The sequence below is a fragment of the Lagopus muta genome, chromosome 3 (genome assembly GCF_023343835.1).
Source record: "Lagopus muta isolate bLagMut1 chromosome 3, bLagMut1 primary, whole genome shotgun sequence".
Classification (NCBI taxonomy): domain Eukaryota; kingdom Metazoa; phylum Chordata; class Aves; order Galliformes; family Phasianidae; genus Lagopus; species Lagopus muta.
This window is the reverse complement of record NC_064435.1, coordinates 82,303,859-82,364,806: the sequence shown is the minus strand read 5'-3', so window position 1 is coordinate 82,364,806 and position 60,948 is coordinate 82,303,859. Positions and strand designations below refer to the sequence as shown.

The window sequence follows — 60,948 nt, the reverse complement described above, 5'->3', positions numbered from 1 at the left end:
ATGAGATTAATTTTTGTTTAATACATGTGGGCAATGAAGCCAATGGCCAGTGTTTGTATGCGGACTTCTCTTGGGAGTTCATTACTAGCTGAGCCTGTAATAAGTTAATGCAGAGATTCCATGGAAATAGGGGGTTAATTATATGCAGAGGATGTTGGCCAATGTACAGCTCTGAACAATAAAAATAGCCCAAAGTCTTGCGCTTTGGATGTGGAATCAATTAACGACGTCCACGGCCTGTACCAGAATTTGTTAAGATAGTCGTACTATAAGGATGCTTTATTAATTTTTTCTTTAAAAAGCTAAGAAAATAAGTGGATAATAGAAGAGCAGGGACTGAAAGACATGAGCTTGGTAATAAAACATTGGACTTTGGATTGGGGCCAGAGCAAGCCTTTCAATGGGCTTGAAGTTTGGACTGCAGCGGAGTTTGAACTGCCTTTCACTAACTGTCCGAAAGGTTACGAGTGCTACACAGAGAGAAGTGCTGCTGTTAGTTTACCAGCTCCCTGCTCTCTGCTGGCAAGAGCCTTATGCTGCTAATACGCCGTAGCCCTCAGACTGACTGATACCAGCATGTGGCATGGCGTGCTGCAGGCTCAGCTCGGAAGACCAAGCATAAAAATCCTGCTTGATGCTGGCTGGCACAGACCAAATTTCCACCTCCCCCCGCCCCCCCCCCACGCCCCTTTCCACATCTGGTCCTAATATAAAATGTGTCTGTCTATTTTTTTTTCCTTGCCACATCTTTACAAATGGCTTCTCTCAAAAATAATAATAATAATAATAATAATAATTAAAAAAAGTGTGTTCCCCCCTCTCCTCTGTGTTTCTAGGTTTTAGACGTGTGTGTATGTCTGGTAGTTTAATGACATAGGTATTGAACAGTGCTTGTACAGGGATGTCATTTCACAGAAAAAAGCAGAGAAAGAAAAGTTTGCTTTTCTTTTTCTATTTTCAGAGGCATTAAATACTCCCGCTTCTGGTTGTGATGAGTTTTCGAGGAGTCCCATAAACAGGTAGTGTTAATTAAAAAAAGATCTGAGCCATTTTCACTCATTTTCATTTTAATACAGCCCTGGGCGTGAGCCAGGTTCTTCTCAAAGTCCATCAGCTTCCACTGTTTTTGCCCTTCTTTTTCTCCCCTTTGCAGACTTATCCCTAAAGCCATCGGTTTGTTCCTGGACACTGTTGCTGAAGCAGTTGGATAGTGTCACCACCCCCAGAGGAGGCTAAGGCCACAAGTCTCCATAGAAATGCCAGCAGGGAAGGGTGTTTTGAACTAATCGGCATAATCCCAAGCAGCTCTGTGGGTTGTAATCTGTGGGGTTCCCACCACATTCTGCTGTCTGTGCTCAGCCCCCTGCCAGAAAGGTGGGCCCAAATGTTTTAGCACGTGGGCCCCCGGAGGCGCCTGGAGAGGCCTGGAGGTGTCCGAAGGGCTCACCGGAGGCCCTCACACCCCTGCAGCCCCTGCCCTGCTGAGACAAGGGCAGGGTTTCTGCCAGGGCGGATGTTAGCGTTCTGCAACACTGCAGCTGTAGGTGGGGGCACGCTGGAGAGAAAGGTGCACTTGGTCAGCAGAGGCAATGCACGGGGACCACCCTGACCTCTCCCCTGCCCGCCTGGCTGCTTGCAGTTAAAGTGTTACCAGCCAAGGTACAGCAGAGCTGCTGTGTGCCTCGCCTCCCAGGGCACCCCGGGACAAGGCTGGAGCAGCAGGAGGGAAAGGTTATTTTCGTGGCAGCTCATTAGGCAGATGGGGGGAAGAGAATGCAGGGAGGTCAGGCAGGAGGAGGATGCAGTAGCCAAGTAGAGGCAACCAGCCTCAGGCGGGGCAGGTTTGTGAGGAGACACAGAAGCTATGGGGCTCGTTAGTTAGGGTCCAGCCTGCCATAGCAGTCATTGCAAGTATTTGTGTTTTCTGAGACACTGCAGCAGAACGGGCACCTCGTTTTGCCTGCAAAACCGTGGCTGGCTTCAGGCACTGAGTTACAGGTTTGTTGCACAAACAACAAACTCTGGCATGGCAACTCCCCAGTGCTCCCCAGTACCTAAGAAGTGTTAGAGCACCAGCAGGCTGCTTCTGCTCTCTGGCTTGCCATTTTAGATAGCTAAGGTATGCCCCAAGTATCCGTATTGCCACTCAGCTGCCTCATTCATATTCTGTAACTGATTCAATTAGGAACAACACCAAGGGAAAAGTGAAAGTCCAGCCCTGCTCGTGCACTGAGCCTAAGACAACAGCATTTTCTTGTTTTCTGAAGAACTGGGGATAAGAGAAGGAGTCCTGACGATCTCTGGATTTGTTGGCTTAAATTCTTCCTTGTTTGGAAGTGCTTTAGGATAGGGAGGCCAGCTGCTGACACAGCTGAATAGTACCTTGTTCCATGCCTTCAACTCAGCTGAAACTATTCACAGAGCAAGAATGGACGATGGAGTCTAATTGCTTTGTAACTAATCTGAGTGAGGAAGTATAATTATGATAGCTATCACTGGGGGACATTTCAAAGGGAAAGCACGCTAGATATTGTGACTAAGCACTTAGTTTTTTCCATCAAACTGCTTCCAGCCCAGCAGCTAGCTCAGTGTACATAATAACTCTGTTGACTTCAATGAGATCCTTCAGCTCAGATCAGCTGAGTATTTGTTCTGTCAGAGAGGGCCATAGAGCAGATGCGAGACATGAGACATCACCGCACCTGCTCCCTTTTCCCCTTCCTCCAGACCTTCAGCCTCCAGGCTGTTTTTCAGTATTTTGTCTTGTATAGTTTTAAATGAATCAAGCTACATCTGATATTACTCTTAAACCACTCGATTATTTCCCCTTTAAAATTCGGATTTTTGTTCACACTCAAGTAAAAATACATATCAATATTTTATAAATATCTGTAGTGTATCCCTAGGCACACATTATATTGTAATAATAAACTGGCTGGCTTATTTTAATAGTTCCTGGCTTTTGGCTTTACGTAATACTGCAGGTGTGAATCTAGTAGCAAAACTGTAGGTGTGAATTATTATCTCAGCATAATACTTTCTTGTGCTTTATTGCTTAATTGTCTTCTTCCATAAGGATTCTGCAGTTATTACTAGGAAATAATGCCAAGCTTTTCCAGGAAAAGAGTGATACATGTTTACAAAGGTCAGTCTGATTTTAGGGCACGACTGGGTGTGGAAAGTGAATGAAAGATGTTATTAAGTGAATTAAAAGTGAATACTGAGTCCTCAATAAAAACAAGAGCGGACTAAAAGATGCTCCAGAGCCCCAAAGAGCTGGCTAATTTTCTGGCAAATGTTTGGGGATTCCCAGGTGGTGAGTGATACCTCTGGGTGCTTACATGCTCTGTGATCTCCTCTTCCCTCTCTATCCTTCCCACTGCCATACTTCTGCCAGAAAATTAAAGAAAATCAAAGTCGTATTTGCAGCAACACAGAGGCTCAGATCCCATTGCAGCTGTGGCCTGTGGGAGCACACCCCTGAGCCGCCCTGCATTGACTAGCCCTGAAGCAAAGGGATGCAGGCAGCACTTTGGAGCAATGCAGGGTGGGTCTCCACCTGTGGGTCGTGCTGCTATTTGGTGAATTCAACATCTTTGTTAATGATCTTGATGAGGAGATTGAGCACTCTCTGTAAGTTTGCAGGTGATACCAAGCTGGAAAGGAGCGTTAATCTGCCAGAGGACAGAAAGGCACTACAGAGGGACCTGGATAGACTGGATTGATGGGCCAAGGTAAATTGTATGAGCTTCAACAGGGTCAAGTGTTGGGTCCTGCATTTTGGTAACAACCTCAGGCAACCCTGGGGAGGAGTGGCTGGAAATCTGCCTGATAGAAAGGGACCTTGATGTACTAATGGACAGTTGGCTGAATATGAGCCAGCAGTGTGCCTGGGTGGCCAAGAAGGCCAATGGCATCCTGGCTTGGATCAGGAAAGGTGTGATGAGCAGGACTGGGGAAGTCATCCTGCCCCTGTACTCAGCACTGGTGAGGCCTCACCTTGAGTACTGTGTTCAGTTTTTGGCACTTCAGTACAGAAAGGACACTGAGGTGCTGGAGCAGGTCCAAAGAAGGGCAGCAAGGCTTGTGAAGGGCTTGGAGAATGTGTCCTGTGAGGAGAGACTGAAGGAACTGGGGCTGTTTAGTCTGCGGAAGAGGAGGCTGAGGGGAGACCTTATTGCTCTCTTAAATACCTGAGAGGTGATTGCAGTGAGAGCGGGGTTGGTCTCTTCTCACTGGTGACCCTGTCAGGACGAGGTGAAATGGCTTCAAGTTATGCCAGGGGAGATTTAGGTTGGATATCAGGACAAACTTCTTTACAGAAAGGGTTGTTAAGCACTGGAACAGGCTCTCCAGGGAAGTGGTTGAGTCACCATCCCTGGGTGTGTTTGAAAACCGTCTGGATGTGGTGCTCAGGGCCATGATTTAACAGAGGGATGTTAGAGTTAGGGTGGTATGGTTAGGTCATGGTTGGACTCGATGATCTTGAAGATCTTTTCCAACCTGAGCAATTCTATGACTCCATGACCAAATGAACAGGGAGAAGTTCCAGGCATGTCAAGGTGCCCCGCACTCATCCTGCCATGTGAACACCAAGACACCTCCTGTAAGCACTGACACGCTGTGGTGTGGGCACCAGGAGTGTATTTCAATAGCTGTAACGAATGAAAGCTGCTTCTCCTGTGAATCACTCAGACTTCCACCGTATACTCCTTTCCTCCTCCCTCCCCTTTTCTCATCAGCTGTGTGCTGATGCTCACATTCATTGATAGCTTCTGTTCTTCATTTACGCCTTTTGGTGTCTGTCTGGAAATGCTGCCTCAGAGTAGGGGTATACACATGCTTTCAGCTAGGTAAAATTTGTATGCCTGGCACCTTGTTTTGTTGGAGAATAGCACAGATATTTACTTAAGAGGGACTTTCATCATGCAGAATAGGAAACTTTTGATTTGCCCTTCTATTATTTTGCAGAACTATTAGTGAAAATTAGGTCTGCAAAATAGCTACAAAATATGGATGGAGATCTAGGTTTTGAACATGCATTGTTTTGTATGGGCTTCCCAAAACATATACTGTATGTGTGCTGAGTGCTATCTTGCCTTACCAGGGATCAAACGGAAAGCCTTCGCAGCTGAAAACCCAAGGTGCACAACATTACCTGTGGCATTAATAGGAGCTATTAATGCAGTAGTTTGTCCTTTTGTATGGGTGAGGCACAAAAAAAATGGATTTCACCAGGTCCAGCCCATCGAGTATGAGCATGTTTGACCTTGTGGTTTGCTGTTTGCCCAGTAAGTAGACATGATTTGATCAAAGAGATCTCAGTGGTTTTTGCACTAAAGTAGGTTTCTGCTATGTGGGATCTACCTAGGGGATCCATAATGCTTTCTTTGAGACAGAGAAAGTTCTTACACAGAAGACTTTGAATTAAGAGTCTTTTGTGAACTGCAAAATTTACTATCACGATTCATATACCTTAACTGTATTACTGCAAATTTGAGTAAAGTGGCAAATTGTCCTTCTTCTTGTCTTTGAGGAAATGCAGTGTGCTCCAGCCCTGTTGACTCTGAAAGCAAACCCTGCACTGCTTTGGTATATATGTGTATTGTAAGTACCATTGGAATATCAACAAACCTCTCTTCTCCCTCTCCTTCTCTCCTCCTTCTCCCCCTTATGCAGCTGCTTGGAAACCCATGTAGTTCTGCAGATATATAGCAAGTTATGAAGGAGATGGAAGCACTTAGAGAGCTGGAACTTGATTAGGAACTGTCAAATTACATGCAAAACTGAAACTCCTTTAAATCTCTCCCACCCCTCCTCTTTGTTATTAGGAACTAATACATGAGTCTTTGGCTAGTCTGTCATTCTTTGATGCAGTTTGTTTGTGGTTAGTGAGCATCTGAAGCTCTGGGCAAGTAGTTTGGACTTTAGGAAAAAGTCCTGACCTGGAAGAAAAATGGAGAATGGGTGAACTGCAGCACCAAGGATCACATGAGGGAGTAGCTGGTGTATGCGTGCCAATGCAAGAGTCTTCACTCTTTCATAATGAGAGCTACACCTTGACTGCCAGATGAACCACCTCCTTTTGTACTTGAAATTGCAAAATAGCTCTGTAGCAGCTCTAGCAACTGCTCAGAGAGAAAAGAAATAGAAAAACATTTATGGCATCCTTAGCCTAACAGGTGTTTCTACAAAAAAGACTAATTGTTCGTTTTCATCTGGCCCTTTGCTGTATCTCTGTTTGGTGCTGCTTCTTTGCCAGGGTTGGAATAGAGCCAGCCAACTTTTTGCAGACCCCTAGCAGTGTTTTTAGGCTTGTCAATTTTGGGATTGTTTTGTTGCGTGCGTTTCAGTATTGCTTCTTGTTTTCAACTGCGCTGAGTGAATTCTATTTATTGTGCTGTCATGCTGTATTTTGTAGAAAAAAAAATGTAGAAAAAAAAAGACTTTTTTTCTCATTCCCGATTGCTATGGTGGCCTCAATCTTGGGTTAAATTACAGGAGAAACCCAGAAACAGTTAATCAAATGTTAAACAAAACGAATGAGGCTTGCATGGTGCCCTGAAGGTCATTAGACTCAAGGTCTGAGCAGCTGCCAAGGGGAGCGAGCTGCAGCGCAGGAGCACTCATCTGAGAAATCCCTGCTGCTGGACTTGGAGGGGTCGAACGCAGCACTGACTGCAGGCGCCTCCCAGCTGATCTCAGTTGCCATGGCTGGACGAGGGGTAGGAACTCTTTCCTCCTAATTCTGCTGGCCTAGAGAGCTTTGGAAGTGGATAGGAGGGCTGCAACTTGCCTCTCGCCAGCCTCTTGGCTGCCTCCTTTACTGCAGAGCTAGCAGATAGCTCTAAAATCATGAGGACAGACTGTTGCTGGAAATTAAGTGTGATGAAAGGGCCTGTGAACCACAGCTAACGTTTGGAAGTGGCACAGGGGTGCTACAGTCAGCACGGAGGGACCGGTGTTCAGCTGTATACCCCGTGAACCACTTTCCATCCCACCCGCATCTTTCCATCATAGTGACTGTGGAGGGGCTGCTGTTATCTTCTCCCTGCATCTTGTCTCTTTCCAGCTTTGAGGTGGGAGCAAAATCACAGGATATGGCTACAAAATGAAAAGAGGGAAGGAGAGCATTGTGATGTCCATTCAATTTCAGAGCGTCTTCCAGTGTTTCTTTTTGGGTTACAGAAGAGCTTTGCCTAAATAATTCATTAAGTGAAAACTGCTGTGAGCAAGGATGAAGATGTATCCAAGTAGCCATGTGCTGTTACTCATGAATGTTAGTTTATTAAGCCTACCTATGGATCTCTTAGTGTATCTGTGGGATGATCTTGCTATTTCTCATTCACGCCATAATTGCAGGAATCCTTTATGCCAGCGTAAATACTGATCTCACTGCATGTTGGAATGACACAGTTTATAAAACAGGGAGCTGCAATAATAAGGAGTGTCTTCTGAAAAAGTACTGAAAAAGTTTCTGAAGGAAGAGTTTACCCAAAGGAAGCTAAGTTTACAGATCTAACTCATTCAGATCTTTCTGGTTCTGAAGCTGACACACAAACACACACAGTCCCGTATCTATTTCATAGGCACATTCTTCTCATCTCAGTGTGTAAAGGTCTTGAAAGCAATAGCTACTGGCAGTACCCCAATTCAACATATCTACTAGGTCCTTCCCAGTTACAAAATCACTACGGACACATGCCCAGATGAATGCGTGGCGTAAGCTACCTTACTATCAGAAGCAATGAAAGTAGCTGGGTGTCCTCTGGGACTTGGTTTGTGGGCTCTTTTGTTTTTTCAGTCTTGGTTTGCTGACTGCAGCTCAAGAACTGTTGCTGGAGCAAACTCCCTAGCATAACCCCTGAAAGTAATCCAGCAATCTGCAAGACTAATCTAAAGACTAGATCTAATAATAAACTGCAGTGAGTCTTCATGATTTTCCAGATTTTGTGGATTAATGGGCTGCAGGTGGAAGGAAAAAAGAGCAAGTTTGGCTTTCTGTAAATTATCTCTGATTCAGTGGATACTTCCCTGCCCTGCCCTTGTGAGGACTCACCTGCAGCTCTTCCTCCAGTTTGGGGCTCCCAGCACAAGAAAGATGTGAACCTGTTGGAGCAGGTCCAGGGGAGGACCACAAGGATGATCAAAGGGCTGGAGCACCTCTCCCATGAAGACAGGCTGAAAGAGTTGGGCTTGTTCAGCCTGGAGAAGAGAAGGCTTCTGGGAGACCTCACTGCAGGCTTCCAGTATGTAAAAGGAGCTTATAAACATGAGGGAGATAGACTTTTTATGTGATCTGATAGTGACAGGACAAGAGGGAATGGCTTTGAACTAAAAGAGGGGAAATTCAAGTGAGATGTTATGAGGAAATTCTTTACTCAGAGGGTGGTGAGGCACAGGCTGCCCAGAGAAGCTGGGGATGCCCCATCCCTGGAGGCATTCGAGGCCAGGTTGGATGGGACCCTGGGCAGCCTGAGCAGCCTGTGACAGCCCTGCCTACAGCAGGGGGTTGGAGCTGGATGGGCTTTCAGGTCCCTTCCCAAGCCAGTCTATGATTCTATGATCTGTTGGGACTTATGAGGGCATGATCTACCTGTATACTCACAACAGGTATTTTAGATCAGCATCAGGAGGCCTAACTCTGCTGACTTAAACACAGCATCTCCAATTTACATCATGTGTGTTTGAACCTAGTGTTATGTGTGTAGGCATGCAGTCAGTGGATTGACACTCCCTCCTGGCAACTCAGCGTTTGACCTGTGTACTTGTGAATGTTTGTAGTGTCAGGCTAGAGAAATGGAAGTACATCTATAAACGCAAATTCTGTGCTTTACTGTGTTTTCCTGTCTGCTCAGGTAAATCTTAGCTACAGTAGCTACCTGAGAAAGCTTTTTGATGCAAACAGTCAGAGTAAACAAATGACTTGAAAGCAACCCTTGTGCTTTGTACAGGGTAAGTACATCCTGAATCTCCAGGCTAACAGGAACAGTTCTGTACAAGCTGACATTAATTTTCCAGGCCTAAATTTCAGCAATTGTCATGCTATCTATTCATACTTCTCAGCCTGGAGGAGTCGTAGCCAGGTTTTATCTTGGTGGTCTCTACCCTGATGGTCACTGAAACTCTTTAGGCTTATTCTGCACAAAATTAATAATCGTCAGGCTATCTAGGAGTTTGGCTCGGGTGCTGTATTTCACTAATGAGTATCCAGTTGAAGAGCTTGTGTTTAAAAAGAATTGTTATCTAACGCTTACTGGCAGGTTTTGAGTCTCACATCCCTGTTGAGATTGATTTCCTGTACATGTCTAATTACTGATGACACAGTAAGATATAAGCTGAAGAGCTATCTTGCAACTGCAAAGAAAGCTTGAGGCCAAGTTCCCTTTGGCTTAAACAGAAGGAGGCCTCATTTTATTTCATTTACTAAAGTCACCATAGAAGGATCCTCATTTGAGAACTTGCAGCAATATAGGAAGTGTGTACAAAACAAGTCCAGACATCAAACAGGGCAACTCCCAAAATGTCTCTGCATTTGTAAACATGCTTCACATCTGCTCAGCTTTGCAGTAGGCATGAAACATAAAACTTGGGATATCTTTCTAATTCGTTTGAATGGATGCTAATTCAACCTGTGGTTTGTTGAGATGGAGGCTGCAGCTGCAGCTGGCTTGAGAAAGTGTTTTAAGGAAAAACAAAACAAAACAACAAAAAAAACCACCCTGGAGAAGGAAAGGTATCTTCAATAAAAAAAAAAGAAAATTAGAAAAAGATTGGTTTGCTGATCTGATTTACAATGCAGCCCGATTAATAGTTGTAGGATCAAATGCCTAAACTGCACCATAACACAGAGAAGGGCAGAGCAAAGGAAGCCATAAGGCTTTTAGCCCTTTTCTGGGATCTGACAACAAGTCTTTGATCAGAAGGATGCTCACTGATGATAAGAGTGTGGAGGTAAGAAGAGCTTCTGTTCCATAGAGATATGCCAAGAGCATGTGTGAGAATGTCTGGGCAGCCTTTACTGGAGCCTCTGTTAAAATTCTGTGTGACCATATCAAGTACGGACTGGGTGACTTCAACAGGGGCACTATTCCAAATATCTTGTATAAAATCTTGCAGTGAGAGCGTGAGCTTGACTGTTTATATGCTTCCATTGGGGCAAGACTTATTCACAAGTTAGAAAGCTATTATATTTCATCAGCTGAAGGCAGTTTTATAACAGCGTAGGTACCTGCAAAGCAGAGACAATACTCTTAGAGATCACATCAAGTATAAATGTATATATAGTAGCATCCACCTATATTTGGTACATAATTATAACGTGTGGAGAGTATACAGAGGACAGGCCTAAGATGTGCACTGTAAAGCAGGTAGCATGTGATGACCTTTGTCTGTGGCAAGGCAGTAAATTAGACTGCTTGTTTCCAATGTAATGTTGTAGTCACTATTCTGTCACCTGGATCCAACTGCTGGAAGAATTCTTTTGCCCACAGTTGGTCATCACTGTCCTTTTTTTCTGCAAGTTACATCTCTAAGATGTACTGGCAGAGCTGCTGATCTGATTTGCCTTGTGCATTTCAGTCACAATATCTACCTGTCCATCTGACCATAGCAGAGGGTGTTTGTCCATAGCCTGAGGCTTTTGGCCTGAGGCAAATCATACAGAGTACAGCAAGAGCTATCTGACAAGAACAATCTGAGCTGAGAAGAGTTTGGGGGTCTGAAAATAAAAGAAAAAGTTCTAACAGTTTTACAAGCTTCTATACTCTTTGAGTCCATAAGTACAAGCATTGCTAATCATGCTGTCGTTAGACCACCTTCACACTTTAATTAATGTAACTATTTTATCTCTCTCCTCGTGCCAGTGTCTGGTCAGACATTTCAGCCTGGAACACTCATTTCCAGGGGAAATGCTCTTTTTCTATATATAAAGGATTTTTTGCAGATGTAGAGCCACTAAATCTGTCACCAGTTAAATGTGTTAAGCACAATTTCAGGAGTGCTGCAACCCCCTGGCAAACCTTGAGCTCCAGGATGTAGATGTTAAATACCACGTAGGAAAACTGTACATGTTAGTGGGAGAGAAAGGGAAAAATAAAGCATCCTAATAGGTAAGGTGATGTCTGCTGTTCAAGGACTTGAAAATGGCCTGACCTTCCACCCGTGGCAAAACTGCATTTCATATGTGCTCTGTGGCTTGTGTCACTTGGCCGTGTCCCAACCTTAGTTCTAGCATGGCTGCATGTCAGCTATCCATTGCATGCATAAGTGTTGTGTGATATCATTTACATGACAGCAGTACCCAGGCTGCCCCACTGTGCACCATGCACCGTGCAAATACACGGCGAGAGTCAACCTCACTCCAAAGCTCTCATGGTGTAAAAAGGCCATCAGAAAGAGCAAGAAGGGAAAGAGAAACAGAAAGAGCTGAGAAATGCATCCAGGGTCACACAGCGTGGAAACAAGGCAATGTGGGGTTCCTGCTCGTGGGTGTTTTCATGCGTTCCCAGCAGCAAGAGTTGTGTCACTTAATGTTGCAGAAGGTGACTTCTGGGTCAGAGCTATGCTCAGGGCCTTTCCCACTGAGACAATTCGAGAGTGTTCCTCTTCCTGCATGTTTGCCATGTCCTACTGCCAGAGTTACTGTCCTATTGCCCCGGTCAGTGGAAAAAGGCACACGCACCTATGTAGTGATCTTCCTAGTGCAAAGTCCAGCCTTCCAGTTCCAAACTGCTCACATTCAGCAAGCTGCTGCTATAGCAGGAGATAAACCTCCTATTGCCCATTAGCTTGCACAGTCCTCTTTGGGCTAGAAGATGCTGTGCAAAGGATAAGATACGTTGTTAATACAGCCAGTTTTCCAAGGGTGCTTTATGAGTGAGGTTATTTTTATTCTTCGTTGTTTTTCTAGCTCACAAAAATGTCAGATATCCTCCAGAGTACAATAGACTTTAGCCATGCTGCTCCTGCCTGTTTCCATTCATCTCCTTAATAGAATGAGTGAGCAGTGACCTGTCAGCACTCTGCAATATCACCATCCTTCCTGAACCATGTGAGTGACAAGGTGGGTAGGAAATGATGGCAGAGTGCTGATGAGATTAGCACTTCTTGATCTTCGTGGAGTAAGAAATCCCCAGGACTAACTCATCCTTCAGTATTCTCGGTGACTAATAGGTGTTTTATCATCCTTCCAATTAGAAAGCATTTATCAGCAATCTTTGCTAACTCACTGCATGAATTGACCTGTCATTCAAACCTCAGCCCTTGGAACTGGTAATTAAGTTTAGCAACCTGCCTCAGCAGCTCTGATTGAGATATCTATGTGGTGTGTTTCCATGTTGTCAGGCAGACGCTTTGGGTTTTCCTTCCCAAAAGGAAAGGACTTCAGGAAAAGTGAATGAAGGCTCCTGGATGCATGGGTGGATGCAAGTCAGTACCTGCAATCATCAAAATCCTGCAAGCAGCACAGGGTGAGTGGCATGGAGTGGCTCCACCAGGGCTAGAGGTTTTATTTTGGTTTAGCTTACATTAGATGGGATCTGAGGACAGTGCTTTTTAGCTAAAATACCTGTTTCATCCCAGTGCTTTCCAAAGCTGCCTCGTCTGGGGCTGTGAAGGACATCCATGCTTCATTCTTGACCCCTCCCTCAACTTCAGAGTTTCATATTTAAACCTGAGCTCGTGTCAACCTCTGACAGCAGAGAACATGTTTTATCCACAATGTAAACTTATTTAAAAAACAGTCATTCAGTTTCCTGTTGAAGGGTGTTCCTTAAGGAGTTAGAACCTACAGACAAAAAGCCACACACTGAGCAGCAGCGTTACCCCAGGAGTTTCTGAGTTTGGCCCAGCCAGTAATGTGACATGAATGAAAGTGGTGAACTGAGGTCTGTGCCCCCCACAAACAAGTAAAATGTCTGCATTCTTGGGTTTACAGAGACAACGTTTTGGTAACCACGCTTCTGACTGGAGGTTTGTTTCTTGTAGTGAAGCTGATCTGTGTTGAAAACTGCTTCTTCACATCAAGATTACACTGTGCTAACTTGAGGGCAACGCTAGTAATGTCATTGGTACTGCTGACACTGAGGCTGCATCTCCTGTTATTTCTTGGCCTTTCTCTGAGGTGTCTAGCTATTATTTTCTTTTTATGATGAGGGGAAATTTGAGGGTTGCTTGCACTGAGGAAAATGTTTTCCTTTCCTTGTCTAAATCTTGGGTTGACACCAGTTGATATAGGCTGATTTTCAGTAGCTAGCCCACTGTGTTTTTGGTTTTGTTCTGGGAAAAAAAAAAAAAGCCATGTCTTAAGAAAATCCTACCCTGTTCACAACTGCCAAGGGGCATAGAAGTACCAGCATCCGCTACTCATTCCAAAATCAAGTTCAAGTTGCCTGGTTTGGGGTTTTGGAGGAAACGTAATTTGCAGAGCTCACTGAACCTCATGGAAGATTTGGTTTGGAATTTGTCTGGAACTGTCCTGAAATATTCCTTACCCCATTTTACCACAGGAAATATCCTGAGGGGATTTTTCTTCTTTTTTCCTGTTTCACTACAACAGGCTTTTCTCCATTCTGTCTTAAGAGACCATCTACAGTTTAAAAAAATATAGACCTTCATGAAAAGTATGAGCCAAATTTGACATTTAAGGGGCCAGTTCCCCACAGTATTTGTCTTCTTGTTTAGGCTGGTCAAATCACACAGGAGAAAAGAAAGGCATTATCATGTGAAAGCTGAGAAGGTAACCTCTGTTAAAAATCAACAAAACCAAAACCAGCAACCTGAAAACAGTGGGAAGAATGCCAAGGAGAGGAAAGTAATAGAGTGTGATATTTATGTGATATGGCAAAATAATAGCACCAAGTGGTAGCATGACTTCCAAAGTATGTGCATTGTGAGTATAAAGCAGCACCATGCTTCTTCAGTTTGTGAGCTGCAGAAAGACCCCTGACTAGTATGATTTATTTAAGAGATTTCTCCATGTTTCAAAGGAGGAAAAGTTGTCCTGAATGGAGCTAGAACAACAAAAAATGGTTTGGTTTTATTTTTTCACTGAAAATACCCAAAGGCTCTTTACAGCTTCCTGTTCTCTGAAGATCACGTGTACTAACTTCAGCCCCCCCAAAAGAGAATGGAAGAAATCCTCTCAATTTAGTACAAAGGCCATCTTTTCTCACAAGGGAATGAGTACGGTCACAAGTGATAGGATATCTGTTTCAGGCCCCTTTCAGTATATGTTCCTATAAGAGCTCTGGAGTAAGACAATCCCCTAGAGATCTGAGACAGCGTGTTATTAGCAGAAGCTCATCGGTTACATTTACATGTATTTTGGGTACCTTTATGCTGAAGTGTTAGCATCAGCTTGAGAACACGTAATCTTTCTCCTGAGTCTGATTATATTTTCACTGTGCAGACAACAGAATATTCCTATGTATTTAATTGGTAAAAGTTTTAAACCCGCAAAGGCAAGGTAAGAAGTAAGGATGAAATGTCAAACAGCCCTCAAACTGCCCTTTTATCTCATTGTATCACTTACTGCCTGGGAGCCCCCACACCCTGGTGTGAAAAAAAACATTTGAATATAAGTCATAGCAGAATTAGCTGCAGCCAGAATGAACACCTAGACCTCTGCTGTGGTAATGATCAACTGAATCATTTCCACCACCTCAGACAGAAATGGAAATGTGTAGGGTTTTTGTGTCTTCTCAGTTGGGTAGTCTGTAATGTTTGTGATATGCTCTAAATGCCCTTCATCATTTGTAAAGCAGTTTGATATCTGCTTGAGAAATTTCTCAATTACATTTTCGCATGTCAGAATATTAAAGTTCTCAAGCATCTGCATTATAGTTCAGTTAATAGCTTAACCAGAGGTTTATATTTAAATATAAACTGTAAAAAGGCTTAGTACTTGAAAATATAACGCCACTGCTTTACCTTTCTGGCTTAAGTATCCCCTTTCCTCCCCTTCCCTCCCTTTCCTTTTTTTCATTTATTTATTTATTGGTGTGGTAAGTTAATTGGATCTTGCAGGTGTTTTCTGGAGCGCTGTGGTGACACAATTGTTCTATAAAGTTACAACAGTTAAGTTTTTACCACAGAACTTGTGGCTAAAGAAGAGATCTGTGGAATTGGGAAATGGAGGCTCATGTTGTGCTTCTGCCAACTCACTTATTGTGTAGCCCTGGGCAAACTCTTTCAGCTGAAAACTTCAAGAGTGGTCACCTGGCTGACTATCAATAGCCCCAAAGGGGATAGTGGATCTCTGGCAAGTCCATGTGCCCTGAAGTCATGCATCCCCAGCCAGACAGGGGTATCTGGTACCACAGCCAAAATCTGGATCACGTCATGTTCATGCAAATTTGGCTCTGCTTTTGGTCAATAGTATAATGCCTTAGTCTCAAAGAAATTGAAAATCTCTATATAAAGCACAGGACCATCAACCACAGCTCCTCAGCTGTGGTCACTTTTGCTACAGATACTTCCTATGGGAAGTGCAGATGGCTGTGCATGCATATTTCCCCCAAGCTCTGCAAGTCATTGCTAGGAAATTTTTTACCAGCTCTGAAAACCTGCATCTTCAAAAGTATTTGGATACCTAGTTTGTCTTTGGTTTTTCCCCCACTGATTTTCATAGCTTGGAGAACATTGTCACAGGATCCAATTCTAATGGCTCTAAGTGCAGCAAAATAGAGCTTCTCAAAGTAGCCTGAAATGAACTTCCTTACTGTGGCATTAGGGTGCAAGGGATTTACCTTTTCTTACCTCCATGAGGAAGGACTGCCAATGCAAGTTTGTGTTGCTGTAGCTTGACTGCTCTTCCTGAAGGAGTTTGTGCAAAGATGGCTCAGTTACCACAACTCTGCACTGTAGACACAGCTTCAGAGTTGCTGGGAACAGTCAGCTGGCTACTTGCTAACTGTGGCCAGCCAAGCCTACCCTCTCTTTTCAACTTTTCCCATTTCCTGCACTCAGATGGATTGAAGTTTTCTACAGAAAGCTGTTTTGAAGTGTTTTGAGATCCAAGATTGCTCTGAGTGTAAAATACACCTGAGCTCTTCACTGCTGACTTGATCCATCTGTTGAATTGCCCATTTGCAACATGGAAATACCAAGTAATAGGTGTCCTGATGTAAATAAATGCTCACCCATGCAGTCTCCTTAGTAGAGGAAATCAAAGCCGAATTTTCTTCCCACTTACCCTCCATAGCTCTGGCCATTCAGAGATGTAATAGAGGACAGAGCTCTTGTCAGTGGGGCTTTTGAGGAACAGCTTGTTTGTTTTCTTTTTTCTAAGTGTGAATTTACCAGGCTGTGCTATTCATGGGGCTGGAGACCTTCCAGTTTGCTGCACAGCTGGTTTTGTCCTACCTGGTGCTGGCCGGATATTGAGGAGGAAGGAGTGAGATTGTCATCAGAACTGTAAGCACAAACCTCTGGCCCTAACTGTGATTGAAAAGCTCCAGAAAGGAAAGGTTAGCAGAAGAGCACCTGTAACAGAGAAGTGTGGTTTCAGGAAGCTGGAGGGAATATGCAGCCATGCCCTGGTTACTTCTGTTTTCCTACCCTCAAACAACGTCAGTTTCAAGCTGAAGCTTCAGACTTTTTCTCTCTTTTAAGAATGGAGGAAAAGGTCAAGCCAGAATCAACAGTGATTTCTTACAACCCAGTGTCCATGGCCTGGCTTTCCAAAGTCCTGAGCAAAGTTGTCTTTGCAGCTCCAGAACAACGTGACCGAGCACATCTCCAGTTTCACAGTGCTACAGGCTGAATGAACAGAAAATTGCTGGTGGTTCTGGGTACTTCCAGTATTTATGCCACCTACCAGGTATCTAAAATGGAAGTTTTAGAGAGTTACTTTGTTGGTTGGTTGGTTTGTTTGTTTGTTTGTCGCAAGGGTTTTAATTTTACTTCAAGTGATGTGAAGTGTCTTCTGCATGCTAACAAAACTGAAGTTAAAACAGCGCAACTTTCTCATGCAGTTAACATATGTGAGAAAACAGAAAACAAAATTTTATGATAAAACACATGAATAAAGACTGAACTGGGAGGACAGCATTAAAGGCCAAGTGCTACTATGCAGTTTCCCATAGCTCTCTTTCACTTCACTTTTTAAGCCAGTCACGAGAGCTGGAGCAGAGGGCAGCAGACTCTCCCAGCTTCGTGCCATCCTCCCTGGGCAGTGTGAGTGCTGCTGGGACTTGGGGCAATGTGTCTCCTCCTTGATGGAAGAGGCGGGCTGAGAGCCATTGCAGACTTCTGTAAGTTGAAATGTGTCTCCCAGAGGCAGCTCTTTGTCCTGTGATTGGAGGATGAGGTAGGGAAATAGCTCACAGCCTACTTCCCACACCATAGCCTCCAGGTCTTGACCTCTGTACAAGGTTTCAAAACCCCTGCCATGGGCCAAGAGATGCCTTTTCTACTATTGCTTGCTTTCCTTTGCTGAGGCCAGCCTAGCTTTTCAACAAAATCCATTGGCCCAAACAATCTGCAGTTGTGAATACAGTTCATGACTGTGACTCCAGCATGGAGTTTGAGGACATCTGTGTCTGCATGAAGGTGTAGGTTTCCCTGCTTTCCATTCCTGAGTCTACTCTCAGGGACTCTCACCAGAGCTGCTGGTGAGGAAGGGCAGTTGAGGCCAGCTTGTGCTGAAGTCTAACCCAAAATCAACAGGGAAAGCACATCCCGCTTCAGGCCAGCTGTTGGAAGATAGCAGATTTCTTGGGTAGCTGGTACTTGACACAAATGAGGGGAAAAAAAAGGGTTAGGAAAGCTGGGCTGATGAGTTTTAGCTTGCTCATCTTTATGGGCTTCATGCAGGTGTGATGCTCCAAAGACCTAAAACTTAGCTAATGTCACTGGACTTCAGCTTTCTTCTTGCTGGAAACTTGGCCTCTTTCCCAGGAGCAGAATTTGGCATAGAAGTCCTTGACTGCCTGTAGTCAGCATTTAAGCAGTAAAGGGAGCTGAGGCTGGGGTGGAGTGACGGGATTGACCCAGTCTGGTAAGAATGTATCTCCCCACTTGAGTGAGTGGTGCCCAGCATCTTTGTTAGGGTGAGGATTAGGGCTTCCTATGGAGAGCAGATGCAGCTGAGTCCACAGGATTCATCACCACCTCTGCTTTTGCTGAGGGATGAGAGAGGAAGCCTCCCTGGAGGAGCGCTTGTGGTTGCAGCTGCAGAAATCCCAAAGGAAAACAGCAGGAAGCCGGCTGGCTAAACATGGAAGATGCTTGGAAATAAGTGCCCCATGGAGGTTCAGGCAATCTTTCTGAAACAGGTTTAAAACAGTTGGCCTCCACCTGGGTTAGACAGAGAGGCGGCTGTCTGGCTGCAGGGGCCTGCTGGCATCCCACATGAGGAGACCCCGGGCTGTCACATGGAGGCATGCAGTGGGGCCCCAACCAGGACTCACTGGAGGCCCAAATCCTCAACACTCTGGGGGTTGGAGCAAAGCTGAGCGAGTTGAACAAGATGCAGATGGCTTGTGAAGGAGGTGGGGTGAGGACACAGCGGGGCTGTGAGACAGAGATATCCCCTTCAGATGCATGCAACCCTGCGTGCGTCGGTGCTGCAGCGCTCTTAACGTGCTAACATGTTTTACGATGCAGTGCGAGTGAAACAAAATAGAGGCTCCTGACTCCTCGTAACTTGTGTAAACTCCAGATGTGACAATCCTGCTGCTGGCAAAGGGAACTGTTTATCCCCACACTCTCCTCGCATCGAGTTAGCTCCCGCTAATAGGAGCCTGCTGAAAATATGCCTGCATGCTACCAAGTGGCTGCATAATTGTCCCTCTGCCCCTTCCCAGAGCTGTACGTCAGAAGTGCAATCCAAATTCCTGGGCAAACCAGGCAGGGCCCTGGAGAGCAGTTTTTCGCCTCCCCTCGCTCTCAGGACTTGAACGTCATTCCTGAAGGATAATGCAGGATTAGGACAAGGGGAAAATGAGTGGCTTAAACGGCTCTGAAGTGCAGCAGGGCTCAGCAAAATGCATCCCTCTCTCCACCCCAGCCTGCCACCCTTTTTTTTTTTTTTTTTTTTAATTATTATTGTTTTCCTGCAAGGGGAAAGAGGAAAGAAGGCCTCTGGGTTGTGAAATGGGCAGAAGAGGAACAACTGCAGTTGCCTGGAAGCCCCCAATCCCAGTAAGCAGGATGTGGCACAGGGATGGGGCACAGGGATGGGGCACGGTGGCAGCAGCTGCGTGTGGTTCCCCCATGGCCTCTCCCGGCACACAGGCACTGGTTGCTGGGGATTAGGGGGAACAGATGCACATAAGATGCTTACAGCCTTTTCCAGACACAAGGCTGCTTTCCAATCAGCTCAGAGGAAACAAGGTAATTAGATGGAGTCAGGGCAGGGAGCAGGAGGGAATTAGCCTGTCACCCAACCAAAGGCTGCAAGCCCACCCCTTCCAGTCCTCCAGTCATTTTTCCCCTCCATTCCACTTCTCACTCTCTCATTTCAAAGCTTTTCTTTTTTTTTTTCTCCCCCAGGAGGCAGCTGATGCCGGCTGGCTGCTGCCAAACAGGTCCGGCCTCTGCAGCTGAGGCTGCTCATGGTACTTCAGCAGGGCGATGAATCATCCCTCCCCTTTAGTAAAGGTGATCTCCTGGGATGCTGTGACCCCCTCCCTGTAAGTATGCATGTGAAGGCAGCTTTGGCTGCAGAAATATGAATGGGAACTGACTGCTTCCCTTCCTGCTCCCTTAAAAGCCCCAGGAGTTGGGGTTTTGTCCACATCCCTAGAATGCCAACACCAGAAGCAGAGGCTGATGACCCTGGGCTGCATTGTGCTTGGCAGATCTGTGACACTGTGGGGAGTGTTTCTTTTTTAACTCCTTTAAAACGTTGCCTGGGCATGCGAACGCTCCCAGTGTGTTGTTATCTTTGGAGAGATTTTGCTGGTTAAAGTTCTTCAGACGCAGAGACTGGTCCTGTTGCTGCTATTCGGTGGGCAGCTGTTATAAAGAATTGTCCTCAGGCAACACAGGCAGTGATCTTGTCAGTGATTAAAGGGCCCACTGTTGCATTAGTTAGCATGTCCCCCCACCCAGGCCCTGCCACGCTTGTCTTGCTTCTGAGGCCAGCCTGTGTTGCTGTGTTGCAGAGCTCTTCTCCTAGATGTTTTCTTTCAAAACCATCAGAATGTCCCAGGGCTTTGAAAGGAGCTTTGCTGTGTCACGAAAGGCAGTGTTGACCACGGAAGGATTTTTTCCTAATGACGGGTCAGCTGGGCAGTAAACACATGAGAGAGGATCACCATTACAGCTATAATCGAGCAGAGCAGAGCTGACACCAACTTTAAGGCAAAGAAAGCAGCTGGTGTCTGAATTTCTCCAAACGAATGTGTTGCTCCTTGCTGCTGGTACCTTGTGCACATCCTGTAGATAATTTTCTGAGATTGACATTAACCTCTTCTCATACATATGTGCAAACGCTGAGTGTTGAAATCCACTCGAGAGCTGGATGGAAAATTTCTGACAATGGTTTGCTGTCAGGAAATGCTGGTTCAGCAAGAGGAAAAGATGTCAACTCCGACAGAAAAAAAAAGAATCAGAAAGAAGCAGAAAAAAAAAAAAAAAAGATCCCATTGCATATAACCTCCCGGGGGCTTTTTGAAAAAGTGTGGTTTATTTTTTAGTGCCGTGTTTTCATTGCTCATTGGCATGTGAAACAAGCAAAGGCCAGAGCAGAGGCTGCACTGTATTTTTCGCTTGGCTTTGTTCAGTTTGTGGCACACAACTCCTTCTCAGTGCAATGCAGCAAGGGAGACGGTAAGCGTGCAGCTGGGGGAAGAGGAGTTCCCTCCAGTAACCCATCCCAGAAAGAGTGGGGAGGCAGTGGCACAGGCTGCCCGGGGAGGAGGTGGAGTCGTTGTCCCTGGAGGTGTCCAAGAGCTGTGTGGATGTGGCACTGAGGGACACGGTTAGTGGGCATGGTGGGGATGATTTGGCGGTTGAATCAGGTGATCTTAGAGGTCTTTTCCAACCTTAGTGACTCTATGATTTTGTGTAAGGAAAGCACCTCTGTGGAGCACAAAAATCCCACAGAGACGTACTCTCATCCCCTGCGCTGGCTCTGCGCTGTGTGCTCCTGGCTTAGTGAGATAACCACCCACCTAGGAAAGTTGCTGGCACCCTGTGCCTCAGCACACTGCTTGTTTTTGTACCTCCAGTGCCGGAGGTCCAGTGATTCTAAAAATGGCATCTTTCCTGAACATCTGAGCCCTCGCAGGAGGACAAAAATAAATACCCAGAACAGGAACAAGACATGGGTGAGCTGGAAGGGTAAACACGTGTTGCATGTTAAATATGTGCTGCGCTGGTTACTGCTCTGCATTTTTACTCTGAGATTGAAAAGTAAACAGACAAAAAATATATGTTGAGGCAAAAACCTAAGCAAAACAGTATTCTAGTGCATTTCTGGAAACTGCTAACCAAAAAAAATCCTCCCAAAATACACCGCTTCACTAGAAAGGGTGGTTGTTTGGGTCAGGACCTCCCCAGTTAGCATTAAAACCAGACTGTAGTGCCACACGTGTTTTAGCATAAATTGCTCAGTACACTGTTACTGTGAGATAGTAATAATCTCCCTCTTCAGCACTGCACCATACAGTGGGGGATGCAGGGAGGGAGCATCACTTTTGTGATAACAAGGATGGCACAGGGGGTGCTGGGACTTGGCCTGCAATGCTTTTTCTCTTTGCATGGAATAGCTGAAGTGAGTCCTGTGGTGCTGACACGCAGAAAGTGGTTTTGTGCTGGAGAGGCTGGCAGAACCAATGTGTATTTCAGAGGTATTATGAGTTGTTTATTAGCAGGTCAAGGACCGCCTGCATTTTTCCTTATCTGTTTCTGCAGCAGCAAACGCTCATCTCAAAAACCTGCCCATCTGCCTCCCCCTACGTGCACCCTGCTCTGCCCCTCTGCACAATTCTCCAGGCCATGCTGCCCATTAAGCATTTCCCTGAGCTACGGGGGACAGACTGAATGTCTAGGAATGTGTGTACACCTCACATGACCCGAAACAGCCTGTTTTTTTATTTTTTTTCCCCTGTTGCTCAGGTGCTCTTTTGCTTTGATTCTCCCTCTTTATTTCCTTCTGGGGTGTTTCTGGCTGGCAGTGTGGGCAGGGGCAGCTTGACATCTGCGTGGGCAGCACTCAGCACTGAGGTGCAGGCTGACCTGCTCGCAGGCTCCATGCATGCACTGCTGCTCTGACAGCCAGGGTGACTTTTCCAGCAAGATGCTGGAAGAAGGAAGTAGCTGATTCCCATCAGCCGTGTATTAATCAGGAGCTGGATTTTTGGGGCCCTTTTGCATGCCTGTGTTCCTCTCGCAGGGATCAGCCTCTAAGTAGGACGCTGTGTGGCCCAAGCTTTGTCAGCCCTCCTGGGCTCTGGCATTTGTTAGTCACTTGTAAGATGGGAGCTCGAGTGAACTCCTTTCCCCATTGCCAGATACCACCCATATGTAGGTATGCTTCTGGTCCCAGCTCAGAAGAGCTATTTGTTCTTGTGGCCTGCAGCCAGCAGGCAACAGAGCAGGGGTAGGGATGCCCAGGCCTCCCAGCTCCACCATGCCTGCTTTTCACTTTTAGCATGGGATGCAGCTGCGTTGCAGCTTCTGCATGCAAACACTGTTCAGAACTGAAGGGGCATGGGAGAAGAGGAAGAAAAATTGGTTTTCTTCTTTCTCTTCCCCTGCCTGTGCTCACCATGCTGCTGCTCTCCTCCTCCTGCTCCCCAGCAACTTGGCAGATTCGCTGCCATTGCAAATGTACGTGACTAATCTGTTACTTGAGGAGCAGGGAAGGCGGACTCACAGACATGAATGACCCAGCCTGTCAGGAAGCCGATGAGATTCACTGCTGGGAAAAGTTTTTTCAGAGGGATGGTCCCCTCGTTAAATGACGGGAGAGAGATACTCATCGGAGGAGGAGATGCTGGCAATGTGGTCTCTACTAAGGAGGTAGCCGTTCCCCTCCCGGCCCGGGAGGCTGAGCAGGACGGCACGTCCCCCTCTCCCTCCCCAAGCACGTGGCTGCCTTTCCCTGCCATGGCAGGCTGCCATCAGCCGCAGCGTGCTCGCTTGAGGAGGGAGCACAAGAGGATTGCGGAAGGTCTGGCCTTCCAATTGCAGCAGCTCCTTGCTCATTCGTGTCTCGTAAGCGGCTCATGTGGAGGCTGGAGGCTGCAGGGATCTGAGTGCCCCAACCTGAAGACAGCTGCAGCCAGCACCTCTGTGGCTGTGCCTTGCTCTGTTTCAGCCGTGCATCCTTAAGTGATTCTGAGGCTTGAGGCCAGAGGGCTCTCTGCCTCGTAGAGCTGATCCCAGTGAGAAGGGGTGATGTGCCAGGAAGCCTGTGAGGCGAATGTCATTTCATCATTGTTCTCCTGGGAGAGGTAGAGGCATCCAGCATGGGAACAACGGGGGTGGGGGCAGGGGTTAAACAGGAGAAATGGGATAAATTAAAGCAGGGAAACTGTAGGCTCAGAATTGGGGAAAAACATATGTTTTATAATAAATATTACATGTTTAAATGCTTGAGAGCCAAGAAGTATTTGCTCAAAAAATAAAATAAGTAAATTCCAGAGAATGACTAAACTATTGGACACAGCCCCCAACTAGGCACCTAGGAAATGTGCTGGATTAGTCTGTCAGCACACATTGCTAGTCCAGCTCTGGAAAACACCCCAGGAGTACCAGCTTTCCTGGCTTTCCACTGATTATATACCAAAGTGAAACCTCCTGAGGTGAAGGGCTTGAGCATTCACTAACTTACAGTGCCATCTAGCCCCATTTCAGACTTAAGGCTTCTATGAGTGGTTGCTAATTTTGTTTCTGTAACTGGGAGACTGAGTCACTTGAGCTTGAACCCACCTCTTTGGTCATGTGCTGTGGATTTAAGTATACCTTGGTGTGCATCTGGTGGCTATATTTTTAAAAAAATTGCTCATCACTTGCAAGCATAAATGCCCAAGTGGGAGCCAGCCCAACTGGACGTGTTGTGTGCATGTTCGTGGCCACTGTACGTGGGGACAAATCTTGGTGTTGCTTAAGCCACCCTGACACTTCTCATTGATAAGACCTTACTTTTGATATCTGAGAAGTCTGTCAGCCTGCAGCTGCTTGGCCTAAAATCTTCCTTTGGGCTGTTCCTGTGTACAAGCTATGGGCCTCTGTGTGGATTTGCCCATCCCCCCAAAATAGACACATGCAAAAGCAGTATCTACTATACACAATGCAAAATGTGGTGGGGGAGAGGGAGGTGGATGCTTCCACACTGCCCATGCTGCAGCTGCGTCCTCTCCTGAGTGTGGGGCAGGAAGGATGCTGCCAGCTCCTGGCGCTGGAGTTTGGCCCATTTGCGTCCTAGGGGCCGCAAAGCTGCTATGCTGGTTCCTTGGGCATCTTCTATTTGCCTGTGCAGGCTGTGGAGGTGCTGCCAGGGGCCGTGGGTGTAGTTTGAGCCTTAAGCAGGTGTGAGCCTTTCTTCATTGCCAAAGACTGATGTGAGTAAACTGACAGGGCTGCCAAAGGCAGCCAAGGAACTTTTTGCTAGAGAGGAAATCTCCCTTATTCTAAGTGCATGGGGAGTGGCAGAGTGTTGTTTTGCACTTTCTCTTGTATGCTCCTTTCGTTTCCAATATCTATAGCCACACTTGTGCTCACAGCTGGGAATGGAGATGACTGCAGTCACATCCTTGGAGTCACTCAGCAGGGGTTCTGTGGATACAGATGCAGTGCTCTGTGGAGCCTGTCAGTACTGCATGTGTGCTTTTGGACTTCAAGTGCATTCACCCTTCAGCTTTGTGTGTGTTGTGGGAACAGGGAGCAGAAGGCTCGGGAACAGGCTCAGCCTGCTGCACATCTGGAGGCAGTAACTTGAGTCAAACTAGATGCCTCCTGTAATTCAAACTTTTTCCCCTGCATTGGCAATTAGAGCAATGGCACTGCAACGCTTCTCTTCAAATGGCACCTGCTCCGCACACGCTGCTCGATGTGGGCCTTAGTTTTTGGAGTGCAAAGGAGTTTGGAGCTGGGTTTTGGGGTCAGGCCTCTCTTTTTTGCTCTGCTTCCTTTATCTCCCAAAGCAGCAAGCAGCACATGCTGCAGCAATGTAATCATTTAATCCAGGCTAGCGAAACCTGTTCTCCAGATGAGCGACTGGTGTATCGTTTGCGCTGTAGCTCTGCAGCTCTGTGGCTCTGTATATGACTGCATTGTTTGTTGGGGTGGCAGGATGTCCATGCTGCCAGTTTTCCATCCTGGTTCCAGCCTCAGCCTGACAGCAGAGCTGGTTCCAGCTCCTTCCCTTTCTTCCTGCTCTGCCCTTGCTGAGGTTGCTGTGCTCTGAGGACCCTCTTCTCTGGCTGCTTGCTGTGGATGTGGTGGGTGCAGAGATGCCCACAGGGCAGAACTGTCTCTCAGAAAAGTTCAGCAGGCCAGCAGAGAACAGGACAGGAAAGTGTTTGCCTGGGGAGGCAGGTGACACCTGAAAAGGTGCAGCCAAAACTAACAAAGGTGTGTTCAGAGAGATAGAGTTTGATCTTTAGCCCCTGATACAGAACTTGCTTTGGTGGGGAGGCTGCTCTGCCAAGCCCGTCTGTCAGGGCGTATTGCTGCTGCAGATGACTGGGGGATGGATGTGCTGGCAGTGGTTTTTTGGAGGGGGGACTTCTGTTGCTTGCAGGGCAGAAGAGAGGTGGGTCTGCTGCTTCAGGCCCCTAATGTCCTCACTTCTGCATATCAGACACAAGGAGCTAGTGGTTCATTGCACACCGAGCCCGTGCTCACCTGTTTCCTGAGCACCCAACACTGAAAAGCTCTCCCAAGTGCCAGCATTTCTCTTGGTCAGCAGATTTTCCTGCTCTGTTGCCGGAGGCTGCTAGCCCTTGTTTGCAGTTTCTCTGGTTTCAGCTTCCATCTCTCCCAGATTTTATAACAGTTACAACTGGTTGGCTAAGGAGCAGCTGCCCATCTCTCTGCTCTGCTGATGGCTCAGCAGGAGGATGCCACCTGGGAAAGAACTTTGCAGCCACTGCTTCTGCAAACAGCACCAAGAACAGTCTGGGTGAATCTCTCTGGCTCAAGGAACAAGCCCAAGCGTTGCGCTGAAGCTCTTCCAGGGCCACTTGATGCTTCTTGCATTGCTTGGTCTTGTTTGCATTGTCTCTGAGGGGGGAGAAAAGAAAGCTGCTGGCATTCAGACTACAATCCAAATTTCTTCAAAACATTTTTTTCAAGAAATGCATGTTTTCAGAGCCAGCACTGTGAGGCTGACTCCAACACCAGACACTCTTTCCAAATCTCATTGCCCAGAATAGTGTGCTCTAAAAATGCACCGCATTCCCTGACAGGAGCTGGCCTAGTCTTTCACTGTGGCTGCGCAGATGGGTTTTCCCTTCAGCTCAGATGAGGGTGGTCTCATGCAGATGGCTGTAGAAGACCTCTTTGCAAAGGTGGCTCTCCTTCTAAGTTGGTTGGCTTAAGTCTTGTTTGATCTGTGATGCAAGGAGCTTCCAAGGCCTCTTGCTCGACTGTTACAGTACACCTGTTTGCCTCCTGTTTCTGCCTGCCTCTGATCACAGAATCATAGAATAGCTTGGGTTGGCTGGAACCTTAAAGCCCATCCAGTTCCAACCATCTGCTTTGGGCAGGGCTGCCTCCCAGTGGATCAGACTGCCCAGGGCCCCATCCAACCTGGCATTGAGTGCCTCCAGGAATGGGGTACCCACAGCTTCTCTGGGCAGCAGCGCCTCACCACCATTGGAGTAAAGAATTTCTTCCTAACATCTCACCTAAATTTCCTCTCTTTTAGTTTAAAGCCATTCCCCCTTGTCCTTTCAATATTAGACCATGTAAAAAGTCTCTCCCCTTCCTTCTTATAAGCTCCCATTAAGTACTGGAAGGCTGCAGTGAGGTCTCCTCAGAGCCTTCTCTTCTCCAGGCTGAACAAGATCAGCTTGCTCAGTGTATCTTCATAGGAGAGATGCTCCAGCTCTCTGATCATCTTTGTGGTCCTCCTCTGGACCTGCTTCAACAGCTCTATGCCTTTCTTGTACTAAGGGCCCCAGGTTTGGACACACTACTCCAGATGGGGCCTCATGAGGACAGAGCAGAGGGGGGCAATCCCCTCCCTCTCTCTGCTGTCCACTCCTCTTTTGATGCAGCCCTTCTGGGCTACAAGCATACTGCTGGCTCATGTCCAGCTTTCCATCCACTAGGACCCCCAAGACCTTAGCAGGACTGCTCTCAAGGTGTTATTTTCCCAGTCTGTACACAGTTATGGGATTGCCCCTACCCAAGTGCAACACCTTGCACTTGGCCTTCTTGAATCTCATTAGGTTAACGTGAGCCTGCCTTTCCAGATTGTTCAGGTCCATTTGGGTGGCATCCCTTCCTCCTGCTGTACTACAGCACTCAGCGTGGTGTTGATAATAGCACTAGCTGGTGCAGTTTTTCTTGGCCACATTTTGTTGCTCATGGATGAAACCAGATTGCACAGTAATCAGGTCAGTGAGCAGGGTTCCATGGCTTTCCCAATGTAGCCGTCCTGGCAAAGTCCCCTTTGTGGGCTTATTCAGCACTCAGCCCAGAGTCTGACCTGTCAGCCAGGACTGCAAGATCCATTCCTGCTGCCACGGTAGTTAACAGTGTTTTTACTGTTTTCAGACAAAGCCCAGCAGAGGCTTTGGAAACCCCCTGAGTTAGAAGGGCTTAGGATCTGGCCTCTTGTTGCGCATTGCAGAGTTCAGCTTAGTTTCTTTTGCTTTCTCTTGTGCTCCTCCAGGATGTTCTCCTGTATTACAGGGTAGCCTGTGGGGTGGAGCGCAAGTCTGGGTATCACAGGACTACAATGGGAGAGGCAAGCGTGTGTGCACAGCTCAGGGCAGCACATGCTTGGGGTGTGGGAGGTTAAGACGAATCATTAACATTTTATCTTCATTTTAACAAGGCTCAGATTTGTCATCAGGACACCACAGCCCTGGAACCTCAAGCTTGAGGAGCATCTGGAAAGGAAATCATAAAGTTCCTGGGTCTCTGTCTGTGGCTTCAGCTATGACTTCAAACACCCCCCTCCTGAAAAGCTGAGAGATGTCAAAGTGCAATGTTTGCATTTATTACATGAAGTCTACTTGGACCTGTTCATCCCCCACATTTCCATTTCTTTTTTTTTTCTTTTTTTTCTTTCCCCCCAAGGATAACTGTTAAAGAAATGAGAAAATCTTGCTTGAAGTTTTAATTCTTGCTGCTCCAATGTCCCCCTCCCCCCCCCCCATGCTCCCTACAGCAGGTGTTGCAGAGGTGAAAGCAGCACTCCTGTGAAGCAAGACAAGGAACAGCTGAAGTCACCTCCATCCTTCTCAAGCATCTCATAACCCAGAAGCTCCCATGTCTCTCCCATCTTGCAGCCTGAAAACACAGGCAGCCTCTGCTTGCTCTGTTGGGCCTGACAATGAAAGAGATAGTGGGCACAGTTTCTTGGTGCAAGTAAGAGCATAGCACCACTGTAGAAACACTAATTCTAGCTGTGGTGGAAAGAAAAGGAAAATCAAACAAGGAAGCAAGCACACACACACACACACAGCTCTTTGCAGTGCTGGAGGGTTTGGTTGTGTTTGAGTGTTTTCTCGGCCCCCAGTTCTCCCAGCACAGCCCCATAGCTGGGTGCCAAGGAGCAGCACGGTGCTGCCAGCTGGAGCCTCACAGGGTGATGCACGGGGATTTCCTGGAAGGCCTCGTGCCTCCCTGACAGAGCACTGAGATAGATAGCTGGGGAATCTTGGCTTTCAGTGACAGAGAAAGAGAAGAGAAAAAAGCTAATTAAAAAAAAAAAAAAAGAAATAGAAGACTTATCACAGATTCATGGAACAGAATCATTTGAGTTGGAAAGGACCCTTAAATGTCATTTAGTCCAACCTCCCTGCAACAAACAGGGTCTTCTATCATGAGATCAGGCTGCTCAGAGCCCTGTCCAGTCTGACTTGAATGTCTCCAGGGATGGAGTTTTCATCGCCTCTCTGGGCTACCTGTGCCAGTGCCTCACCACCCACATTGTAAAAAAACTTCTTCATCATATCTAATCTAAATCTCCCTGGTTTTCGTTGGAAACAATTTCCCCCTGTCTTATCGCAACAGATCCTGCTGAAGAGTCTGTCCCCTTCTTTCTTATAGCACTCCTCTAGATACTGGAAAGACTTGGATCTGGGTAGCGCTCGTACTTGAGCCTATCTGCCCAGCCCCACATTGTGTTTGCTCTCAGCTCTGCCCCTGGATGGCAGCATTTCTGCTGGTGCTGCAAGGAAAAACGGCAATGAGGAAAAAACACTGGGGAAGATGAAGTTTTTGGGTAGTGCTGGGTTAATGTGCTGGAAGGCAGAGCGACCTTGCATGCCTTCTTGATGAGTGGCAGCGCCGCAGCCCAGCATGGCTGGGAGGAAAGGCTTACTCACAGCTGCAGCCCTCTTGCATCTGCAGGGCAAAGAGCAGCAAAAATATTTTGCTTCTTTGGATGCTATCTTATGGCAGCAGGTGGCTTCATCTATGGCGAATGACACAGTTAATGTTTCCTGCTCCTGGCTGCTCCCTTTTGCCAGAGGTTACTGCAGTGCTGCTTGTGGTGACCAAATGGAGTGCCTATGATCCCTCACAGATTAACTCTTCAGCATTAGGATGTTTCACTAAGCAAACTGCTTGCAAAGAGCAAGCAATCTGTCTTGATTTTTTTTATTTTGAATGTTAGACCCTGACTGCCAAGGTGAGGCCCTTCCTGCTTTCCTCTCTTTTCAGTATTGCTGCTGTTCTCCGTTCACTCTTCCTTGCTTTAACTGTGGGTACCTGCAGGTTCCCATCCTGCTCTGCACAAAAGCAGTGTGAGGACCTGCAGATGCTGCAGATAAGCACCTGAGAGGCAGCCCTTGCTTTCTCAATGAGGCCGTATGTTTGCATGGGGAGGGCAGCAGGAGCAGGGCTTATGAGTGACAGAGCAAAAATCAGCGATTACTACTTGGCAGTAGATGCTTAAACTTTGTCAAGCCAGGCAAGTATCTCCATTGTGGTCTCTGACTCACAATCCAAATATGCTGGGAACATTTGAGGGGGCTGGGTCAGTTTTTCAAGCAGTGGGAAAAACAAGGCTCTAATACATCACGGCAGAGCACTGGGTCTGTGCTCCACTGTTCTGCTTTTCTTTGAGGAAACTGGTGTGGCTGCTGGGGTGGAGAGGGTGGTGTTGTGAAACCACACACACACACACACACACAAACACATGCTCCAGGCCTGATTTTGATCCTTACTGACAATGTTCAATTCTCCTTCAGCTGCAGTGAAGGAGCTGCAACGCTTGTGACTTACCCTTGCTAGGGTGAACCGAGGAGCAGGTCACAGCCACGTCCCATATCCCGCATCCTGGCTGAGCTGTGCCACGTGGACGGGTGTGTGGAGGTGATGCTTTACCTAAAAGCAGTTTGCCAACATGGAAGGGAAGGTGGGTGGGACCAGGCATCTTCTCCTAGATCACATTGCAGCAGAGAATCCTCTCCTGCTTGGGGATGCTCCTGGTGCCCAGGGTGTGGGCGGCCAGTTGATGGGTGGCTGTGTGGCAGGGCAGCTGCTGGCTCCATCGCTGGGATATGAGAGGATCTGCTGGGCTCAGATAACAGCCTGGCTTCCTGTGTGTTCTTTCCTGCTATGGTTTTGACCAGAAATTCCTTTTTTGACCTGAAAAAAACTTCCAGATGAAAATTTAATTAAAAAAGTGATGCATTCCCACAAGAAACTTCAGTGTCAGCAAATAAAGCATTTTTCTCTGATGAAAAACTGCTTTATTCACACACCAAAAAATGACATCCAAACTGGCTCCCATTGAGTCCACTCTAGAGTGTTATCCTGGTAAAAGCTCTAATGCTTTCTTTAACAAAAATTATTCACAAATAGCATCCATTAGGCATACAGGTTGCAAAGAAATAATACTACCAGTGCTGTCACTGGGATTCATGTAACATACAAAAGGCCTGCTGATGACAAGACCTGCTCCTCTACTCAGCAGAAAACTCAGTAAAATGATAGAGAAAGGCCAATTAAAATAACCTGCAGGAAGTCAACAGAGGAATAAGCAGAGATGGGGTGTGCATGTGTGTATTTATGCAAACTATAGAATGATAAACTGTAAACGATGAAATATCTGCCAGCTTATTAATATGTCTCCTTCTGAGTAATGCCAAGGGTATTCCTGCTGCCCAGCAGCCAAAGTGCAAACAAGGGAACGGCTGTAACTTCATGCCCAATATTTAAACACATGGGGACGATTCAGGCCACCCACGCTCCTATTAAATAGGACTTCTGCAGAGGCATTTCAGATCAAACTGGAGGGCAGCTGGGGCAGAAGCATTCTTTACGTGGCCATTGCAGGTACTGGGGGGCAGGTGATGCCCTCTGCTAGCATGGGAAGCCCCTCTTAGCTTGCATGTACCCAGCTGCTGGCACAGCTGGCTCCTGATACTGATCAGACATTTTTTCTAGCTCAGTAAGTGCAGTTTTGCATGTAAATATGAGCATGGAACAGATCTGGACTCGATTATCTCCCAAGTCCTTGACAAAAAGCCATAATTGTTTATCCAGATGATTTTTCTTTGTCTCCCTTTTATTTTCTCGGCACTTTAAAACCCAGGTTTTAATGGGCTTGTAAAATAACAATGTGGGTGTAGAATACAGTGGTACACAAGGTGTGAGGGAAAGCCTTCCCTTTTCTTCAGCAGCCTTGATGCAGGGCTCAGCTCCCCTCCCACAGCGCAGGGCTCAGTGGCAGCAGGGATGTAATCTCTGAGCTGTGAGCCCCAGGCTCCCATTGCAGATGCGTTGTACCCCCCACATGTATTGCCATTCCTGGCAGGCAGGAAAATCAGTGCTGCTGTCACTACCTGGGGCAGAGGTTTGCAGGAGCAGGGACAAGAGAAGGGAATATGAAAAAACGCTGTATTTATCAGGGTAATCTAGTGTAGGAGCACAAGTACTAAAACATTTTAATCACAGTCATATGGTTATGTGTCACTGCAGGGCAGAATTCAGCCTGTTTGTACTTCTTGGTTCCGCACTGCCACACTTCTACAAGTTTGAATTTATTTTAGGCATAACTTTAACTCTGGTTTCCCTGGGTTTGCGACGCTTGGACTGGAAATAAGTGTAACCTCTCCACCGTGCTTTCCTCTTAAATTAGGCTTTCCACTTTAACGCCATTTATTTCTGTTGGCTTGGCCATAGTGCAGGCTGTCATTTCCTGCCCTGTGGATTTTGCAGTTTAGATGGACAGGACAGCACACTGAAATAGTGGGATACAGCAACAAAAGCAGTGATGGGTAGCAAAGGCACCAAGCACTTTCAGGGCTTCTGCACATACAGCTTGGTTAGTCCTTTAGTTGCCCACACCTGGCCGTCTCCTGCATGACTCAGTGGCTGCCCTTCATGCACAGGTGCCTTTGTTGGGGAGACAGGAGCAACACATGTGGGATGGGAAGCTGGCATCAAGCTTTAGAGGCTGTGCCAGTCCTAAGGGCAATCCAAGCAAGGATTTTCCCCATGAAAGAAGTTCCTGCTGTGGGGGGAAAGGCTGGTGACTTAGAGAGCTTCAGAAGGATCTTTAGCACAGTTTTGGGAGCAAGGCTGTTCCTTGCTAGGAGGGAAGTGCAGCTGTGGCTCCTGCCTGCATCCTTTGCCTCTGCTCCCACATCCAAACCCCTTCCTACCGGCTGCTTGCTGCTCAGCATCCAGAGACGTACAGTGCATGTGTTTTCTCTCTTGTGTGTACTCACCCCCTCTCTCCCTCATTTTCTTTTCCACCCACCCATGCTCTACCTCCTGACTAAAGCAGAATTGCCCTTCTTTTTCCTTTTGGCAGCTGGCCTTCCCAGGGGCCCAGGCTAACAGAAGCCTGAGCCCTGACTCCGTGCCATGGCCAGAGTAGAGCAGCTCCTCACTGGCAGATATGCTCTCTTAAAGGAGAAGGGATGCTTTCTTTCCCTATCCCTATTTGCTTCCCAGCTCCCGTCATGGGGAAGCCACTCATCTCAGATCCTCCATCTCCCTGTCATCTCCCAAAGCCCCTCTTTTCTCTGCAGGCTCAATCCTGTCTGCAGAGTTCTCTCTGAGCCAAGCCTCCTGCAGTTAATGCACGCCTGGCTGTTGAGTTCAGCAAGCTTTGGCTGAGGCTTTTCCAGGGCTTGCAGCTCTCCTCCGGCTCGCTTCTCGGATGCCAAGTGATGAGGCTTCCAGGGCTGCTCCTGAGGGACGGCTCCAGCGCATAGATCTCACTGTCATGAAGCTTTTCCTGCTGCTCTGCCTAAATCTCCCCCTTTTCAAATGTCATCCCTGTGCTCCCACTTAGCGTGCGCTTTCTGTGCCTCTTGCTGTCTGCAAGCACACTGGTGCCTTTTTTCCTGCTGCCAGGGCCCTTCTGGCACTTGCTGGCTGCTTCTCACTTTCCTTGTTCTTGACATTGCTTAGCCAGGCTGGGCACACTAAAATTTCCCTTTATAAATCAAACCTCACAGCCAGCTTTTTTTTTCTTAGCCTCCTCTCTATGACAAAGGAGCGATTTTTGGGCGTCCGCCCCACAGTGTGGAGCATTTTTCCCCTCCCACTCAGGCTGATGGGTTTTGAGGATGAAGCTCAACTCGACGGCCTTCACATCTGTGTTTGCTCTGGGTGGGCAACGGCCCCATGTTCACAGGGATGGGAGCAAGGAGAGGCAGCCTCTTAGCCACGCTGCTGAGGCAGGCCAAGGAGGCTGCGTGCAGGAGGAGCAAAAAGCCAAGCCCCCTCCCTCTCATCCGTCAGCACTTCTCAGGGCCTTGCTTCCATGCAGCAGGACATCCAACCGCGCGGGTTGCCATGACAGCTCCAGGGAGAAACTGGGTCAGCCCCGCAGGCCGCATGGAATGCCGCAGCATGGTGGCCGCCCTGAGCCCGCAGGGAAGAGGCCTGGCTGCACCCGTGAGCTGGCAGCCTGCATCCGGCCCTGCGTGTCCCGGGAGGAAGCAGAGCAGTTGTTAACTCAGTTGCTGTTTTAAGCTTAGTGCGGCTAAAATTGTTGGTTGTAACCCACACCACTGTCATAGCAACAGATATATATATATATTTGAATGTGCAAGGAGAACAGCTTTCCTGGGGCATAAAGAACTTGTTGGCAAAGATGTGGAGTTTGTACTGTTGGGAATGATGCACTGAGGGGACTGGAGGTGCAAGGCCAGAGCAGCTGAACTCAGGATTACTGCACTTACAGCAGAGAATGGGCGCTGAAGCTTAGGATGCGCTTCAGCCATGCAACTTCCATAACATTTAGCAGCCTACAGGGGTTAAGACCAGGTTTAGAAATGCACCACTGTTTTGATGTCAAAACAGACTCTTTGAAATAAAAAAAATGTGAGTGCTCATTGATGACTGATCTCTCTGGGGAACGTGGTCATAGGCGTTTTTAGTGAGAATGGCTGAGTGCCATGGAAAAGCTGCCCTCTTTCCCAGCTGTTTACCCCCTTTCCTTCTGTGTGTACTCCTCCAGGGTATCACACTGATCTGTTAACATCTCTTTTCTCCTCTTCCATACCACTCGCTAGACTTGTGATGGCAGTGTCTGGGATCAGGGCACCCTCAAACAGAAGGTTCTGGTGAGGCAGATGTGGTAGAAACCAAATTCACTGGGTGAATTAATCCACGTCAGTAGCAAGCATTGCACTGCTGCAACAGTGTGCAAATGGGACAGCGGTTCAGTTGGGACAGCGAAACCTTGGTTGGACTTTCTGAACACTGCTGCTGCATGGGTTAAGCATTTGGAAATCCAATGCAGCCTTGACTGTGTCTGCTGGCATAGGGGGTTGTGCTCAGGCTGGAGCAGGCTTGGCGTCACTCAGCTTAGGGATGCATGGAGCACCTCAGAGGATCAAAATGCACAAGTCCTTCCTGCTGGCATCCTCCCTGCCCAGTTTCTCTATCCATCTTGGCCATTATCTCCTCTCCGAGTTCATCTGGAAGCATTTCTTTTAAATGTTTCTAGAGTCCCAGAAGGAAGCTTAATCGCTTCAGCATCCTTCTCATGCACAGCGTACCTGGGGTGCCGGATGGCTGAATAACCTCTTATGCACTGACAGCCATTAGCATTTGAATTAATGACACGAGGATAACAGGCGATTATCCCATTTAACAGCTGTTGAGTGCTGTTAAAGGGACACTGTCGAGAAGTAGGAACAAAGATGTAGTTGTTTTTACTTTTCTAGTAAGGGCTTCCCTGCTCTGTATGAATAGTAGCATCCCCCTGAAATGTGGTGCAGCTTCCACGGGGACATCTTCAGGTCTTCAAACTCCACTGTGCAAAGCTTGGGAACCTAAATGCAACCAGAGTGTGTCAGCACATGAGAATGTGAAAGTGGAAGTATCCCCCAGTAGAAGGGGAACTGGCCCCTGTATTTGGGAGCTAGGCTAAGCCAGGCATAAAAGGAAGCAGTCACAAGCAAGCCGCATAAAGGAGCAATGGTTTGCAGGGGCAGGAAGTGCCAGACACCAAAGAGAGCCCCTGGAGCAATATGAGGGATGAACAGAACTCCTCTCCATGAGGATCTGGCTACATGCAGAGGAGAATCACATCCTGAAAGTGTACAATCTGTCATATGCTGCCACACAATAAAACCCTCTTGTACGCAGGGCATTTCTTCAAGAGAAGTGAGGATAACTGAGCAGTAATTATGATGGTTATTAGCCTAGGTAATATTACAATACAGATAAGTTTCAGTCATGGTCCTTGACTCTTTTTCTTCTGACTGTGTGTGTTTTAAGCAGAAGCCTGAAAAATGTGTTTGCCATCACAGAGAAGCATTGTCTACAACCCCACAGTAAAGATGGTAAGACATGATTTTCCAAGCTTTTGGCTTTCCTGGGCCACACTGAGTGAAGAGGAATCATTTAGGGCCACGCCAGCTGCTCCAGAAGTAATTCCTCCTAGTAATTTCCATGAAAATGACAACCAATACAATAACACTACTTACCAGAGCAGATTCTCAGATACAAAACACCATGTTTCAACACAATCACCACCATTAGCTCTGGATTTTTGCCAGCGATGAACAAGAGTCTGCATGCCACACTTGTAAACATCTGCAGCAGTAGAGGTGACCACTGTTGCTGTCACTGCTACTGAAACACACCACCCGCTGCCTCACTGTGCTCACATCCACTGTTTGGTCCCCAGAAATATTCAGCTAGCATTGATGGATGTCAATGTGTGCCTCTTTTTCTGCATAGAGGGGTCATGACGCACCTTTGCTTCATATGCGCTTCCATTTCAGACACCATTTTGTCAGACTGTCCCACTGCTGCCATTTGTCACACAGCAACTAAATGTAATGGGATACTGTTGGGAAGATTCAGCCTCTACTGCCATACCACCAACATTCACCTCTGACATCATGGGGCAGCATCATGAAATAGAAAGCATTACTGTCAGCGAAGCCTTCATAAAATATACAATACAGTTATATATATAGTTATAATATACAGTTATATATAGTATATAATATATAGTTATAATATACATAATTAACAATTTTTTACTCTTTTAAAATTAGAACATATTAAAAAGAGAGCAACGAAAACATACGACCAGTGGGATATTTCACCACATTTTTGTGAAATCAATGCTTCAATCTGGTCCAGTGGCAGTGGTTGCCATTCTTAGTGAACTCTCAAGGTGTTTGAGATTTTTGATGAACTTTTACTGCTCTTGTACTTAATCCTTGAAAATAATTGTTCATAAATGCACACACTGCCAAAAAGTGATGATATGAATAAGATGTGGTTATGAAGTGATGGCTGCTTCTCTCTGGCAAGAGAGGGCTTATAAAAGTCTGGTAAAGAGACATGGTCAGATTTTTGATTGCAACTCATTCCATTTGAAAATTCACAAGTAATGTATTTATGTCAATTGAAAAAGAAGTCGCAAAAAAACCAATGCAATCTTGAAACCCATTCTCAACTTCATGATCAAAACAGAAAACACACACATTTTTACTGTTTACACAACTGAGTTTAGGCAGTATATCACAATGCCTACAATTGTTATGCTATCACTTGAGTCAGCGCTGTGCTGCACCCTCTCTGTGCCTCAGTTGCAGCTCAGACAGCGCCGATTGCACACCGCTGTGTGGTTGTTGTGAGCAGTAAATGCATGCTGTGGGCCAAGCCAGGCTGCTTGGCAGGGAAAGCCATCACCATGATGGTGCGGGGCAGGGGGCAGCTGCAGTGCAAGCTGTGCTGGGTGGCATGCTACTTGTGGGTGATGGGTTGGGCATGCCTGTGGTAAGATTTAGCTCTCCTTGTCTCCCATTCGCTGTCTCAAACATGACTTGTGCTGAGACTCTCCCTTCTACTCCAATCTGAACAGGCTGACATTGCTGCATTTCCAAAGGAGTTCATCCTGCACCAGATCATACTGTGATGTTCAGGGACAGTTCTTCAGCCTCTTCAGGCTATAGAAAAACTTATAAAAATAAATGGCAACCTTCCTATTGATTTCTCTTTTGATTATTTCTACCATCTGTGAGGACCACATTTGGTCTAACCAGTGAAAGCATTATTTCTATATGAACTAGTTGTAGTAACAAAGATGGAGATGCCTGTTTTTAACATTTCTTGTTCCTAACCAGACCTTTTCCATACTATCCTTACCACTTATCTGGCCATTATATCTGCAAATACATGCAAACGGTATTTACTATGTTGTTACATGTACCTAGAGGCAGATGGTGAGCCAGTACCAAAGCTCACATTTTGGCAACTTTATGCAACATCTTGTGAGCTGGTTTATATTTTTGCCTTAGTTGAAGATACATAGGACCTCTGCCTGCACCCAGGGCCTGGACCAAAAGACCCTGACCCCTTCAAGATGCAAGCCTGTGCTAAACTAAACATTCTGCTTGCCTGGAAGTCCAGCATCTCTGCTGAGTTTGCTCTATGATGGCACCACGCATGTCTCAGAATCCACCAGGACTGAGCTGCTGACCTCTTGCCTGCTGCTGCTATCTGTGCAGAGGATCAGGAGGAGGAGTTGGCAAGAGCCACAGAACTACGGCCAATCCTGGCTGTTATTTCGGGATATTTTCCTACATACATTATTAATAAAAGAATGTCAAAAACACTTCTTCTAACCTCCATGGCCCGTTCTACTCCCTTGTACTATTTTCAAAGAGCTGTGCCAAGGTTTTGAACCATCACTGACTGCATTGCTAGTGCCTCATTCGCACAGGTGTCCTCCTGCTTTTTGCAGATGAGATGGCCTGGTTTGGCTGGTGTCGCAGCAGCCCTTTGCACTGAATGGGGGCAGTTGTGGGCAGCTGGGGGGGCAGCAGGTCTGAGCTGAGGGTTATGATTTCCCTCTTGCTCACCTACATAGTTCTAGGGCTGGAGCCAAGCCTGTAGGAAGGCTCCCCATGACCTCAAGGCATGTGGAGGGTGGCTGTTAATCTCTGTAAGATGATCAAGCCTGACTGTCCTGTGACCAGGGCTACAGCAGGCTATGGGGACTTGAGTGACACTGTGTATACTGGCAGATACATGTGCAGACAGGTGCTGCCAGCAGAAGTGAAACCCACCTGAGAAGTTTGCTCAGGAGAGCCCTCCTTGCTGATGAGCTTGGGAGTGAAGCAGTGCAGAAACCAGCTCATATTTCCTTGGGCAAAACCTAAGCCTGGGGAAAATTTCCTAGGAGATCACCCTCAAACACACACAGCCTTCATCCCAAGGGTCTGCCCTTCTGCTTGTCACCCAGGAGCACAGGGCTGGAAGACAAAAGTATTAGTTCATTTTGTGGATTTGCCTTCTTCTGGCATATTTACAGTAGGTCCTCTTCTCAGAGAGTAGTAGATGTACCATGTAGCTGATGCTGCTTCATGATAGGATGAGCCGCATCTTCAGCATCTCAGCTTCTTGGGTGAATCGAACATCTCATAAGGCTGGGTGAATTCCTTAACCTCACCAGGCGACCTCTCACATCCTCACAGCCTTCATTTCAGCCCCAGTGCTGCACCCACGCTCATTGTCATCATCCTTTCTCTCACTTTGTTTTCTGGAGGCCTCAGCTATGAGCTAGAGTACTCTTCTCATCCATGTGGGTTCTCTCTTCTCCTGCCTCTTGCCTCATGGTGCCACTGTCCCTTCTCTCTTCCATGGACCTGATCATTTTCATAGAATGGCTTGGGTTGGAAGGGAGCTTAATGAGTGTCAAGTTCCAGCCCCCCTGCCACAGAGTTACCGGACAGTAGATCATAAACCAGATGAGATTGCCTCGGGTCCCATCCAAGCTGGTCTTGAAAACCTCCAGGGATATCCACAATTTCTCTGAGCAACCTGTTCCAGCACCTCTCTGTAAAAAACTTCCCCCTGACATCTAAGCTAAATCTCCCTTCCTTAAGTTTAAAACCATTCTCCCTTGTCCTATCACTATCTACTTTGTAAAAAGTTGATTTCCCTTATGTTTATCAGCTCCCTTTAAACACTAGAAGGCTGCAATGAGGTCTCCCTGCAGCCTTCTCTTTTCCAGGCTGAAAAAGCCCAGTTCCTTCAGCCTATGTTATAGGAGAGGTGCTCCAGCCCTTGAGTCATCTTCATGGCCCTCCTCTGGACTCTCTCCAAAAGCTCCTAGTCTTTCCTGTGTTGGGGACCCCAGACTTGGATGCAGTACTCCAGCTGGGGCCTCATGAGGGCAGAATACAGGGGTACGAACGCCTCCTTCATCCTGCCGGCCACCCCTCTTTTGGTGGAATCCAGGATACCATTGGCCTTCCAGGCTGCAAGTGCACAATACTGGCTCATGTCCAGCTTTTCATCCACCAGGAGCCATAAGTCCTTCTCTGCACAGCTACTCTCAAGGAGTTCTTTTCCCTATCCCTATGTATAGTCTGGGACTACCTCGACCCAAGTGCAAGACCTTGCACTGAACCTCATTAGCTTCACAGCTTTTCAAATACGATGGAGAGTGGCTCAGCAACCACATCAGCCAGCTCCCTTAGGACTCTGGGACGCATGCATCCAGCCCCATGGACTTATACACATTCATTCTCATGAGTCAGTCTTAGACTTGCTCTACACTTACAGTGGGGGGAGTTTGCTCCCCCATTTCCCATCTAGAGGTTCAGGTTCAGGAATGTGAGGTTCAGGGATGTGAGGATCCTGACTGTCAGTAAAGACTGAGGCAAAGAAGTGATTGAGTACCTCACCCTTTTCTGTATCTATTGTAGCCAGTTATTATTTCCCATTTAGCACAGGAGGTACGCTCTCTTTGACTTGCCTCTTCTGACCTGTGTACCTGTAGAATCCTTTCTTGTTGTTTTCAACATCCCTCACCAAGTTCAGTCCCACCTGTGCCTTGACTTTCCTAATCCCATCTCTGCAAGTCCAGATAGCATCCCTATATGCTTCCTGGGTGATACACCCTCACTTTTGCTGTCTGTACTTGCCCCTCTTTTCCCTCAGTTTGACCAACACATCCTTGCCAAGCCAAGCTGATTTCCTGCCTCCCATGCCTGCTTTCTTATTCTGAGGGATGAAGAGCTCTTGCATCCTCAGAATGGCATCTTTAAAGAGTAGCTGGCTTTGTTTCACTCTTTTGTCTCTAAGGTCTTCTTCCAGGAGATCTCTTTTCCATACAGTGCTGCCTTGTTGCGGCTTTTCTTTTTTCCAGTCCATGCTCTTCCTTATCCTCTTTTCTTCTCCAGGGCAATGGCTTGCTGCCTCTTTGCTAAGTTTGGTCCTTTGGCTGACACACACTTTCTCACTTGGGCATTTCCTGTTTCCCCCAAGCTACATACATATGTGTGAGGCACCACTCGTTCACTCCAGACTGTGACGCACAGTGGTGAGCTCAGCTGAGGATTTTAGCATGTTCTGGGCATGTTTTCCTTCTCTGTGGGCATTGGGGTTGTTCAGCTGGGGACATATCTTATTTTAGAGCAGCCCCTTGCCCTCAGTTCCCAAAAGAATCCTTTCTCTTCTGCTGCTGCAGGGCCAGTGACAGGAACTGCTGGGAAAAGACTGACTACAGGACATGGTCTGTTTTCCCTCAGAGCTGCAGAGATGCTATGTTTATTGCTTCTTTCTCTGAGGAGATGCAATTCCCCAGGGTGACCGTACTCCGACATCAACCCAGTGCTACAACAAGAGCTGACAGCAACTCTTCCAGCTCTTGGGCAGTATTCCTGGCACTTGGTGCCTTTCCATCTGCAAGGAGACATACAACAGAGTGAGGAGCCGTGCAGGTGAAGGTGAGCTGTCTTGGAAGTATGCCTCAGTATTTGGAAATGGATTGTTTTCCTGGGTGCAACTGTCATTTCAGATTTTATCAGGATACCACTAGCGGCACAGCTGTAAAATAAGTTTCACGTTAATAAGTTCAACCCCCCAGTGCCCCTACATAGAGCACCTCAGTCTGAATGCATGCACTTCTGCTGCCTTACCTGCAGAGCAGATGAACAGTGCTAGATATTTCTCTACAGTTCTCAGAAAGGAAGTTGAGGTGAGGTAGGGGTTGGCCTCTTCTCCCAGGTAATAAGCAGTAGGAGAAGAGGTAATGATCTTACGTTGTGATAGCGCAGGTTTAGATTGGATATGAGGGAAAATTTCTTCTCAGAAAGAGTGGTGAGGCAGTGGCACAGGCTGCCCAGGCAGGTGGTGGAGTCACCATCCCTGGAGGTGTTCAAGAAAATATAGATGTGGCACTGAGGGATGTGGCTTAGCGGACGTGATGGTGATGGGAAGACAGTTGGATCCGATGATCATAGAGGTCTTTTACAACCTTAATGATTCTATGATTCTCCCATCCACAAGGGGCATTGTGAAGGCCTGCAGACAGCCTCTGCATATCCAGCGAGCATTGTTCCTTTGCCTCTGTGTGTTGGAATGCAGGACAGTGCTGCAGGTGGGAATATGGCTCCAAGTTACCGTGATTTACAGCTGCCCCATTCACAGGCATCTGCAAGAGATGGGACATAACACTCCACAGGCATCCGTGCCTTTGACCAAGGGGAGGGAGGTGCAGCATCTCATGGTGATTGAGAAAGCTTGGCTGGCTTTGCACGTAGGAAGCTTCTTCAAATGTGTTTCCTCCCACCCCCCGGCCTTTTGTTTTCCAGCCATGCTTGACGCTAGTGATGGCCAGCTGAACTCCCCAAAAGTAAACTTCCTCTCCTGCTATAAACTGATCCTTTGCTGTTGCTACGGTGGCTGTAGAGCAGCAAGTGGGCTGAGTAAATGCTTCCCATGGGCACAGAGATGGGGGTCATGCAGGCAAGCCTAGCAGTTCCTCCTCTTCCTCTCTGCTACCCCACAGGAAAGTGAAGGCAGTGGCTGTCAGCAAGCACTGACACCTGGTCCTGATGCTATAGGAATCAATGGCAAATGCTCACCTGGGAAGCTTGAGCAAGAGGTGGGGAGGGATGGTGCAACTGGGTCCTCTGCAACACCTCACAGACTGCTGAGCTTCTAGCTGTGCAGGGGCTCTATTGCACACACATGTAGGACTCCTTCCCTGTCATTAATTCAGTTGACCAAGTATGAAATCCACAGGATTCTGGTCCTCTGTTACTGACTTTGATGTCAGGTCTTCCTCTCTTTTTTTTTTTTTTTTTTTTTTTTTGAAGTGCATTTCAGTGTCTATAGCTGACTTCTGAGTCACTTCCCAAATGCTGATGCTTTGTGTGACTGCATGGGTCAGCCTGGCAACGCGCTGAAACACACAGGGAGGTGCTGCCCGAGCCGAGCCGAGCCGGTTGTGCATCCCCCACTGCAGATATTCTGCAATACCAGTTATTTATACCAATATTCTGACAGATACCAGTTAGCTGGGGATTTGTCTAACTCAACTTGAGGAGGTGAGAAATACCTTCAAAAAGCAGAGGCTCAGCCAGCTCTGCCCCTAATGTGGGTACAAGCAGACGTTTATCCGCGAGGGTCTGGGTGCTCTTGTGCCACTCATCACTCTGGCTTCTGCTGCAGCCAAATGAAAGAGGGAATCAGGCTGGGCTGGAGCAATGCTTTCAAGAAATAAGATTGCCTTCTCACCACAACAGCAAGCAGATGACTTTAAAGGTTTGTAAAATGATGCCTGTGTTCTTCACCGTCGAGACTGCCAGTGCCAAACAGCTGCACTGCAAAGCACCCACCTACGTGAGCTGCCACTGCATGTTTTTGTTTTCAACAAGTCTTCCTGGCGTGAGAAAGGACAGGATTATGTCATCTCATCACTATGTACCTGGGTGTTACTGGCTCAGCTGATCGATTGGTACCTTTGATCCGACATCTTGATATGCAGTTGCAGGCCAACTGGAGAGTCCCTGAATTTCCATCCTTCCCACCTCAACTGAGAGAGCACAAAACCTCCATTAGCAACAATGCTGGCAGGGCTGGGAGAGAAGGAAGTTTCTTGGTGAAAGCTTGTCTGTAATCCTAAGCATGTCCCTGTAATCAGAGCTTCTGACTCAGAGCTGGGGGGATGCATAGGGTCAGTATGGCCCCCTCATCCACCACAGTGAATCATGATGCCACAAAGAGAAGAGTCTGAAAGCCTCACCCTGATCCCTATGTGCAATGGCAGTGGGACATGTTGCACAAAGTACACTAAATCAAAGGCAACTCTGTTATGCAATGCGTTACAATACCCAGTCTCTATAGTGCCTCAGCAAACAGGTGGCAGGAGATGAGCCTGATTACAAAGGCTTTTCTGAATCACTCCCAATGACAGAGGAATCAAGCAATACCCAGCTCAGAGTGCCTTCTAGATCTCTGCTGGTTTGCATTTCTCTGTTCTTGCTGTGCACGCCTCGATAGGGCGTTTAAAATTAAAGTGGCTGAATGTGAGTGGCAGAAGAGATGGCTGCACGCAGGGCTGGCACAGGGAGGCAGGAGGACGAGCAGGGCAGCTCTGCTTTGGCAGCTGTGGGAGCTCCAGGAACTTATCAGTTTTCTTCACACGAAATCTCTAGCCAGGGTGGCCCCAACTTGGGCTGGGACAGCCTCAGATGACGTGACACCTGAATTTAGTCCATGGAGGCAGTGAACGTGGATGCTTGACTGCTTACTCAAATACCTGCACACCTCCAGAAACTGCAGCTCTTATGTGCAACTATTGGTAATCCTACCCAGGAGACCAAATTTGGAGGGCCCTGTGGAAAAAGGGCGTAGCTTAAATCTCCCAGCCCAGCTCCCCGGCCACAGGGCTGCATTTCAGCTGAACCATTGGTGCAGCATGGTCACAAGTAGGGGCAAGGCTCCGCGGTCCCAGTGTGAGTGCTGATCCAAAAGATCCGGGGACGCCCTTTCCAGCAGTGCACCAACACTGTGGCTGGATAGGGAAGCTAGAAATCACTGGGGAGAGAAGGGGAGAGGAGGCGCTGTTAGCACAGCCGGGCTTAAAAATGGGGAGGTGTGGGAGGCTGCTGCAAGCACCGCGGCCACCCGCCCTGTTACAGGGAATGTTTCCAGCAGCTGCGCCGCAGGCGGCTGCCACTGCCTCCAAAAGCCGCAGCAGCAGCGAGGAGCTGCAGACGTGCAGAAGGGCTCACGCCAAGGCTGCGCAGTCACAGGTGATCTTTTGGTCTGTACATTTTCCAGCAGAGCTGGCAGCCGCTCGTGCAGCGTGCATGCTTCGTTGGCTGTCCAAAGAAGGAACGGGGTGGGCATTGATCCAGTTGAGGCGGTTTCGAGGAGCGAAGGCAGGAAGGAAAATTACCAACTTTGACATATGTTGCTCCCTACAGGTCTCTCCTGTTATAGCCTGGCAGGATGTCAAGGTGCACAGACACGACCCAGAGCCTGACACCCGGTGGCTGCTTCGCCTCCCGTCCCACCCCTTTCACACAGGCAGGAGTGGCAAACCCATTTCTGGCATACCAGGAAATCCTGGTTCTTGCTGTTATCATGCAGACGTTAGACAGCCCCGTGCTGCAACCAGTAGGACCTGTGGGAAGGAGGCAGGGAGGGAGGGAGGGAGGGGGAAGAGTTCCCTTGGAAAGAGTGCGGCAGCACCAGGCAGTGGGTTGGACAAGCTGAAGTGAAACTTGGCATCTGGGAACGGAGGGAATGCATTTGCCCAGTAGACGTGGCACTTGAGCGAGAGATCAAACGAAATGGCCGTGGAAATCTTGAGTGATCAACTCGTTAGCACAGGGGATTTTTCTGCTGTTCTGAATAAGGTTCCACTGTGCTGGCTGTCAGTCACCCTCTAATAAATATTATTTTTATGGCTCTGTAACTCTTTCCTCTGGCCAGCACGCAAGCAGTCAGTTGCACGCAGAGCCCTACTTGGGGCAGGGCCTCTGGCTTGCCAGCACGGATTTTGGGATGGCAGAAATCTATTTATTCTCCCAGGAGTATTTATTCACTCCAGAGTGTCGGAAAGAATGCAGTGTGGCACAGCAGTCATCCAGAACGGTGAGAAGTATTTGTTCCAGGTACAAAATCTTCTTGCAACATGCCTTCATGTGCAGAGTAAAGCCTGTGCTGGGGCAGATGAAAGGGTCCAGGTCTTCCCATCATCTTGCTCATTAAGAACTGATTCTTAAAGACTTCTGCTGGAAGAAACACACATGTGTCAAGTGCATTAGAGGTACTCTGGATCAACACCTTTCATTCTCCTTCGTCAGCAAGTCCCTGCTAAGGGCTTGACTTGAAAACAAATAGTGCTAAAACCTCCCCATCACAAATTCTTTCTTCTGGGGCAGGTTCCCCACCGCTCACTGAACACTGTGCTTTCAGCCGTTGTTTTTGCAGTTTGTCAGCACAACCTTGAAAGAAAGGACTTTGGCTGAGAGCTAAGCACACGGTACCAGCTGTACCAATTTCCACCTCCTGGAATGCAGCAGTGGACTTTTGCACTGTCCTTCCTCACTTCCCTCAGTTAGGCTGAAGCCTCTGGCCAAAGTGTTGGCAGTTCTGGCTGGCTAACTCGGCCTGGATGCAAGGAGCAGCGGGTTTGGGCTCCTGCTGCCAGGGTGGGAGCTGCTGGCCGGCCACAGGCAGCTACGTGGGCTGAGGGCCTGAAGGCATGGGAGGAATGCTGATCTCCCCACACACTTTGGGGGTGAGCAGGGGAAGCTGGAATGCAAGAGCAGAGCAGAGGAGAGGCAGAAGTGAGGGAAAAAGAGATACTGTGTGATAGATGGGACGGAGAGCAAGAGGGAGGTGTGAAATCACTCAGACGATGGGCAGGATGTGAAGAATAAGGGCAATAAAAGGGTGAAGGAGTGTTACAAGCTCCTCACCTTCCAGGGATCGGGTAACAAACTGGAGTCTTTTCCCTGCTGTGCCTGAAGGGTACTGTATTTTGAAAAGAAAAAAACAAAAAAAAATTAGTGTAGTGACTTTTTGTTGTGAAATAGTCAGGTTCTTGCGACTGGTTATAGCAGCAAAGTAGGCTAAAAACAAAAGCACCACGCTTTGCTGTTAGTCACAAAACTTCTCTGCCCTCTCCTTTTCTCCTTTCTGTGCCTCCAGCAAGGAGAAAAGCAAAGCACAGTGCTTTCCTCCTCCTTAGCAGGGATTTTACACCGATCACAGCACCCGCATAGTGCAGTGCTGTTACCTCGCAGTTCTGATGCTCTTTATCCTCAAACAAATGTTCATACAAAACACAGGCTCTTTGTGTGAATACAGGGAAATAGGGTGAAGAAATTGTGTAATGCCAGAAGAGCAGTGTGCCTGGAGCAAAGGTTTGGAAGGATGATGAGAAAAGTGAATGGTCCAACCTCCTCAACAAACATTCTCAAGGCATTGCCACATGATCCGGAAAGTCCTCACTGTCCAGCGTCACTGAGATGTAAGGTTTCTTCAACCCGTCACATGGCCTGTAGGTACCAGTGACTACTGGCTCTTTTTACCTTCTTCCCCTCTGCACTCCTCAGAAAAGAGTGCAAAATGGTATTTCCACCCTGTCTCTCCCTCTTGCCGTTGTTTTTCCATCATAAATGAACCTAGCACACCTATTTTCTCTGGTAACGTATTGATGAAGTTTTATTCGTTATCCCAAGGGACTTGCAGGAATTAGGGTCAACTTGACATGAGTACTGTACAGAGCTATTTACAGCTGTGTGCTCCTCTTGTGTTGAGCATGAGACCAGCAGCAATTAGGACCGAGGCCAGTGCTTTCAGTGAATAATGGTCTTGGTTACTGGGAAATATTGGATGGTTTCATCTTTATGTGTTGCTATGAGGAAAAAAAAGTTAAGTAAACAAAGAAAAAGAATAAGAGGAGGGAGTGGTGTTTTTCTACTGGCATAGTCAAGAAGGGCAGTGAGGAAGAGATCGAGAAACTGGAAAACAATACTCTGGGTCTTCTCCTGGATCCCACAGCACAGAGTAGAAATTTTCTTCATACAGCTTGATAGTCAAAATCCTTCTCTCTGAACCCTTCCTGACCCTCGGAGACATTTTTCAGGGTTCAGTTTTGTTATTTGGGTGAACCGTTGTTTTTGAGATTTGTTTCTAATGCCTAACTTGAGGTCTTCATTGCCATACAGCCCTGAAACAACTGCATTCCTCCATCCCATGGCCTCCACATGGCCTGTACTCAGCACATCCCTGGGGTCCAGAGCACCACAGTTCTTTTAAGTTGTCCCTCTTTACCAGATACAGTCACAGAGTCACAGAATCACAGAATTGTTTGATCTGGAAGAGACCTTTAAACGTCTCCTAATCCAACTCCCCTGCAATGAACAGGGACACCTACAGCTAGATTAGGTTTCTCAGAGCCCTTTCCAGCCTGACGTGAATGTCTCCAAGAATGGGGCAACCATCACCTCTCTGTGCAACCTGTTCCAGTGCCTCACTGCCTTGGCTTCCTCTAGGGCTCTGAGCCCTGAGATGGGTGCCACAGCAGGGGAGTTGAGACTAGGCAATCTTTAAGGTCTCTTCCAAAGACCTTGGAAGGAACTATGGGATGATGATTACTCTATGGTCCTATGGTTCTCTGATTCTCTGATTCTGTATCAGGAAGCTGAGACTGAGATTATTTCTTGATTTTTTCCAAATCTGCTATACTGCCCTTTGCCTGTTGCCTGTCTGCCTTTCCTTCTTTTAGATCAGGGAGAAAGGCTCTCAAATTCCTTGCAATATTTTAATTTTTACTTTTCTCAGGTAAATAAGATAACCAGAGGGAAGGAATTATGCCGTGTCAGTGTTATTGGGTGTCTAGGTGTGAATTCAGCTCTTGGCCACCTTTGCCAGATTGGCTCAGAGTCGCTGACACCAGAAGCAGGGATGGCCAGGTCTTGTAGGCTACTGGCCTCCACATAGATTTTTGAGTCCATCTCCTTCAGCTGTGCTTTGCAGAAGGAAAGTAAGCTCATTTTGCTGCCCTGCAGAACACCTATTGAAGAGTGTCCATGATGGATGAGACCTGATATGAGCAGGGTGGCAGGACATCTCCTTGCTGCTTGCTTTCCCTTGGCTTAGCTGGGGTCGCTTCCTCTTGCAGCCTTCTCTGTGGTGGCCCACAGTTCCCTCTGGAGATGCAGCCTGTAATGAGATCAAGATGGAGGACAGCCTTGTAGCAGCACTCCATCCTGCTTGAGCATATCAGAGGAGGGCTGCCAGCACACCTGGCAGTGGGACGAGGTCTGGGTATTCTTGCCTTCGAGCAGCACATGGAGCCATTTCTTGTGTACACTGTGATGATGCTGAAAAAGCCTTGGCTTCTTGCAGGCTGCTGGCACACGCGGCTCGCTAGAGCACTGGCAAGTTTTTAAGGTTTTGTCAGATGGGAACAGTGGTGGGGAAAAGAAAAGTGAAACCAGATGTTTTTCCTTACGGTTGCTTCATATTCATATGCGAGGGAGAGGAGAGGCCATAAAAATGTCATAACCCTTGATCCCTGAGGCTCAGAGTTATACCCTGTGAAAACCAGTGCCATAAATCCACGCCTCCACCTCAATAGCCCCGGGGTCCTGAAGGGGCAAGAGCACTGCAATGGCTGCAGGGAGAGCCTATCAGCTGTCAGGAGGAAAAAGATTTTGGATGTTAGCACTGATAGGCTACTTTTATGGAATCAGTTATTTTTCCAGATTTCTCTGCGGGATTCATCCCGAGGCTGACCAGCAGGCTTGGAAATTTGGGATGCATCTGTGCAGCAATTCATCTACCCTTCAGGCTATGCAGACAGAGCTGGGTTAACTTTATCCTCCCCAGCTTGGGTGCTGCATCATCCCCTGCACTGTCAGCTCCCAGCCTGTGTATGCCGATCTGCCATACACGAAGCAGCTCTGTTCAGAGGGACTGGCTGCCACCAAAGGGGACCTGCTGGGGAGAAGGCTGACTCTGTCAGCTCTTTTTTTTTTGGTGTGTGTGTGTGTATGTATCAGAAAGGCCTCTTGCTCTAGTTAGAAAACGAGGATTGCCAGGCAGCTCGCTCCAGGGAAACTGTGTGTGTGAGGGTGAATGAGGAGGAGAGGAAATGAAAGTGGTGAACACATGCCTCCAGCCAAACAAGGATTGGAACAGAGAGCAATCAGAACAGAGAGAAACCAGGCCTTTTCTGCCCTGTGCTGTAGTACCTGGATGCTTTTCTTTATATATGTATTTTCTACACCTGTTTTGTGCCTATGCACAAAAGTGAGGTGAGGTAGGTGAGGTAGGTGAGGCAGTAAGGAAAAACAATCCCCAGTCTGATGCAGACTATGGGTGCTGATGTGGGATGTGACTTCACTCACAACTCAGACTGAATGTGACTTTTCCTGCAAGGTCAAAGGTGACTGGATTTAGCACTACTTTGGGGGATAATGTGTGTTCTATCCCATAGGATGCTGTGTTGTGCAACATATAGCCATGGTTACACTGCAACACGTACTGGAGTGTAAACAAGAGTAGGAATGTGTGTTGATGATGATGGAGAGAGCAGCAGGCTTGAACTCAAAAAAATTAATTTTGGATCTTGATTTGACCAAAGGCTCCTGTATTTTCTGTGGTCAAATCACGTAAAGCAGCTTTCAGTGTCTTCTATCCTTTCACAGAGCAAGAGTGCTTTTCTTAGTCTCCACTGGTTCCGTGATTGCCAGCTGCCAGGTGTTACAACAGGGTAATGTGACCAATTGGCTAGATTAATTTTTAAAAGTGTTTTCATATGCGGAATAGTCATTCTGTTAAATAATTTCATGGAATAACTACAGTTTTCTTTAACTTTGCAGAACGTTTTCCTGACGAAATGACTAAAAGTTTGGACAACTTGTGACAGGAACCACAGACATTACTTCTCACTGCTTCATTTACTTCTCAATTGCCACACAACGAGACTGAAAGCTGGAGACGTTTTCAAACTGCCTGGCATGATTGTTGCACTATTTGTGTGAATGCTGGCACCCTGGCCATCCAGGTACACTGCGGCCATCAAAAATAAACTGACTGTGCTTCCAGCAACTTTGTATAGATTGGGATATTCCTGGATGGATGGAGTTCTTCCAGTCTTTTTTCACTGTGTTTGCTAGACCTCTTATCTTTCTCCTTCCTCCCTTCTGGACTTTTTCCAGTTTGTTGGTGTTTTTGTGTCCAAAATAGAGTAGCAGTCCCCAGGGTGGAACTATTACCTCACTTGTCCTGAGGGCTATTCTCTTGTTTATAAGTCCAGCATGTTGCATGCCTTTTTCATAGTGATATCATAGCACAGACTGATGTTCAGGGCATGACCCTGATCCTGCCTTGAAGAACTTGTACCTAGCCAGTGGATTCTCTGTGTAATCATAGCATCATTTACACTGAAAAAGACATTCAAGATCAGTAGGTCCAACCATCAACCTGAGCTACTCAGTCCCATCTCTTTAATACCATCCAAGATGAGGACTCTACCACTACTCTGGGCAGCCCACTCCAATGCTTGACTACTCTCTCCATGAAGAAATTCTTCATAATATCCAATCTAAATTTCCCCATCTTGGGAACTTCGATATTTTCTCCCAGCATATAGTACTTTGGTCTTGATCTTCTCAAAATGTGTTGTCTTTTTATGTAACCATTCTTTCAGTTTTCCTGGTGGTGAGGCTGATAACGGAAATAAAGGTTTATAATGGATTTAGACAGTTGATCAATATTCACTTGGGGAAGGCTGGCTTGGGTAATGGAGTTGCTGCTGCAGGATAGAGCTCTGCAAGACAGAGGCAGATGTTATGGGCGAGACTGAAATGTGGTGGCTGATGTTACGGCACTCTGAGCAGCCCGATGTAGCTGCAGATGTCCTTGTTTGTTGCAGGGGAGTTGGACTGGATATTCTTTAAAGGTCCCTTCCAACTCAAAAGATTCTATGATGATGTTTCTGTGATGTTACAATTCTCCATTGTGCAAATACTAGTTAGCTCTGTCAAGCGATGGGTGTTGCTGTCCGGCTTTAGAAGTAATTAGAAAAGATTGCCTGCTCGTAGGAATGAACATAAGAATAGTTTTTTATCTCTCCTTGAGTGAGTGAGTTAGTAATAGCCAGAGGGTGAGGATCTAATGTGCATACCTCCTGGCATTTTGCAAAATGACTGAAAACTTCAGCCAGTTTGCGAAATGACTGGTTTCACAATGTGAGATCTTGTGTGCCTTAAAAGGCTGCTGTAACTGAAATGGAGCCGTACTCAGCAGCAGGTCTGACTGTTCAGAGAGAGATGAAATTCTTCTGCAGAGAGCAGAGGCTGCTCTTGCCATCATATGTTCTCCTGATCACCATTAGGGGAGAGAACTTGGAAGCCATTACGAAGGTGAAGCTGGTCTTTAAACTTCTGATATCCTGGTAACTCCCCTCGTGCTGCAGTTTTTTGCTGCTGTGAACAACCTCTCCCCCCCACGCACTTGTCCCTGCTCCTTTTGCTTCAGTTGAGCACAGCAGAACTTCTGGGGGATTAAGAACCACTCTTTCTGCCATGCAAGTGTTAGGAGAGCAGAGCGATTGCTGGGCAACTGATGAGCTGGGGCGAAACAGCTTTGGGAAAGAGCACAATGTTCCTTTCTTTTTATGGAAAGTGATATATTACTATAGACTACAGTAATCCAAGGTCTGCTCTTAGCTACTTCACGATTAGCGAACAGGCCCCACTTGTGCTGTACCAACCATTTGTGCAGCTGTGGTAGACACGAGGATGTCAATTAATCTTGATTTGTGCTATAGGATTACTTCATATGAGAGGAAATGTATCGCTGGGTTTGGTTTCAGTGCAAGTCAACGGATGCTATATTTGCAGGGAACGCGCGGGCCTCTGCCGTGCCAGGCAAGCCCTTGGTCCCTGCTGGAACTACCCCAGCAAATTCCCTCTCTTCTCAGGAGTCCTCTCTTTTCGCGGGAGCTTGGGGTGAAAAGATGGAGGAATCAGCACTCAGCACCAAATGTTCTGCAAACTTTGCCCGTTCTGTCCCTCCGCCGTACCCATTGTAGGGAAAAGAAAAATGAGGCTTTTCTCAGACATAAAAATCATTGTAATTATTATTTGCATGACGGATTAAACTCTGTGAGGCACAGGGTAAACAGAGAAGCAGGTGAAGTCCTGTTTCTGCATCAGAGAGCACAAAGTCTGCATAGAGAAAACAAATAAAAAGACAAAAAAGATGTAGGCAAGCACATCCGCTGCGAACTGACAAGTGTTGTGTCCTAATATCCCTTCTTCCATCCTCCTGAATCAGAGAAAAATGAGTTTATCTTCAAAACCACAAGGCTCAGGGAAATAAATAAACAGCAAACCACAAATGTGGCATTCTTCTTACTTGCTTCTTTTGCAAGATGGTATTGAGGTGTGATGAAAAAATACAGATGAATGGGTTTTGGGACAAAATCATGAGAGCTGCCAAACTGTTTCTCAGCCCAGTGCCCGTGTGTACCTGTTCTTTTTTACCTGAGGTACCTGCCCTTGCTGCATGAATCCACCTTCCCCAAGGACCAGGCTGCTTAGCAATGGGTGCAGGGCAGCACGTGCTGGCTGACGGAGCCAGCACAGGTCAAAGCAGGGGACAGGGAGCAGCACAAGCTTTGGCAGAAGCTGCTCAGGAGCTTGGGAGATCTGGGGCTGAAATCCTCACTGCTGTGCATACACGACGATTGCTCCCTGCCTGACCTCGTGAGGCTGCAGCTAGCTCAAGTATGCCAGCCATGCTGATTGTAATGTGGAGATCACTGTACATGAGCCAGAGGAGAAAATAGCTGGGCAGATGGTGCTATATTAAGGAGAGTGTCTCAGAATTGTCTGCTGGGACGCTCTGGGGGCAAGGGCCTGTCTTGGCCTCACTTGCTCTCTGCTTTTCTCAGCGCCTCCTTCTTTTTTGCCCTTTACTCTCTTCCTGGTGGATCCTCCCTTTCTGAAGGCCCTGAGGCTGCTACCTCCACCTGCACTTTGGGCAAATGATACTGGATGTACAATGGTTGTGCCCCACCTATATTCAAGCACATCCAAAGACCCTCCATTCCCACACCCCTGTTCCAGCTCTGTTCTGCTGAGGGTCTCATGGCAGGACCAAGGCTGCAGTTTTCTGCAGGGCTGGCACGGGCAAGGGAGGGCCTCCTAATCTTCCTCGTCAGCAATCAGCTTTCTTCTGTTCTGTTGTCACAGGGGGAGGACTTGCAGCAGCATGTTCCTCTCCCCAGCCTCAGCTCCCCTCCTTCTCCATCCTCCCACCATCCCAGTCAGCACCAGCCCTGCTCCGCTTCCCTCCCAGCTGCCTCCCTTCCAGCTCTCCCCTCCGGTTCCCAGCTTAGCTCCAGTGAGCAGGGCAGCAGGCAGGGCAGGGAGGGGAGGACTGTGACAAGACACAGCCGCTGGCTCCTCCTTGACAGCACTGCAAGTGGCCCCTAGTGACCAGCAGCGGGGCAGGCTGGGCACGGACGACTGCATGGCACTCAGCATCCTCTTGGCAGGTCAACATGCACTCCCCCAGGTCACCTTCTGCAAACAAACAAGATCCATCCAGCATGAAAAACAAATGGGACAAGAAAAATGCCTGGGCTGATGCAACTGAAGGACCTGAAGATTTGTGGCTCTGTAGTATTACACTTAAACTGTTTTTTTTTTTCTTTCTTTTTTTTTTTTTTTTGGTGGCACTAGGATCATTTCCTAGAGCAAGGAGGTCTCAAGGAAGATGGGCTGAAGTTCCTTTCCTCATATCCTCTCCAGCTCTGTACAGAGTGTACACACTGCAGGACTTTTCCAGCCTTCTGAAACATCCTACTGGATGAAAAGAGAGTAGCTGAAACTATGTGGAACAGCCATCCTCCTTTATCAGTGTAGGCATCTGGTGTTTGGGGGCTCTGAAAGAACAAAGCTGTCTGGACAGATGTGATATGAGCTCCAGTGCAATATATCTGGGCTGTGGCTGCATCACATCACTGATCACTGCAGAGAATAGGAGTGTAGAGAAAGCCTGGAGTTACTATAAGAAACAGTGTTTACATGTTCAGGATCCAATGTGTGCAGTGAGAAAACAGGCTGCCTTCACCAGTCCATCAGAGGATCAAAGATGGCAAAACTGGGAGAGATCATGCTTGCTGTCGGTAGGGATGCTGGAAGATAAAGAAGCACAGCAGCAGCCCTGACATGGTGACAAAGGCACACAGGGACACTGCAAAAGGCACGTGGGACAATGGCCATCATTTGCTCTTCACACAGCACACATCTTACTTAGCTCTACCATTGGAAGAATAATTTTACCATCTGTGAATGGTTTCACGACACTCCTTTTCCACACAGCCCTTCCACAATTATTTTTTCCATAGTCAGTTTTGACAGGTTTTCAAGTCTAAGACTGTCACAGAGAAAGAATTTCTGTTCTTTTTTTTTCTTTCTGGCTCTCAAACATTTAAAAATCTTGTCCACAGCATTTCTCCCAAATAATTGTTGTGGCTGTGTAAATATGATGCTTCTCAGCTTATCTTGTGCGTTTCATTATCACTATGGAATGAAAAGGCAAGGGAGATCCCTGGCTGCCCGATGCAGAGGGTCTGTGCTTGGAGAGGAGAGGGAAATACTAATTCTGTTGTAGAAAGCAATGTGACATGCCATGCACACAATGCTGGGCAGTTATGGTCATTCACTTTCAAAAAAGATTGATTCACACTGGAACAGGTGCAAAGAAAGGCTGCGGGAGGATTAGGGTGTTGGAGAGCTGGTGTTATAAAAGTAGACTGAAAGAGCTTGGCTTATTTAGTCCAGCACCAGGCAAGCTGAAAGAGGGATATGATCGCTCTCTATAAATACATCCTGGAGGCTAGCGCTAAGGAGGAAGAGGAGCTATTTAAGTTAAAGGACAATGCTGACACAAAAGTGAGCAGGCATAATAAACTTGTCCTCTATAAATCATAGGATTACAAAATGGTTTGGGCTGGAAGGGACCCAGAAGATCACCTAGTCAAGTCCTCTGCCACAAGCAAGGACACCTCCCACCAGATCAGGATGCACGAGGCCCCATCCCACCCAATTTTTTGAGCAGTTCCAATGGTGGGGAATCAACGGCTTCTCTGGGGAATCTGCTCCAGTGCTTCACCCAGACCTACAGGGCTGTGAGACAGGCAGGGCCCTGCTTGCTGCCGTGTTGGCTCCAAGCATGTCCAGGCTTTCCTGAGGAGGACGGCTGGGTGCCTGCCGGGCCTGAGCTGACCTCCTCACAGGACTTCCACCAGTCCATCACCTGCAGGCATAGCAGCCTCAGATCTGGCTGGAGAGGGAATAACCAGGTGTGGGTGGCTGGCTTTGTTTTGTGGCTGAGGAAGGAGAGATTTTGGAAAGATTTCCCTTTGGCCTTGGAGGTTCAGGCTGTGGAAGGAGATGGCCGCCTGGCCTGGGCTGAGGAGCACTGGTGGCGCTGGGGCAGCAGCATATGGCTGTGGTCGGCTGACCAGCGTGTCCCCATGAAACCGTGCACATTTCATCCCTGGTATGAAGCATGGCTGACTGGATTCAACCCTGAGAAGATCCTGCGGGGCATGTGTCACTAGAAATCACTACTGTCGTGTTGTACTTTGAGTCCCCAGCTTCCCCTCAGATCTCGCTGCCCACAAATGTCAGCAGCATGAGCCTAAGTTGCTCTTGGTGATGGGAGCTGAATCACTCGTGGCTTGCCAGTTTTATTTCCACCTTGGGTCATATGTTCACAGCATGAGGAGACTTCATCTCCGCGTGAGCAGGATGGAGAGGCACTGCCCGTCCTGCATCACTGTGAGGCTTTGTCTGCAGCACAAGTGCTGGCAGGGATGGGAGCGGCCGAACGCCTCTTCCCCCAAGGAAAACATTGCTGCTTGCTTTCAGGACGCTGTGCCAGCACAGCTCTGAGCACATTGCTGCTCAGCCACGCTGCTGAGCTGGGCCATACGCCTGGGGCCTGGGTCACACAGAGCCACAAGGACCATGCTGAGGTGGCAGGGCTGGCTTTCACGGCTCTGCGTTGCAGTCACGAGTATCCTGGCTTGTGTGTTTCAGTGCTTTTTCCCCCCTCCTTTTCTATTTTCATTACGTGAGGATAAGGGCAAGCCATGGAATGCATATTTCACAAAGGACTTCCATTCAGCTGTTAAGTCAGGAAGTTTGCCAGAAATGTAATTCTTTCATATATCTCCAGGATAAAAGCTGGGCAGGATGGCGGATGGCTCATTCAGGATGAGACATTACAACACTTTTCTTCCTGGCATAGGATGGTATGTGGCTGCACTGTCTGTGGGTAGGTGCCTGGCTAACAGTGCTTTTTGAAGAGGAGAGTTAATATATATTTTAAAATACCTCTTCTCTTGCTTTGCCCAGTAAGTTTTGCTTGTCTGGACATCCAGCCTCAGAAAGGGACCGTTTGCTGTATGTGTTGGATTCCTGCTGCCCTCTTATGGCTGGCTGGCTCTGAGTGCTGTGAGAGCACCAGTTTTGTGCATTCAGTTAAAGAAACTGGCTTAGCTCAGAGCTCCATTCCAGCAATTTTGTAGCATGGGACACATTTCTGTAGAAAGATCTGGAGAAATCTTTTTACAGCTCCTGATGGCATAACACGTCTCTTCCTTTTCTTCTCACTCAAAGTAAAACCCATTCTTGGAGCAACTTGCTTCTGCCACATTGCATCCCGCTTAATTCCTCTTAGGAAAGTACCTTCCTATCCCAATGGATTTAGTAGTGATGTAGAGGGTGGACAGGGAAGGAAAACAACAGTGCAGCCCTTGAACTTCAGCAGCTTTCTGCAGATCACAGGAGACCTCCAGAACATTGCTGCAGAGATTGGACTTGCCAAACACTTGGAGAGGATTCAGATGGCTGTATCTGTGGAAGGCTTTACAGTGGTAATGGAGACGTGCACTGTCACCTTCTGTTGCTTTACTACCAGAGGTGTAATAATGTCTGTTTTGTTCTGAGAAAGCTATCTGTGCCCTGCCTGCCTTGTTGACTTAGAGGGATTACATTTCTTACCGAGGAGACCACGCGGTTCACTGCGGAACGGCTCACCACTGCTTATCTATGGGCAAGGTACAGCCTGCTGCTTCAACAGCATTTCCTTGATCAGCATGGGCTCTCTGGGAAGCCTGGTGCTCTTCACATTTTGTGAAGTTCCTGTGGCTTTCTCCACAAAAATAAAATCCTAAAGACAGTCTGGACGTACGCTGCTGCACTGCAGCAATGGAAGAGAAGATGTAAGATATCTGGAAGGAATTTTGCAGATGAGTTAATGATCGGTGGAGTGTGAAGAATGGTATGGACACAGCCTGCATCTCTTTGCCAAAGAATCTAGCATCCTACTGAGGACTGGAGGCCGTAAGCAACAGGGGAAAAGGAAAGATGAATTGTAGTTAAGGAGACAAACAAGCAGTATTGGAAGAAAGTTCCAGCAGCTGGAGCTGAACTTCATTCATAGCTTTCTCACTCATCTGACTTAACTGCTTTTGCTAATTTTGATAACAATCTCAATGAGAACGCAGGATCACAACTGTTGTTGTTTCATCACAGTTAGCCAAACTTGGTGAAAGTTTAATGAAAACAGCAAGGCTGCATTCTTTGATGTTCCTTCTTCTATCCAGCCCTGGAAAGAACATTTTAAAGCTATATTTGTAAAATGTATTTTAAATCTGAGCACATACATTGTGGAAGGTGGGGGTGAACGTTTGGCTTCATTCAGAGCTGTGGGAGTTTTGCCATGATTTTCACAGGCCAGAATTTTGTCCTTGTTTATGTAATTTCGCAGCCAGGCTGAAGAACTATTAGGATGCCTGGTCCAGAAAAAGAGATCTTGAATCTCAACTTTTTTTCTTCACTATTGCTAACAGTTGGGGTAAAAATGCTGGGAAAGTCCTGAGGAAATTGAACTGGTATAGAAGTCATATGTTTAGCTGGCTGTTTTCTAGATGCTATTGTGTTCTCTCAATCTCCTCTCTTGCTTCCTGAGCTGAGAATGGTGTGCTCCAGACCTGCACGATCTGCAGAAAGCTGTCACAGAGACAGTTGCATTGCCTTCACTGGCAGGGGAATGCTGGGTAGCTCTTTAAGATCAGATAATAGGTAGGTGCAAGACAACCAGAAATCTGAACATACTTACTAAGCAATGTTCCCGACTAATGTAGGCAGCAGTTGGTTTAATAGCAATTCACATCTGGTAGCCAAGGTGCTATGGGATGTGTTTGGATCAGGTTTGGGCATGCACCAGGTGAAAAACTGCTCTGTTAGACGACGAGTTGCTTTTTGTAAGCTTCCATTATAGGTCTGTGCAACATACAGAGCCACGTATGAGAAGGATTTCCAGGTCACATATTTGCAACCGTGAACTGGAACCAATGGGGTTTTTAGGTGGTCTTTCTATATCCAGTAGCACTCATCAGCTTCCACGTTCCCCAGTGTGAGTCTGTGCAACAAAGAGTATGTGCAGCTGTTCAGTTCATCTGACAAATCCTGCACCTCATATTCCAGGATAAAAGTCAACATACCTAAAATTTCTGTTCTGGGGAGAAACCAGCTAGTGGCAGTGCAGCAGAAGTTGCACTGGTTGCAAAAAAGGGTTACATCTGTGCAGCTTCTTCCCCTAAAACATCCCCTAAGATGCAGTGTGCCAGTGTGGTCTGAACACACACACATACACACACACACGCAGTTCTGTGACATTTTAAGGCTGTTGTGTGATTTTAACTGCATTCTGTTTAACAGTCTGAGCACTGCACCATTTGCAGGGAGAGTTTTGCTGGTACCACCAAGGCTGTACTGGATTGATTATTAAAACTGGCATCACTTAAGGTAGGGGTTTGAGCTAAAAATAAGCCACTCAGTCTAAGTGGCCACATAAGGCTGTGCTATGCTACACAGCTTATCTGGTAGCGGTGACTTCAGAGGAACTACACTGAAGAACACAAGAAGAAAATTTGGTCCCAGGCTCCGATCTCAGAAGCTCACATAGGCTCTGGATGCAAACAGAGAAAGCATTTATGCTTGCTTGATGCAGCACTGTCCCCTTCTTTCTACAGAATTCGCCTCAGAAGAATGAGAAACTTGTCAAGTACAGACTAATCCTTGAACATGATGGTTGAAGAGTTGCTGGACTGGATCCTACAGGCCTAGTTAAAAAGAAAAAAAAAGAAAGAAAGAAAGAAAGAAAAAAAATGACAAACCCAACAGTCCTGCTGACACAGGTTGGATTTCTGCCTGAGGGAGACCTACAAGGTTTGACAGTAGGTGAATTAAAAGTGAAATTGTTGAGTTGAGTTTCCCATTTTCTTAAAATAAACATGCCACACTCCCATCAAAAATGGCACTCTGAACAGAAACAGTTTGGCTTCCTATCGTAGTCGGGACCCACCAGAGAGAACTTCGTTGAATCCTGCCAAGAGGTTGGTGGCTGTAATAAACTGGATATAAGCAGGGCAAAGGGACAGCCCACAGGCCTTCCCCTGCCCCTACCAGAGGAAAAGGCTGGGTGAGGTTTCCCTGCTGTTCAGCTGCTGGTTAACAGAAGCTGTTTTCTATTTGGGCTTACACTGGTTGAGCAGCCCTGTCTGCAGCTGTATCGTGTTACACACTGTTATGCAACCCCATCTTTTCTTGCAAACAATGACAGGAGCAACCTAAATCACAAAACATAAAGACTATAATTAAAGAGGGGAAAGTGCTTATTTTGCATTCGGATACCCGCAGCAAATTCAGATTAGCTGAACTAGCAAATCGCATGGCAGAGGCTTAATGAGGATAACACTAGACTAAATGATGGTTGTTGTACCCCAGTGCTGGCCAAGACAGTAGTGTGACCTGACTCATGCTGTCATGACTTGGGCAGTTCTCTCTGTTCTTGACAGACTGTGAGATTTACACTAGGAACTGGCGCCTGGCAGCCAAAGGCCTCAGCTTTCTGGACCACTAGAACTCAAGGATCCAGAATGATGCTTCAGGTCCATTTCTTATGAGTGGAAGTTTGCAGGTCCACAAATTGGAGAGTAGCAGCTAAGACTTTGCCCAAAGGCTCCATGCTAGGTTTACCCCTGCACTCTGGCAGGGAGGTTTGTTCATCCATGCAGCTTGCTGCTGTGGTTAGCTGTGCGAAGTGGAAGCCCCCACCCAGGAATTCTGAATTTGAAGACTGTGTGACTGTGTAAAGTTCCTTAGAGCTCTGGAAAAGAAAGCACTCCTGACTCCCCTACTTCTTCCCTCCCACCTTCTAAGGGAAAAAGAGCCATAGATTTTAAGATCTGATATTTCTTTCAGATTTTTCTTGCTGGAGGTCTTCCTTTGGGAACTCAAATTAATAGCTTACTCAGGCACTAATGGAACAGCAGCTGTTTAATGTTAAACAAAGAGAGATTTTCATCCAACTGATTGCTAGATATTTGAGTTAAATAAGAATTAATTAAGAGTAAAGGCCCTGCTTCCCTTTCAGCATGCAACTTTTACCCTGGTGAGCATCTCCATGAGACTCAGTTCAGTTTTCTGTTTTATGCCAGAGTTATTGGGACTCTAAGTTCTAAGT

At 47.2% G+C, this 60,948-nt stretch overlaps 2 long non-coding RNA genes across 3 annotated transcripts; both read left to right on the top strand.

The window, feature by feature from the left end:
- The first annotated feature begins 6,625 nt into the window (after positions 1 to 6,625).
- On the top strand, positions 6,626 to 28,728 carry LOC125690996 (uncharacterized). Of its 2 annotated transcripts, none has more exons than XR_007375868.1 (4): positions 6,626 to 6,725; positions 12,346 to 12,470; positions 19,498 to 19,637; positions 27,965 to 28,728. It is a non-coding gene; the product is annotated as an uncharacterized LOC125690996 (long non-coding RNA). The 2 variants fall into 2 exon arrangements; XR_007375867.1 differs by lacking the exon at positions 6,626 to 6,725 and adding an exon at positions 11,655 to 12,064.
- A 15,404-nt stretch (positions 28,729 to 44,132) lies between these two features.
- On the top strand, positions 44,133 to 50,735 carry LOC125690995 (uncharacterized). Its single transcript, XR_007375866.1, has 3 exons — positions 44,133 to 44,621; positions 46,690 to 46,882; positions 50,214 to 50,735. It is a non-coding gene; the product is annotated as an uncharacterized LOC125690995 (long non-coding RNA).
- The last annotated feature ends 10,213 nt before the right edge of the window (positions 50,736 to 60,948 follow it).